General features: G+C 34.7%; 5 protein-coding genes across 7 annotated transcripts; 2 read left to right on the top strand and 3 right to left on the bottom strand.

The window, feature by feature from the left end:
* Positions 1–5,232: 5,232 nt before the first annotated feature.
* Positions 5,233–8,558, bottom strand: LOC106772836 (ABC transporter I family member 19). 2 transcript variants are annotated; one of them, XM_022784863.1, is made up of 6 exons: positions 8,179–8,558; positions 7,921–8,081; positions 6,598–6,649; positions 6,245–6,381; positions 6,081–6,149; positions 5,233–5,796 (listed from the first exon to the last, which is right to left on the bottom strand). In XM_022784863.1, exons 1-6 carry the CDS (start codon positions 8,324–8,326, stop codon positions 5,533–5,535), a joined length of 831 nt encoding a protein of 276 aa, XP_022640584.1. In that variant the 5' UTR covers positions 8,327–8,558; the 3' UTR covers positions 5,233–5,532. The 2 variants fall into 2 exon arrangements, with proteins under 2 accessions (XP_022640584.1, XP_014514929.1); XM_014659443.2 differs by having other exon boundaries at positions 6,081–6,167; positions 8,179–8,555.
* A 15,832-nt stretch (positions 8,559–24,390) lies between these two features.
* Positions 24,391–31,452, top strand: LOC106772450 (protein CHROMATIN REMODELING 8). Of its 2 annotated transcripts, XM_022784512.1 has the most exons (8): positions 24,391–24,927; positions 25,119–25,670; positions 25,865–26,267; positions 26,994–27,861; positions 28,662–29,005; positions 29,216–29,271; positions 29,616–30,083; positions 30,403–31,452. In XM_022784512.1, exons 1-8 carry the CDS (start codon positions 24,838–24,840, stop codon positions 31,084–31,086), a joined length of 3,465 nt encoding a protein of 1,154 aa, XP_022640233.1. In that variant the 5' UTR covers positions 24,391–24,837; the 3' UTR covers positions 31,087–31,452. The 2 variants fall into 2 exon arrangements, with proteins under 2 accessions (XP_022640233.1, XP_014514340.1); XM_014658854.2 differs by having other exon boundaries at positions 28,662–29,271.
* A 7,618-nt stretch (positions 31,453–39,070) lies between these two features.
* Positions 39,071–41,548, bottom strand: LOC106769781 (uncharacterized protein At1g03900). Its single transcript, XM_014655532.2, has 3 exons — positions 40,763–41,548; positions 39,841–40,128; positions 39,071–39,376 (listed from the first exon to the last, which is right to left on the bottom strand). The coding sequence occupies exons 1-3, from the start codon at positions 41,255–41,257 to the stop codon at positions 39,323–39,325; spliced, it is 837 nt and encodes a 278-aa protein (XP_014511018.1). The 5' UTR covers positions 41,258–41,548; the 3' UTR covers positions 39,071–39,322.
* Positions 41,549–42,899: 1,351 nt separating this feature from the next.
* Positions 42,900–61,860, bottom strand: LOC106772372 (protein NLRC3). The gene is made up of 18 exons (XM_014658749.2): positions 61,660–61,860; positions 61,301–61,571; positions 58,429–58,635; positions 57,521–57,579; positions 55,330–55,467; positions 50,855–50,929; positions 50,697–50,780; positions 50,547–50,608; positions 50,315–50,384; positions 45,042–45,117; positions 44,812–44,942; positions 44,367–44,426; positions 44,115–44,189; positions 43,925–44,029; positions 43,755–43,850; positions 43,570–43,650; positions 43,404–43,505; positions 42,900–43,314 (listed from the first exon to the last, which is right to left on the bottom strand). Exons 1-18 carry the CDS (start codon positions 61,699–61,701, stop codon positions 43,246–43,248), a joined length of 1,803 nt encoding a protein of 600 aa, XP_014514235.1. The 5' UTR covers positions 61,702–61,860; the 3' UTR covers positions 42,900–43,245.
* Positions 61,861–69,552: 7,692 nt separating this feature from the next.
* LOC106770343 (uncharacterized mitochondrial protein AtMg00810-like) lies at positions 69,553–71,121 on the top strand. Its single transcript, XM_014656158.1, has 2 exons — positions 69,553–69,747; positions 70,507–71,121. The coding sequence occupies exons 1-2, from the start codon at positions 69,553–69,555 to the stop codon at positions 71,119–71,121; spliced, it is 810 nt and encodes a 269-aa protein (XP_014511644.1).
* The last annotated feature ends 968 nt before the right edge of the window (positions 71,122–72,089 follow it).

The following is a 72,089-nucleotide window of genomic DNA, read 5'->3' as shown; positions in this document are numbered from 1 at the left end:
AGATCAAGCAGAAGGCTGATGTGAAATACACTCAGGACAGGAGAAGGAATAAGTAGAGGAAAGCCTACATTGCCTGGGAAAACAGTGATGAGGACTCTTCCAGTGACGATGATCAAAGTCTAGAAGAAGACGCAAATCTATCTCTCATGGTTGGATCAGTGTGCTCTGAAAGCAGCGACAACAACTTTAAAAACGATCTAATTGAGGTCAGATATGATCAATTGCTGGATGCATTTCAGGAGCTACATGCAGAGGCAATGAAACTGCAATACAAGGTTAATCGATTAAATTCTAAGAGAAAGGATTTTGAGAATAGAATAAATAACCTTGTGGATGAAAATGATAGGCTGAAAAATTAGCTTCATCAAGCTTTACAATCTGCTGAAAATGCTAAAACTGAGATTAAAATTGTCGAAAAAGATTGTAAAGATTGCCATGCTCATGCTGAGAAAATTGAATATCTAACTAGCACACTAGCTAAATTTACACTTTGTAGATCAAATTTAGAAGTTGTTGTTAGAATCGCTGCAACGGAATTATTAGCGTGGGATAACAAACCAAGAGGGGGGGTGAATTGGTTATATGCATTTTTCGTGCCTTTTAATATTTTTCTCAAATTCACTTACAAAGCAGATAATTAAACTGAATTAAATAGAGTAAAGAAGAGAGAAAAATTGCACAAGTGATTTTATCCTAGTTCAGATCACAAAGATCCTACGTCCAGTCGCTTATCTCAAAACCAAGATAAACCTTTTTCCACTAAACACAAAACAATTACAATTAATAATCACGCAGAAAATTAACTTGTAAGAGTTTAGAATACCACCTCTCTTGAAACCATAAGAGATGAACTTACACCTCCTTTGAGTCTTCACAAAGGATGACCACCTCCTTCGAATACTTCACGAAGGATGATTCTCTTCCAAGCACTTCCTCAGACGCACCAAGGATGANCAAGCTATTCCTCTGTCACCGCAGTAGCACTTCTCAGCTTTGCAGACAAGAGTTTCTTTAGCTTCAGTACAAACACTATGTTCTCAAATGATATCAGATGTTTCAAGCACAAGGGAAGAGTTGTTTTCGAAAGAAATAGTGAGCCAATTTATAGACTCAGACCAATACTCTTCCATTTTACGAAAACTGGCCATTTAACGCTTTTAATCAATTAATATTAGTATTAATCGATTAAAATGAGTACAACGGCTAGTTTTTCAAACCTGAAATCACCAACGGCTAGTGTTTATCGATTAATCCAGATTTTAATCGATTAATTAATCGATTAAAGCTAGTGTTAATCGATTATTCCAGAGCCATTTGGGTTTTCAGTGCTAGCCTCGTTTTAATCGATTAAAACTAGGTTTAATCGATTAAAACTACTTGTGTTTGATTCTAAACAGCAATTTATCATATAGAGAGTACAAGAATCAAACCCTATTACATTTTTTAGCACTAATACATCAACTATGATTATTACAAAAGCTTTCATTAATAAGAGATCTTCAATTTCTCTTCTTGGATCATGTGTTGTGCAATTCTGTACATCATCAAAACTCTGTCTTTAATTTTTTGCTAACAGTTGTGTTAAGATCATAAGGTAGAGCAATAAATAGGTAGGGAATTGGTTATAAAGCTAAAAGTGAAAGAGTCAATTCTAAAAAATTCATTGATTTGAGTAAACTTACAATCAATACCTGTTTCTATTGTAATACCATTGGCCATATTGTAAGAAACTGCTATTATAAGAAAGTTGGTGTTCCTAAAGGAAAATTCAAATGGATTCCTAAAGAACCAACTCCTATAACTAACAAGAAAGGCCCCAAGTTCATTTTGGTACCTGCTACAAAACCCTTTGAAAGTTTTGCAGGAAAGTAAGTTGATCAAACAACAGACAGCGCTCAAGGAGAAATTTCAATGGAACATATCAAAATCTCTTAAGTAACATTATGTGGTAACATCTACTGTTGTTTCATGCATTCATGCATCATTGTTTCTATTTGTGAATGTGTATTGATGTGTATGAATGATGTTTGTTTGTCTGCTTTAAAAGATTGGTTGAAATAGTTTTTACAAATTTTAACCGATTATGTTAATAATAAAATCGATTAGACTTTTTTTTTTGTTTCTCTGTTTTGTTTGAAACCGTGTTAAAAACGTAATCGATTTCAAAACTAATTAAATCGATTAGTATTCATATCTCACTCCTGCTAATGTCTAGAAAATTAATTGAATATGTGATATGTGAAATTGATTGAGTCTGTGTGCAAAAACATAAATTGAGGTTCCCTCCAAATTGTGTTCCAGACTTATAAGCCCTAAATTAAGCAATTTGTCACTCATACTTTCTCTACAACTCCGCGCTCTTACTCTCTTGAGTCATTCTTCAAATTCCCTTCTACAAGCATTAAATCATGGCATCTTCATCTTCTCAAAGAAAAAGAGTTAAGACCCTTGGAAAGAAAAATATGTATCGTGGATCTGATCTTGAAGGATGGATCAACGATGATAGTGCACAGACAAACTTCATTAATAATTAAAGAATGAGGAAAATAATTCCTCACAAGTATGTAAAGTTAAACTTCTTCAGAAGGGAAGGATTCGATTTTCCAAGCTAGCTTAGCAGACAGGGATTGAAAAAGTTCGTGAAGATGGCAGACCCCTTGTACCCGGAACTGGTAAGGGTATTGGGTAGAGAGCAATGTCATTTGGGAGTGGAAGGATTCCACAAGTTTACCGTGTATCAAGACTGTTTAAGAAACCCAAATGAAGTAAATGATTACTCTCATTATGGAACTGGTAGAATGAAGAAGGATGACCGCCTGTGTGCTTTTATCATTTCTTGGATTCTATTGCCAAGCGGAAGCAGTCATGCATAATCAACTACTGAGGATTTGTGCCTGTTGTACGCCCTTAAAGAAAACATCCAAACCGATTGGGCTGCTTCTGTGTATGAGAACATGCTCAAGGTCACAAGGCTTGAGTCCGCTGGCTTACGATATTGTGTGTTTATCTCTAAAGTGCTGATTCATTTTGGTGTGGAGTGTGTGAATGAATCCTGTGAATCTTATGGGAAGAGTAATATGATTGATAAATCTGCACTGCATCATATGGGACTTCAGCATGATCAAGATGGATTGCTCTTCAAAGATGAATATGTTGGTGAAGAAGAGGAAGTTGTAGGATCATCATCCGCACCATACAGACCTTGCTTAGAATTTGAGAAGCATATGGTGAGACAGATGCACTCTCTAACCATTATATTGGAAACATAATGACTCAGTTTCAACACCAATACGGGGTGAATTGGTGAGGCTTAAAAATCATAGTCTTTTCAAAATCTCTTTCGCAAAGTAAAAACCTTTACAAAGCTTCTTGAATCGCAAGGAATGAAAATTCTAAGTGCAACGGAAATGTAAAGTTGATTGCGTTAACAGTAAAGTCGATTGAATGTAAAAGTGTAAGGATAGAGAAATCAAACACAAATTTTTATATAGGTTCGACCTCTATGCCTACATCCAGTGTCCTTCCACAATCTGGAAGCAAATGCACTATAATGGTCAAGGATTTTACAACAAGGCTTTTATAGAGACCTCCACGTCAAAAATATAAAACACCTCTCTAACCTTCTAACCATAATATAGGCAGCAACACAAAGATCTACAACAAGATATCCCTATTTCTGCAATCTTTAACCCACTTTGAACAATCCTCAAAGTGTCCAGACTCCACGAGTCAACCTCCTGTAATCACAACAAGAAAAATCAATCTTCAATAGATCAAAAGCGGTCTTGATCAATGTGAATACACCAGCTGTGCAGATTCTGATCAACCAGTAAGCGCAATCCAAATCCTCCTTAAGATACTCTTGCAAGAAAGATCTACAATGTCTTCTTCATGAGTTCTTGGAGCCTTTTCTCAGAGATCACAATCTGTAAATCAAAATGAAAATGTCAGAATATCCAAAGTCGTTTGTGATCAACTAAGTCATGTCTATTTATAGTTTTCTATAAATCAGACGCTCCTGTAGTCGACTATACTACTAATGAAGTCGACTGTCCTTAGACAACTATAACAGTTAAGTCAGTTAGTAGCAGTCATAACAACCAAATTGATTTTGCATTTAATATATTTGACTATCATTAACGTTTTTAACAGACATTTGAAATATAGCCCTGTACACAAAAACATTATATGCTTTATTAAAAGTTGTTCGAGATATGTAGTGTTTAACGGTCTTTTATTAGACAATATGTTCCATAAGACGCATGCTTCAATTAACACTGTTTTGAATAAAATACATTTTACGTTTCAATGTTAACATGAGATAGATACTTCTATTCATAAAATGCTTGTTTGTTTGACATTGTTCGTAAAGCTTTCTTGATCAGATATTATAGTTTAGAAAACATTTTTCGTCTATAAAAGACATTCCAAAATAATTTTGTCTTATACGCTAATTCTTTAACATGACATTTTATCTAGAGTGATATTTTGTTTAATATTTTTTTAAACTTTTTAAAGAGTCTAATTTTTAAACGATCTTATTTTAACAAATTATTTAACGAGTTGTTAAATGATGGTATAAATTTAAAAGAATTATCAAATTATCACCCGAAATTGGAACAAATACAAGAGAGTATTTTCTTATTAGACATGAACAATATAAAATCAATAAGTGTCTTTACTTAAAACTCATAGTTGTTTTCAATAATACACCGTATAGCACTTTAACAAAACATAGGAAAGGAAAAAAAAAATAATTTAAATCAAATTAATCTTAGTAGAACTAACAAGTAGCTTTGTTTTTATGAAAAAAAAAAAAAGACTTATTCATTGAATTTTTAATCATAAATGTTAAATTTTCAACATTTGTTTATTTTCAATTATCTTAAATTTGATTTTCATTATAGTATGTCCAGTATATCTATTATAGTACTTAAGTCTGCAGCTAGGGTTCTAAGTACAGATCCATAATCTTTCATGTACTTTTGTATTAAAACTTATATATATATATATATATATATATATATATATATATATATATATATATATATAAAATGAAAGTAAGAAAGATTTTTAAAAACCCTCTAAAATTATTTGAGTTTCAATCTCAAGTTCATTAAAGGATCTACCAGTTTCATTCTAATTTAACATCAATGAAAATTGTTTGACTTTTTACATTATATTTTTCTCATAACAATTTTATATAATCAAATGATACTTTAACAACATCAGTTTTTTTTTTTTCAACAATGCTGTAGAAATTAAATTAACTCCAATAAATAATACATATATCATGTCACTCAAAGTCAAAGTTTCTCTAAATGTGAGTCTTAGAAAACATTTTCCTTTTTCTTTTTCTTATAGGAGTTGTCTTAAAATCACTGCAATATTTAAGTTCTTCTTTCCCCCCACAGTAGTGTATGAATTAAGCATGTTTTTCATGTATATGTCTAGTGGCCCTAGAGTGCACCACCCAAGGCCGGCCCCCAAATACTCCAGGACAAATGTTGAAAATATAAGCAACCAAAGAGACTATCGATAATACGCCATGTGTCTGGATGAAAAGAATGGAGAACTGGCAAAATTCTTTTGGACAGGTTTCTTCTTTACAACTTTTGTTTCAGCACGGAGCCAGGTCTCAACAACAGATAGCAGATTAGTGGAAGATTTCAACTCATTGACATCTGATATCTTTTCTGCTCTTCTCAGTTCACCATCTTGTATATATGCCAAATGAGTTGCCCATGCCTCTAGTCCATCAAAAATATGAGTTGCATATACTATTGTAGCTTCTCTCTACAAAAAGAGAAAATCATATAAGCATCGTGTTTTAACCCAAGCTTCCAGCTTTTGCAAAATGGCCATTTATCGCCTTTCTTTTAAGAGGTAATAATTTATCCACTATACTTCGTCCCTTGTAGGAATTGAAGATCAAATTCAAATCATTATACTTTAATATGATTATCATTCCAATAAGGACCAGCGATTATCTAATGCCACATTGCGGCTGTCCTTGTTACTTTTTTCATTAGCATATCTAGTGTGTTTCAAGCATGTACATAGACAGAGCATGCAAATACCTGTTCACATTCTTCCCTGAAGAATTCCAACAAATCCATCCGAGTCACAACATCCAGATCAACAGTGACCTCATCAAGCAAGAGAACCTGAAGTGTCATTCAAGGATTCCACTTATACAATTCGGTTTGATTTGACCTGTTGAAGTACATAGACAAAATAATACCTTATATGGATAAAGAAGGCCAAGACAGATTTGCACTCGACGCCGCTGCCCATCAGATACCTTGTGCATTCGCCACTGCAGATCGATATCAAGCAGCTCAATTAACTTGTCTCTCCTATCTGGGTCAGCACCCTCAACTGAGAAAAGTAGAGAACACCACAGTTCTATCATACATCAGGACCAAATAAAATTTATATTTGAATTGCTAATTATTGTATAGAAACTCAAATGCAACATTACAAAAGCCGGATGGAGACATGAGATGATATTTAGCTTTTCTCTTGATATTTACAAATAATAAATGGAGATTTAAATGATTTTGGCAATAAAGACAACTCCATCCAAAAACCCACCTCCAAAGATCATATGTTCGGCAGAGAAGTCTCCTTGAAGTGGAATTTCTCCCTGAATATTTTAGCAACTACATCAATGCTTGAAATCAAATTAATCAAAGCATACAAAAAGCAGGTTACTAAATGGGGTTACGGTAGAGATTTAGGTTCAATTCTTCTGTAAACGCACCACCCAATGTTATGCAAAGAAAAATCAATACCAACAATTGTGTCAAAAGAAAACTATTAGAGAACTGGGGCCATGGAGTGGGTTACTGTGTTGTAATTCATGAAAATCAGGCTCTTGTTCGGACCAAAAGCCCGCATTATGAACCAGGTTGATAACACATGGCTGTTAGGAAGAAATCAAACTGTAGTTATTAGTTCTGGCCAAAGAGAACACAAAAGCTATGCAACTACTCTATACAACAACAGAGGCCTATGACATACTTAAGCTTCCTAATTTTAAGGAACATATTCAAAACAGATAAAAGGTATGGGTGACCTTTGGTCCTATACCCACATTACCATTTACAAGTACCCACATTACCATTTACAAGTACCTATTCTAGTCTATGAATTAAGAAAACCACTATACTTTAGATTATTTACGCCTTATTATTATGCATAAACAAAACGATAGAAGAGAGGACAGTAAAACCTATTCTCACTCTATACTAACTACGTTAGTATACTGGTAAAAATAGTCACCAAGAAGGAAAGGAAACATGACACTAGCTTAAAACAAAATTGAAAGTAGAAGAGTGTTAGAAACAGAGTCTCTAATAGATGTCTTTTACACACACTGCAATTCATTGTGAATTGCTGACACATTTTAGCTAATAATGAAAAAGCGCATTTAAAAGGAGTGTACAGAGAGTGTGTCGCTACCATCTCACTTGAAAGTGTCTTCCGTAGCTAAAAAGGCAAACACTGGTTCACAGCGTGCAAACCTAGTAGGTAGCTCACAAGATAAACAGGAACTCCATCCGCACGGTCACCAAGAAATTACAGTGTTCAGTTAAAAGCTTCAACATAAAATTCGAAGGCCACACAAAGCAGTTGTATAATCAGATGCGATACTATGAAGCTTATACAAACTTCCACTATTACGTTCTATATCCTAAATGTTACTTTCTCCATTTAACAATCAAAACAGACTAGCACAAATATGGTCGGTACGACATTATTCTCTAAGATAATTATTTCAATAAGTGAACAAATAGTGATTAACAAACTGTAAACGCACGAAAAACGGAAAGTTTCCATAACCACATCGAGAAATCATGAAAATATACAATATATTTAATAATAATAAAAAGAAGACAAAAAAACAAAACTCACAGCGGAGCCAACGTTTTTGCTCCAGGATCCGCCCAAATAAGCGAGATCTCCACTACAGACGAGTTGAGTGTCATGAAAAGCGGAACCATTCAACACGCGCACAACATCTCTTCCTCCAACCATATGCTTCCCCGCTAGAATCTTCAGCAAAGTCGTCTTACCTGTACAAACGCAATTAACGAACTGAAATTCTTGCACGCGTAACATCACCACCAACAACAAAAATAATAATAACAGTAACAAGAATCGTTAGGTTACCGGATCCGTTGGCACCGACGAGGAGGCACCGCGATCCAGGCTTGACGTTGAGGTTGAAGTCGAGGAAGAGCGGCGGTTGTTGAGCTTCATAGGAAAATTGCATCCCGCTGACGCGAATTCCAGGGGAATCTTCTTCTGCTGCCGCCATTGTTGTGGCCTATGAGCGAGTACACGGCCATTGAAGAGAGAACTATTCATACTCTCTTGCGTTCCAATTCAGCCCCAATAGAAAACAAACACGTCATCAGTGCCTGCGGTTGTTGAACCAACCAAACGTGTGAAGAGACCACACCCACGTCGCCACTTCCACCCACTGCTTTTCGGTGCATAATGGAACTAACCATCTAGATTTCATCCACCCCAACCGGTGTCTCTGTTGGACTACCTCGGTTTAAATCCTCAGTCTTTTATATATATATATATATATATATATATATATATATATATATATATATATATATATTTTTTTTTTTTTTTTCTTTTTTCACTAAGAAAGAGTAAATTGGTAGTTTATCAAAATTAAAGTTTTTTTTTTCAATCTTGAAATTAAAAGTATAAAACTTTTTAAACTTCTTTGAAATACAAAAACGTAATTAAGTGCTCAAATAATAAAGCCGACCGTAAGTAAAAGTGTAGGAATAGAAAAAATCAAACACTGGTTTTTATACTGGTTCGGCCAACAATGTCTACATTTAGTGTTCTTCCGTTTCAAGAAGCAAATTCATTATAATGGTTGTGGTTTTTACAACAAGAAATTTATAGAAGACCTCCACGTCAAAAATATAATGTTTAATGTCTTAATAGGTCCCTATTTTCGTCCAGAATTTCAAATAGGTTCCTTTCTTTTTCGACGTCTCAATTGAGTCTTTATTTTTGTAAAATTGAATCAAATAGAGTCTTTCCGTCAAATTGAGATGATGACGTTAAGAAGGATATGCTCATAGTGTAGTTTTTTATTATGTGGCATTAAAAGCGTGACTGAAGTGTATTTTTTTAATTTTTGAATTAAAAAATGAAGTATATACTTCATTTTTTAATTCAAAAATTAAAAAAATACAATTCAGTCACATTTTCAATGCCATGTAATAAAAACTACACGGTCAAGATACCCTTCTTAACGGCGTCATCTTAATTTGATGGAAAATAAGGACATATTTGATTCAATTTTAAGAAAATAAGGACTTAATTGAGACACCGAAAAAGAAAGGGACCTATTTCAGATTCTGGACGAAAATAGGGACCTATTGAGACATTAAACCAAAATATAAATCTCCTCTTTAACCCTTAACCAAACTATAGGCAGCAAACACAACAAGACTTGCAACAAGATGTCCCCTCTCCTGCAATCTGCCAAACACCACTTTGAACAATCCTCAAAGTGAACAAGACTCCACGAGTCTATCCCCTGTAATCACAACAGGTCCAATGCAACAATCTTCAAGGATGCTAAACCAGAATCTTGATCAACCAGAAACACCTTTATTGTGCAGAATATGATCAAGCAATATGTGTGCAGTCAGTCTTCCTTTGAATCTCTTTCAAGAAAGATCACCATCGTCTTCTTGGAGAATTCTTGGAGCTCTAAGATCAGAGATATCAATCTGAAACAGAAATGAAATTGTTAGATCATCAAAAGTCTCTGAACATCTTCGTGTTCAGCCAATTTATAGATTTCTGTTTTAACAGACATTCTCTGAGTCGAATAAGCTACTAATACAGTCGACTAAGTTATGACAGTTATAACAGTTCAGTTAAACTGATAACATTCAGTCAACCAAAATAAAAACTCATTTAATACAGTTGACCTATTATTCAATGCTCAACTAACGTTTGAAAATATAGTCGTTAGAGTACAAGAGTATAACAGAATTTCAAATCAAACAAATAATGCAGTCGAATATGTAGCGCACATAGTCGACTTCGACAAGTAAGATCATTTTGAAATTCTTTTCTTCTCAAAATCTCACAAAGCATTAATTCTCAAAATCTGTACAAAGACTTTAGCATAGTCGAATCAATTAATGATGGAGTCGACTTTACTGCAGCTTTGTCACACAGTTATAAGTTCATAAAAGTGCTTATGGTTTTCGTTCATTAAAACATGTGCAATGCATCCAGAAATGATGTAACAATTACAAGCTCAATATGTATGCATTCACATAGCAATACAACACATAAACATGTTCAATAAATATATCAAACATTTAGCATAAGACACCAACAACATATGTGTGTTATTAAGCAATGTGTTGTCATCATAAAAAAACTAGAGTGATATAGATATTGTGTTGTCAACAATCTCAACACTTCATAGCCTATCCAGGTTACCAAGTCAGCTTAGACCAATTCTAGGTTACATCTTCATTTTAGTCTAGCCTTCTTTGCAAGTTACCAATGTTATCTAACTAATTGATTATTTAAGAAGACAAGATAATTGAAAAGACTTCAAAAAAGATCATAGGAAATCTAGAAGAGCATGTGAGAACAAAAGTGTATCACAAGCATCCTACCACATCTCTCATCTCTCAAATTGAGCCATTGAACGTCAATCACGCTCTAGAAGATAATTCTTAGGTTGAAGCAACGAAAGAAGAATTAAATAAATCAAGAAGAATGAGGTATGGGAACTCATTGAGTTACCTTAAGGAAAACATGCAGTCGAAGCTAAATGGATCTATCGTAACAAGCTAGATGAAGATGGAAAATTCATCAGGAATAAAGCAAGACTAGTTGCGAAAGGCTACTCTTAACAAGAAGGAATTGACTACACAAAAACCTTGCTCTAGTAGAAAGGTTAGAAACCATTTGCATTCTTCTATCATTCGCAGCGTTCAATGGAATCAGATAATAAAAAATAGACGTCAAAATTGCATTCTTAAATGGCAACATTATGGAAGAAATGTACGTGTAACAACCCCTGGCTTTGAGTGTCAAATGAATCTCACACACATATTTAAAATTAACAAGGCTTTATATGGATTAAAGCAAGCTCCTAGAGCTTGGTATGAAAGGCTAAGTCTCTTCCTTATCAAGAATGGTTTTATGAAAGGTCGAGTAGACACCATGCTATTTAGGAAAAATGTCAATCAAGACTTCATTATCATTCAAATATATGTTGATGACATTAACTACGGGCCTACTGATAAAAATTGTGCCAAGACTTCTCAATCATGATGCAAGAAGAATTCGAGATGAGTATGATGGGCGAGATAAAGTTCTTTCTTGGATTACAAATCAAGCAAGAACAAGACACGATCTACATCCATCAAACAAAGTACATCAAGGAGGTGCTCAAAAAGTTCAAAATGGATAAGGCGAAAGAGATGAAAACTCCAATGCATCCAACAACTAGACTAGAGCTAAAAGTGGACAATACCCTATATCGTCAAATGATAGGTTCACCTTTGTATCTCACCGCATCTAGACCTAACATAATGTTTAGTGTCTACCTTCGTGCAAGATTTCAGTCAGATCCTAGAGAAATCCATCTTAGTGTTGTTAAATGCATATTTCGATATCTAAAGGGAACAACTTATTAGCCAAGCTTTTGCTATACTGGTCAAACAACTACTCTATTTGTCAAGCTCTTGCTCTATTGGTTGAGCTCCTACTTTGCTAGCCAAGCTTATCAACTGAGTTTTATTCTCTTATGGTTGAGTTCATTAACCAAGCGAATCTTTTTCTCGAGCTTTAAGTCCTTAGTTTAGTCTGGATGGCTCAAAAGATATTGTACATGTTAACCTTATTTGATTATCTTGCTTTAGTAAGATGCCACTTAGAGAGAAAGGCAAATAAAAAACAGGTTATGATCCTTGTTATGTTAGTCATAAAAGAAAGAAAGAATAAAAGGAGAATATTAGTTTTAAAGATGCTTATATGTTATTGAGACTCGACCATGCAGTCGTTGAGTTTATCATGTTGCCACTTGGGTGTATGTTGTTAAGGCCAATAAATTACTTACCCTTTGAATATCTCTCTAGGTCAAGCTTCTCCCAAGCAGACCAAGTTAGTCCTCTGTTGGCTGAGCTTCTCCCCGCTTACTCATCTTTTCTTTTGGTTGTCGAGCTGAGGAGACCAATGTCAGGACCTCTTTGGCTGAGAATAGGCAGTGCATCGACTTCCCTCTTTAGTTGTTGGAACACAGTTTCACACTCTTTGATTCCAACGTAGGTTATTGTCTTTTGTTCTAGGCATAGAAAAAGAGGGAGTGAGATTAATCTATCATTTAAACTCTATGTTAACACTTCGGCAAGTGTACCGAATCGTATCAAGTAATAATAAATGGTAAGTCCGAGTATCGTTTCCCTAGAGACTCATAGGCCTACACTTTCATGTGATTTCTTGACTATTTAAGACTTGAATAACAAAAATCAGGGTTTTATAATGCAAAAATGAAAATTAAATATGCATGCAAAGGTTTTGATCAATTGACCAAAAGATAACGCAAGTGAGTGATGTATGAATGAATTGTGTTGTTGGGGTTTATGATTTCATCCTATCCACTCTCATATATATAAGAATTCGACTTTTTCATCAATGTCAAAGCCACTTTCTAATTTACCCTAATCCCAATATCTTGGTGAAAAAGAGACTACTCCTAATTACTAGTTTACTATGTCTAGTCTCCTTAACAATTGATCATGCATTATATTCGCATAGAAGCTTAAAGACAATCGGTCCTCCTATCCCTATGTCTAGGTAATATTGCTACCGAGAGGATTCCCTCATGTCTAGATCTACCCACACATGTCCATATAGATAGAATCAAAGATTATGCTATTGAATAATGTCTTAAACAAAGCATGCAAATATAATGGACGAAAAACTTTAACAATTGATGAAAGAAAGCATATGAATAAAGCATCAATTCAATATATGAGAGTTTTAAAGGATTACATCAATTCCCCAACAACAATGGAGGTTTAGTTCACCATAATCATGGTGAAACTAGATGAAAATAATGGAAAGAATGAACAGATTAACACTAGATTTGATAGATTGGAGCTCCCGCATCCAAAATCCGCCTCTGAGGGATGAAGAGAGTGTTTTTGCGCCTCAGGCCCAAGAAACTAGCGCTCAACGTTGGGCTACTACCCAACGGTAGGTGCGACACCCAAAATAGCGCCCAACGGTGTCGCCCAGGCGAAAAACAATGAAAACTGGAAAACCACCGCCCAGCGGCACTACTCAGTGTTGGGCCATCGCCCAGCTCACCGCCCAGCGCTGCCTGTGGCACTCTGGTCAACTTTTCAGCATTCTGGTTGATTAGTTGACTTTTCTGGTTGACTAGTTGACTTTTTTGCATTCTGTTTGACTTTTCTGCACTGCAACCTTTGATACTTCAACCTTTCTTTCCAATCATTCAATAAACCTACAAAATCAAGGGAAAACCAAGCATAAAACCAAGAAAGCCAACTTTGACTCTCTTATTCTCTAACTTAAGCAAAATGCATGATTTCAAACTAATTCTAAGTCATAAAGGGTATGTTTAATGTCAAATTTAAGTATGAAAATAACGGTTTTTCAACCGTTAACACAGCCCTCAACTTAGAATTTTGCTTGTCCTCAAGCAAAACAAAATGTAACTCAGTTTTCAAACAATCAATACAATGGGTTAACACTTTCCAAAACTCTTTCTTCCAAGACAAGTAATCACTCTCAGCTCATCATAAAAATATCAGTCAAGATGTATAGATGCATTGCTTCCATTAAACTCAATATGGTGTTCACATAATCACAGTCTTTCCAACAAATGTTCTTATCATGAATGACCAATTAACCAAGCACAGATGCAATCATTAGGGTGGATTCTGTCGAACTAGTAGAGATTGTTGACAACACAATATCTATATCACTCTGGTTTTTTATGATGACAACACATTTTTAATAACACATGTATTGTTGATGTGTTACATGTTCTTTTGCTTATTGATTGATATCTTGTTGAACATGTTTTTGTGTTTATCTTGATATGTGAATGCACATTTACTGAGCTTATATATGTTACATCATATCTGGTTGCATTACACATGATTTGAATGAAGAAAACCACATGCACATTTATGAACTTACATTGTATTGCATTACTACAAGTTTTAAGTCGACTTCATTATGGGGGAAGTCGAATTAAGTTTGTGACTATGCACAGATTTTTAGAAACAGTACTATGTGAGATTTTACATTGAAAAGAATTTCAAAGTGAACTACAGTGTCAAAGTCGACTGTGTGCGCCACGCATTCGACTGTATTAGTTGTTTGATTTGAAATTTTATTATGCTCATGAACAATAACGGCTATATTTTTAAAAGTTAGTTGAGCATTGAATGTTGGTCAACTGTATTGACTGATATTATATCTTAACTGTAATAATGTTATAATAAAGTCGACTTTATTAGTAGCATAGTTGACTACAGGAGTGTCTGATTTATAGAAATCTATAAATAGACGAGACCTGATTGTTTTCAGAAGACTTTTTGATGAACTAACAATTTCATATTTTGTTTCAGATTGATTCTCTAAGATTTAGAGCTCCAAGAACTCATCAAGAAGACGGTTGTGATCTAGCGTTGGAAGAGTTTCTGAAGGAGAATTGTGTTGCGCTTACTGCTTGATCAGAATCTGCACAATTGAGGTGCTTCTAGGTTGATCAAGATTTTTGTTGGCATCCGTGGTGATTACTGTTACCTGTTGTGACTATGGGGGTTGGACTCGTGGAGTCTGATACACTTTGAGGATTGTTCAAAGTGGGTTGTAGATTACAGGAGAAGGGACATCTTGCTGCAAGTCTTGCTGTGTAGTTTGCCTATATTTTGGTTAGAGGGTTAGAGAGGTGTTTTATATTTTTGACGTGGAGGTCTTCTATAAAAGCCTTGTTGTAAAAACCTTGACCATTATAGTGCATTTGCTTCCTGGTACTGGAAGGACACTGGATGTAGGCATTGAGGCTGAACCAGTATAAAAACCTGCGTTTGAATTCTCTATCCCTATACCTTTACATTCAGTCGAATTTATTATTTGCGTAGTCGACTTTATTATTTGCGTAGTCTACTTTGATTTTCTGCTGCACTAAATTTTCTATAACTTGTGGTTCAAGAAATTTTGTAAAGTTTTCTACTTTGAATCCAAGATTGAGAAAAGACTCTGATTTTGAAAACACACCAATTCACCCCCCCCCCCCCTCTTGGTGTTAAAACGAAGCCTACCTGTTTCCCAACAGAGATGAGATGAGAAGAGAATAAAATAATGAAGGGTTAAAGTGAAGTGGCGCGTTCCAATTTTTTTTTTTTAAATGAATGGTTGTATCAAATCATTGTACAAATACAAATGACAAAAAAAAAACATTGTTTAGAAAATGAGTGAATAAAGTACCTTAGGTGTGCAATATAGGATCCTCATACTTTAACAACCAAAATTTAACAGCAATTTGACAATGCCATGTGTCAACATGCCATTGGTGCATTTCAATTTCTTTTAAAACCAAAAAAGCTGACATGGAGGGTGAAATTAAGGCTAAAATTTATTTCGCGGTTTCTCCCAATTCATTATTTCGAAAACCTATGCATCTTCTTCTTCTCTCTCCGTTCTATCATGTTTCCTCCATCATCGATGAAACCTCTCTCCTTTCCTACAGCCCTGTAATTGTGCCCAAGTGCCCCTCTTCCTCTTTGCGAAAACCTATTTGTCTAAACCTTCCGTTGGGTCCTTCGATCTTTAGAAAGCCCTTTACCCTTTTCCATTTTTCTTTTGTTTGTTGTGAAATGGAAAATTTGGTGAACTTGGTCACGGTAGCAAGGTATGTATCCAAAGTTGTTTGTAAGCCTGTTTCCCCTTTCCCCTTTCCCCTTTCCCTTTTCCTTTTTCCATTTTTCCTTTATCTTTTGTATGATACAACTAACAAATTTTGTTATTAAGGTTTATGACTTATAAGGATAATTATTTATGCAGTTTTTTGTACGTCATTTCCTTAACTTGAAAGAGTTAAGTTGTAAGTGTTTTGATTCTCTTCAGAATTACAATCATAGATTGCTTACAAGTTTTTCAGACTATATCTCTCTATGAAAGGATTTGATTACAATACAATACAGTTTAAACACTCGCAAGTGTTTCTCTCTATAATTTTACAACAGTAAAAGATTTGACGCTTAAGCTCGAGAGTATCTCTTTCTTTTTTCTCTTCTCTTCCCTTTTCTTCAACTCAGATGTACTCTTTACTTTGAGCTTTTTTCTCTCTTTTCTCTTTAGGATGGATATGTCATTGTAAGCCTTGTGCACTTTGGCTATCCTTTATTATATCCTTTTGACGTTCTTTTTGAGAGATCTTTTATTTATAGGCTTTATGAATATTTTTCCATTAGACTGCGTTTGTAGTTTGTAACCTTGATGCTTGTGTTTTTTCTTTCTTCTTTTCACAACAGTCGTTGTGTAAGTCAACTTTGTCAGATCAGACATGCTTTTTCAATCCTTTGCTTAAAGTAGGTTGTACAATCTTTTTAGACTTTGCTTCAAGAGAGGAACATTCCATGATTATCTCTTTTGTCTCTAAGTCCATATTTGATATTTGATTTGTAGCATTATAGATGCATGTAGAATACGTTATTTGCAAAATTAAAGTAAATTGTGCATGCACCAGATATGACTTTTCTTATCACTTTTGTTTTTTTGAATGTTAAGCATTTAATGTTATTTAATGCTTGCTCAAAACAACAAAGTGCTCTTTGATTTCCTACCGTTAGGTAGCAATTTACAATTAAGCTCTCTTAATTTGAAGATTCCAAACGTATAGATACTTCATCGGAAGATAACATGTTTGTTTCGCTCATGGTATCTTATGGGTGTTGCGGCCCATACAAATTTGATTGCATATGAGAAATGCAGTATAGACTAGGAAGTGACTCCTAGGTCGTCTCTCAAGGACCAAATGTGGTTCGAAAATGAGTTCAAAAACGAAGTGGGGGGTTGTGAAAAGGTTTGTGAATGCGGATGAATTAAATTAAAATACGGATGCAACAGAAATGTAAAAACGGAATTGCAAACACAGATGTAAAAATGGAATCAAATACAGAATAAAAACGATCGGTCATTAACTTAATTACTATGCTTCCAATCCCAGATTAAAGACAAGTACACACTACTCTAATCCAAATCCGACACGAATCACCCAACTAAGCGAAGGCTAATTCGATCTTCAAAATTACAGACTAAGCGAATGCAATGCACAAACTTAATCAGTCATCCACCATACAGTCTAATCAACTAAGCGAAGAATTGACACCAATTAGGCAACTAAGCGTATACCTAATCGTAGGCAGACAACAGATTAAATATTGAGCAGAATCAGAGCAGGAGTATGGCAATTAAAGTGCAAGAATCTCATGGAAACAAAGTAATTTTATTAACGACCAACCAACTAACCTAAGCTAACATCGCAATCAAATTAATACAATCAAACAAAATAGAAAACATAGTAAACGGTAAATTAAACATTCCTAAAGCAAAATGTATAAATTAATTAAAATGCAGCAAGTAAATAAAAAAATGCTCGTCTAAAAATGAAATGCACATATCGACTAAAAATTAAATGAAATAAATAATTAAAAAAAACTCATGACCCAAATTAAATATAATAAAGAAATCTAAAATGCATCTCCATTAACCAACAAAAAGAAAATGACGGTGCTTCTTTAAAATAGAATATAAATTGAAATGGTTGAATTTCTTCCAAAGTAAATCACCAAACAACATATTGTTCATAAGAATAAGTGCCACTTCCTTGCATGTGATGAAATCAGTTTTTTCTCTCCTGCCGGGCCAAGACCAAGTGTCCCTAAATCGTGATACCACTTGCTCTTTGCAATTTTCAATCAATAATAAAAACTTTGTGGGTGGCAGGAATGAAATCAGTGCATTCTTTTATCCCACCGTGACACCACACTTCTCTCATTAAATGAAACCCAAAATTAAAATCCTTCCAGTGAACCATATGCTCTTTCTAATTAAAAACATATAGCAAAAAATAAAAAATAAATTGCAGATTCTCCATTTCATATTGAATGAAAATAAACGTTCAAAGAAGCTCCCTGAGTGTGGCGACTGGACTTTTTGATGTAACCGGGCTTTATCTAAAGTGGAAAACGTGTTGCACCTTCTCTCCCAAAATAAATAAAGAAAATTACCGTCTCCTTCTTTGCTGGACTTGACGTGGTGCTCACCAAAATTAACATCACAAATCGTAGCAATCCGTAAAGCAGGCATATAAAATTGAAATTGAATCACCGGCAGTAACAGTGTGCACAATTATTATTCAACCAAAATCTAAGAGTGTGAACATGGTTCAGCCAAGAAGAAATAAAAAAAATGTTCCAGCTACCCAAAAATAAATTCCAGCCGAGAGTCTGCTCCCTTTTTTTTGTTTCAACCAAGAATCATATATCTCCAAGTGACGGCTCTTAGGTTCCAATNCCTAGGGCCATGTGTCCTATGTAAGGGTGGGGTCCACCCTAAAATAAAAGGGAACCCTAGGTCTAGTGTCCTACAATTTTGGGCCCATCATAAAATTTCCAAAATTGGCCCAAGATGTAAAGAGTTTGTCTAAAAAGTTTTAACAATTAAATTACAATGTAACTAAAATTTAAAATGTCTAAATTTGAGAGTCTTGAATTTATTTGGTGTCCTCCAAATGTCCCAAATTGTGTTTCCAAAATTTTCCCTGAAAATAATAATGCAAATAATTAGCTCAAAAAATTCAAATTAATTAAAATTAGAATTTCTGGTCAAATTAAGCATAATTAGGAAAAACGGAAAAATACCAGACAATTAAGCACAATTCCCTTATTAATTTTAGCACAATAAACTAAGTGAAATCAATAAAATATCGACTCATGAGTATCATCTTGATTCAAGTAAACATTTCTTTTGCTTTTGTCTCTTTGTAGACATATAGTGTTTAACTTGCTCAGGCTTTCTTATATGTTTTTAACAATTATGTCTTTTAATTTTTTTTATTAAAGACATTGTCTCGACTTGTTTTTTCTTTCGAGAGAAGCCAAATACCTACTTCAGGTATTTTAAGCATTGAGTGTTTAACTCAGTTCTTTCTCAGATGTCTTTAGACAAGACATTGTCTAGTCATGCGTCTGGTTGTTCTAGCCTAAGTGTTTTTCTATTTCCTAGGACCTAAGTGTTTTCTTATGATTTCTATGTTTGGGTTTAGGTTCTAGTTTTTGTTTGTTTAGGGTTTTGGCTCTATGTTTTTAATGTTTATCATCTAAGTTTTCTACTTATGTTTTGTCATAATTTCTTAACCTAATTTCTTTGTTGTTTTAATCTTTGTTCCTGGCGTGTTTTGTTTCTTCTCCTACCTTTGTGAGATTGTGATTTCATTGTCTTTTGACTTTGTGCTCATTTTGTCCTAACCTAGGTCTTCAAGTTTCTTTAGAGTGATTTTCTTCTATTTTAGGGTTTTTTTGTCCTAGTGTCTAACTAGAGAGTTGGTTTTCTCTTATGGGTTGAGGTGTTTATGGTGTTCTATCCTATCTTTCCCAGTTTTGTAGCCTAGTCTTTTCTATCTTAATGTTGGTTCTTTAGTTTTATGGTTTCCTATCAAAGTGTTCTAAAGATTGATTTCTTGTCCTAAGTGTTTTTCTAGTTAGAGTTAGCTTTCCATACATAAAGACTTCTTCGCTTATATTATTTAGTTAAACTTCAAAACCAAGATTGAGATTTCTTCTAGACAAGCTTGTCTTAGAATACCTTGACAATCTTTCTTGGTTTTTCTAACTGGACGAGCTTGTCTTGTAACGAACTAGTCGTACCTTAACAGTTTTTGGACTATCAATTAAGACTTTTCAGCATGCTTTCCAAAAACATATTTTGACACTTTTATCTCCTAAGACATATTGAGAGTTTGTTTGGTTATCATCTAGCAATGTCTAATGTTTGCATTCAGCAACACTCTCATTGACACGTTGATTTGAGAATCGTTTAATGGTGCATCTTGTTCATACCTAAGTGTTTCACTAAGGCTTTACCTAAGGTATTTGGGTTTCTTAGCATTTTATAAATCACTTATGTTTTACCTATGTTGTTATTTTAACACTTGTCATATGCTTATTTCATTGAATGTTGTTTGTTAAACTTCAAAACACATAAGAGTGTTTAGATAGTTCAGTCTTATAGATGATCTTGTCTTAACAAAGAATGGGTTATTGACGAACTAAAAGTATCCATTTGTGCTTTAGAGAAATTGGTTGAAGAAAGGAGTAAAGATGAAGGTGGTCAAAATGTTGAAAAAGGTGTTGGTGGAACTAATCATCCTGGTGAATTTGGTTTAGTAGACATCAAATTTGGTGGTCACAATATACCTCTTGAACATGACCACAACAGGACGTAGTTTAAAATTGAGGTTGACATGGAGCAAAACAATATGTATAAGTGAATGAAGGAAGGACGACACATACATTTCAAGAGTCGTGCCATAAGAACTTCATATGTCGGATATGAGAGCAAAAGGAACTGATATATGTAGTCAAAGTTGTCATTTGTGTAAATTTAAATACAAAAACATCATTTTATTTGAAAAAATTGTTATAAAGTTTAATAAAAGAACATTCATTGTAATATTTTATGTCAATGCACATATTTATTTTGGTTTCCATTGTGCATATCATGACCAGATTTATGTTGTTTTCCATTGAGCATAGTGTGTTGATGTTTATGTTTTGTTGTCCCCACTTTTTTTGATTTTGGTGTTGTTAGATCAATTTTGTTGTTGTGTGGTTTGAATTGACCATGTTTAGTGCATCAAAGTTTGGTTGTTTTCATTAGGCAAACCCTTAACATCCAATTCATTCATATTTGATTATAAAAGTTTAAGAACATGGTTGTGAAATTATTCATCCAAAACTTTGAATGTAGTTTCCCAAATACATGCACAAAACTCCCTAAGGTTACAAATTTAAAACACTATGATTTTGGGTGATTTTTTCAATTGTTGATTGGGGTGGGTGATAATTCTCACCATTGTTGGACGTTAAGGGATGAAAAACATTTAGTTCATTAATATTTGATTAGAAAAGTCCTAAAGCATGGTTGTGAAATTGTTTGTCCAAAACTTTGAACGTGGCTCCCGAGATATATGAATAGGGTTCCCCAAGGTTTTCAACATTGTGGTTTTCAGTGATTTGTCCAATTGTTGACTAAGGTGGGTGATGATTCTCACCATTGATGGACATTAAAGGATAAAGAACATTCATTTCATTCATATTTGATTAGAAAAGCCAAAGAACAATGTTGTGAAATTGTTTGTCCAAAACTTTGAACGTGGCTCCTTAGATATATAAACAGAGCTCCCAAGGTTTTCACCATTGTGTTTTTGTGTGATTTATCCTATTGTTGACTGAGGTGAGTGATGATTCTCACCATTGATGGACGTTAGGGGATAAAGAACACCCATTTCATTCATATTTGATTAGAAAAGTCGAAGAACAATATTGTGAAATTGTTTGTTCAAAGCTTTGAACATGACTCCCCAAATATATAAACAACGCTCCTCAAGGTTTTCACGATTGGGTTTTTGGGTGATTTGTCCTATTGTTGACTAGGGTGGGTGATTATTCTCACCATTGTTGGACATTAGGGGATAAAGAACATTCGATTCATTTATTTCTAATTAGAAAAGTCTAAGAACATGGTTGTGAAATTGTTTGTCCAAAACTTTGAACGTGGCTCTCCAAATATATGAACTGAGCCCTCCAATGTAGGAGTTAATTTGTAATTGATTATAGTGTTAATGTAATCGATTACCAGTGCATGTAATACGTATTTGACATACTGGTAATTGATTACATTAACACTAGAATCGATTATCAGTTCATTCCTACATTGGGGAGCTTTGCTCATATATCTAGGGAGTCACATTCAAAGTTTTTTCACAAACTATTTCACAACCATGTTCTTGGACTTTTCTAATCAAATATGAAAGTATTGGATGTTATTCATCCCCTAATGTTCGTAATGGTTAGAATCATCACCCACTCCATTCAATAATTAGACAAAAAATCACCCAAAACCATAATGGTCAAAACCTTGGAGACTTTAATTCACATATTTAGGGAGCTACATTCAAAGTTTTGGACAAACAATTTCGCAATTTTGTACAACTTTTCTAATAAAATATAAATGATTTGGATAACATGTGTTGCAACAACATTACAAAAAAAAAAATCCGAATATGGACTAAAATTACAAATTTTTAAGATCATATCCAATGAGTACATTTTATCCAACATTTGTAATAATAAAATTTTGTACATCAAACCTAATGAATACCTTATGCACAACATAAATGTCAATCCCAAAATTCATGTACAAGTCTAATACATTATGTATAACAACAAAACCATATAACATATAAATGTATAACTTCAATAATTCTAACTCTTACAACACTTTTTATCTTTGCAAGTTGTCATTGTCAAGAATCCAATCACAAACATATGTTTCTCTAAACTATTACAACTCTTCTTGAAATCAACACAACGTACTTTACTATAACAATACATTACCAAAATTATCAAGTCTTTTAACAAATGTTCACATTAACAAAACCTCCTCTTACTTACATTGGTGTAATCGGGATGCTCTTCTCATTGTATTTTGGAACACCATCCCACAATTCAATCATTTTCAAAACAATAACACCACAATCATGTTTGCAAAAATGACAACCGCAAATATATTAATTTTGATGACCCATATTAATGAAAGATACATATATTTAAACCTAATACATTGTTGGTAAAAACTTATGTGTTTGGTTGAATTGAAGTATCCACATGCTCAATTGTGAATGATGGCTTTCTATCTTCATTCATGTTCAACAACATACTAAAAAAGATTTAAAGATGTTGGACCTACACAAAAAAATAAAAGATTTTTAAAACGCCAACCACTAACTCAAATTACAAAATCAGATTACAACAATAAATAATAAGACATACAATATTATTGTCAATTCTTCTACAGTTGTTTCTACCATGCTCAAGTGAGTCAAGCTCAAAGAAATCCAAAGTGGAAATCTCTATAGCATAGCACCACCAATGCAAACAATTCTAAAAACAAAATAAAATTAAAAACAATGATTCAACACAAATGAATAAAAGGAAAACACCTAAATATTGACTTACCATACTATGATATGGTTTCGTTCCTGTAAATAAATAATAAAAAAAGCACAAAAGAACAAATCAAAAGGGGAAATGTGTCTGAGGCCAACAATATAACCTACAAACACACATAGACACACAAAGTTAAAAACATGAAATAGGGCAACCAAGAAAATAAGCTACAAACAAACAAGCACACCCAATGAACAAGCCAACATAAACCCTCAAAATTAGGGCTTTAGGAACAAGCTTTCCAAAAAGAAAAAACTAGAGCACAAAAAAAGGAACACAATATATGAAAACAAGATACACAAAAAATGATTGAACATGTTTTCAAGAACCCTAATCACCAACAAAAAACACATACAACGAAACAAACACAAAGCTTGCCCACGAACACAACGACGACAATAGAGGAGGAACACACATTACGTTTTTGTAAAACGGGGTATCAAAACAAAGAATGAAATGCAAAGTGGACAAATGCAAAGTTAAATGCACCTGTACGCGATGACAGGTGGTGGAGGAATGAAAACAACTTTCTATGATGATGGAGGAGAGGAAAGAATTTTCGTCGGTAATGGAGATTATGAGAGAGAACACTTTCAAAAACAAGATGTATATGTTTTCAAAGGAATGAAAAACTATTCGCGATGGTGTTGTAGAGGAAAGGAGAGAGCTTTAACCGTAGTAAAGAAAACAATATAAAACATTTCAAGAAAAATGTGTAAAAATTAAAAAGAAAAAAGAATTAAAATATACTATGAAATTTATTATAATCCTAATTTCCTCCTCACTTCAACTTTTTTAATTTTTAAAAAAAACTCAAATGCATAATGACATTTCACATTCTGAAATTATTGTAAAATATTGATAATTAAAGTATTTTTTTTTTAAATTATATGTGATATTGTTTTCTTCTATAGATATTAATAAGATGAAAGTAGACCAATATAATATAATACTATATATATATATATATATTAATTATAGTATTTGCCCAGAAAAAGAGAGAAAGGGAAATAAAAAATTATTTGTGTAGACAAAGTGTTAGGGATTGATTGTCAGGGTCTCTGATAGAAGAGAGGGTTTAGAGTTTTCAAAGAATTGTTAAATACAGTGTTAGGGATTGATAATCACATAAAGTTTCTGAGGGTTTAGACTTTCAAAGAATTTTTAAATGAATTCTCATTAAGCAACACAAGTTTAATCTTGCGCAAGAGGCAAAACGACGATTCATTCCTTATGTTAAGGGGTGGGATCACCACGGGGGGCGAAATATAGGAGGTGAAACGGATACAAAATACAACGACGGTGTCACCCACTCTTCTCTCCGAAACGGGAATCGAAGAAGACGAAGAAGCTTTTTACATCTGAATCAGAATCGTCGAACAGAAACTGAACGTTCTTGAGTTATGGTTAATATATAAGCGTTTTCTGTTTTGGAATCAAGGTCACGATGGTTACCACGAGAATTTGCTAACGTTTAAACAATTTGATGGAGGAAGAGGAGGATCGAATTTTGCTCTCTAGTTTGGGCGTAAAATCTGCCAATCCCGAAGACATTGAACGCGACGTTTTGGAAAAGGTATATATCATTAGTTTCTGCCTCTTCACGTTTTTATTTGTTATCTGCATTTTAGTTCGAGTTTTACTGCTTCTATTTCCTTTGAAATCGATTAGCAAGTTTAATTAGAACTCTGTTGAAATTAATAGCATAGTGATGTAAACTTGAAACAAAACCTTAAGATTTGACGGTAGAAGATGTTTAACTTGTAGGCTACTAAGAATGATTCAGTGACCGTTACTGAGGCTGAAGGTAGTGCCGAGGAAGAATGTTCTGATTTACCTGAAAATGTCGATCCATCAGCTAATGCTAAAGCTGAACTTCATCAGAAGTTGAGAGCTGTTCAATTTGAAATTGATGCCGTTGCCTCCACCGTTGAGCGGTTGAGAAATGTGGAAAATAATGAAGAATGTAGTGATGCTGGTGAAGACGACTTGGTGTCGGCTTTTGCTGAGGTTGATTCCTCCAACAATTCAAATCTTCAGTGTGCTCTTGCTGCAGATAGGTTGAGGAGTCTGAAGAAGACGAAAGCTCAACTAGAGAAAGAGCTTTTGAATTTGTCCAAGGATGATGCTTCCAAAAGTGTTGAGGATGAACAATTGATCTTTAGTTTAGTGAGGGAAGAACGGAAGCCCAAGAGGAAGGTTAAAGAAGATAAAAAGTCAGACAAAAGCAAGGGAAAACGACTTAAGAAAGTTTCGTTTGACGATGATGTTGATTTTGATACTGTTCTAGATGCAGCCTCTGCCGGCTTTGTTGAAACAGTGAGTTTTACTTTTTATGATCACATTTTTTTTGCCGTATTTTGTCATATTTTTTTTTGGTCTAAAAGAATTGGAGATTAGAAGGGGAGAACTCGATTTATATGAAGTACTATGAGTGTACCAAATTTTAAGTATATAATACTTGGTGGAGGTAGTAACGGAGAACTTATTTTCTACTACTTCATATGACTTAGGAAAGGGATGAACTGGTGAGAAAAGGAATTTTAACCCCTTTTCATAAGTTAAAGGGCTTTGAGCGCCGTTTTCAACAACTAGAAACATCAACTAGTCATAATGCAGCTGAGGAGGAAAATGCTAGTGATCTTGCTGCTGCAAGTGTTGAAAGAGCTGCCAAATCTATGTATGAGGCAGCAAGATCTCGCCCAACCACCAAGCTGCTTGAGCCTCAAGATGCACCGAAGCTTGATGCACCCACTTTTCCATTTCGAAGGCTCAGGAAACCACTACAATCTTCCAAAGCTCTGGATAGAGAAATGGAGCCAAATAAAGATTCAAAAAGGAAGAAGAGGCGGCCTCTGCCTGGAAGAAAGTGGACCAAGCGTGTGTCTTGCGATGATACACATATGGAAGAAAGTGGTATGTTTAAAATGTAATGTTTTTATTGAAAATTGGATCAAATTCTTATTTACGTGGACATCAAGAGAATGAAAAATATGAAAAAGTAAATTAGTCTTATAACTCCATAAATTTTCCTATCTGGTAATAAAGTTGCAGGCCCCATGATGCACTCAAATAATCAAGAGGAGCTAAACTATAGTGAATTAACATGTAACTTCATATTAAGCTTTGACAATGCCTTTATTAGAGATGCCAATATAGAGGAATAATTCAAACTAGTTGCATTTGGTTATATTTTAAAAAATTTAGCATGGATATATCTTTTGCCATAATTATTATTTGCTATCAGCATTTTATTTTATGCAAATGGTGATGCGTCTTTTTTTAGTGCTTTGTTTCTAGTGCTATACGAATTTGTTGCTTGCAGTTTTAAAACGCCTGTTTTGCAATCTAAATTTTTGTCCGTTAAGAGTGTATCTGTATAGATAAATCATGTGTTGATAGTGGATTATACATTCAACTTATTTCCTAGACCAATATTCCCGTTTCGAAAGATTCTGAAAGGAAATTCTAATAAAATAAAGCAAGTGCATTGGCCATGTGTTGATGTGAGGAAATATTATGTGATGTATCATAAACTTGTTCCACTTTTATTTCACTTTAGAATTTTGGTTTGCATTAGTATTATATACCAGTCTGTTTTTGTTCATAACATAATTCAATTTTATTGATTTGTTTTTTCAGAAAATGCAGATGGTTGCTTAGATAGTTCCAGTTTTGAAAATTTAGAAGAACAAGGCATTGATCTTGATGATCATGAATCTTATGTAACGTTAGAAGGTGGGCTGAAAATCCCCGATAAGATATTTGAAGCTCTGTTTGACTATCAAAAGGTTGGTGTTCAGTGGCTGTGGGAATTGCATTGCCAAAGAGCTGGTGGAATTATTGGTGATGAGATGGGACTTGGTAAAACTGTCCAGATCTTATCTTTCCTTGGTGCACTGCACTATAGTGGCATGTACAAACCTAGCATTATTGTCTGCCCTGTTACACTCTTGCGACAGTGGAAAAGGGAAGCTAACAAGTGGTACCCAAAATTCCTTGTAGAGCTTTTACACGAATCGGCTCAAGATTCTGCTCCTAGGAAGAAGCGAGCTAAATCTGAAGAAACAGACTCTGAAACCAATAGTTCAAGTGATAATGATTATGAAAAAAGTGAACCATCTAGAAACACAAAAAAATGGGAATCCCTGATAAATCATGTAATGAGATCAGAATCTGGATTACTTATCACCACTTATGAGCAGCTCAGAATATTGGGGGATCAGTTGCTTGATATTCAATGGGGGTATGCAGTTCTTGATGAAGGGCATAAAATAAGGAATCCAAATGCTGAAGTTACCCTCGTTTGCAAGCAGCTACAAACTGTACATCGAATCATAATGACTGGTGCACCTATTCAGAATAAACTGACTGAACTATGGTCATTGTTTGATTTTGTTTTTCCTGGAAAATTGGGTGTTTTGCCTGTATTCGAAGTTGAATTTGCAGTTCCTATAGCAGTTGGTGGGTATGCAAATGCTTCACCTTTGCAAGTATCCACTGCATACAGGTGGGTCGATATTTTTCTTTTGTTGTTGCAAAGGTATACTTTTAGAAGGGTTATGTTAAAAATTTGGTCTTTATGGTCCCTACCATTAACCAAAGTTATAAAAGTGTTAATTTTTTTTTAAGTTTACCCTTACTGTCATTTCAGACAAATGTTTGACACTGTTGTAATTTGGTTGACAACAGTGGAGACCATTTTATAAATAATTTTTTTATGTAACAACTAAAATGTAGAGGTTTAATTTTATTTTATTTTTGTGTAGGGACCAAAATAAAAAGTGGTGTCAAATATAGAGACCAAATATTTAATTTAACCATTAAAACAAACCTTTTACTGGTGTAAATTTCCTCCTCCACTATTAAATTTCATAACCAATTTTCATAAAAGTGCCAGAAGGGAAAAATTAATCACTGGTAGATTTATGGATGCACCAGATAAATAAGGTTAAGGTGGCCAGTTTTCATATCCTTTTTGTTATCACTAGAAAGTTTATCAATGTCTACTGAAGTCTGAGACTAACAATTCCAAAAATATGGGCGTCTTTTGTTCATAAACTGGAAATGTTTTTCCAGGAATTTCTATATTGTACTTCAAACAAAATTTAAGGCATTGTATTGTTTTAATAATAAGTTACAACAGGTAACCAATCATGATCCTTTGATGTGTGGGAAAATGAAGCAAAAGAAGTTTTTCAATATTTTTAATTAGATTGTTTGCATATTTCATCTAGGGATATTGAACTAGTTAACTTTGAAGGTAAGCCTCTAATACCAAATAATATTAATATACTTGTCATTTTTTAGGTGTGCTGTGGTGCTGCGTGATTTAATCATGCCTTATCTTCTCCGACGGATGAAGGCTGATGTGAATGCCCAACTTCCAAAGAAGACGGAGCATGTTCTATTTTGCAGCCTTACACCAGAACAGGTATCTGCTTACAGAGCATTTTTAGCTAGCACTGATGTGGAGCAAATATTGGATGGACACAGGAATTCTCTTTATGGAATTGATGTGATGCGCAAGATCTGTAACCACCCTGATCTACTTGAAAGGGATCATGCCTTCAGTGATCCAGATTATGGAAATCCAGAACGTAGTGGGAAAATGAAAGTTGTTGGTCAAGTGCTTAATGTTTGGAAGGAACAAGGTCACCGTGTTCTCCTTTTTACTCAAACCCAACAAATGCTTGACATTTTTGAGAATTTTTTGACATCTTCTGGTCATGTTTATCGGAGAATGGATGGTCTCACTCCTGTTAAACAGAGAATGGCCTTAATAGATGAATTTAATGCCTCAAGTGAAATATTTATTTTCATTTTAACGACCAAAGTTGGGGGTTTGGGGACCAATCTTACAGGTGCAGATAGGGTGATCATCTTTGACCCTGACTGGAATCCCTCAAATGATATGCAGGTAGGTTTGTACTGGATACATCCTTTTGTGGAAATTTTTGAAATTTGAATGAACTTCCCTTCCACCATGTTCACTTAGCCGGTTGGTTATAAATCATAGGAAGAGGATAGAGAAATTAGGAATCAATGGGCATAGAAGGGTGAAGCATACAGCATTCTTTTATCACCTTATTTCATTCCATCCTTAACCATGTATCTAACTAAAACAAGTTTTTGGAGTAAAATTGTCTGACGTTTATATTTGTGAAATTGTTTCCATTTTCTTATTATCATGGAAGATGTTGTTGTGGTTTCAAATTTAAATCCTAAAATGTTTAGTAATAGGATACTCATTTCTTTTAACAGGCGAGAGAGCGGGCTTGGCGTATTGGTCAGAAGCGGGATGTAACCGTGTATAGGTTGATAACACGGGGAACTATTGAGGAGAAAGTGTATCACCGTCAGATTTACAAACATTTTCTTACAAATAAGATATTGAAGAATCCACAACAGAAAAGGTTCTTTAAGGCCCGGGATATGAAAGATCTTTTCGTACTTAACGTGGATGAAGGAACTGGGTCAACCGAAACTTCAAATATTTTTAGTCAAATATCTGAAGAAGTGACTGTCATTGGGACACAGAAAGAAAATAAGGATACGAATGAACATAGCCAAACTGCCAAACTGGATTCTGAAGATGTTGCAGTTAATAATGATGACAAGTCGGAGAGAGGATCTTCGGAGGGAAAGGGGAAAGAGAAGGTTGAACTTTATAATGGGGTTGATGATGGAACAGATATATTGAAAAGCCTTTTTGATGCCAATGGGATACATGTGAGTTTCTTCTCTGCATACGAGTGTTTCAGCGTACATCCAGTTTTATCATGCATCGTTATGTTTATTTGACTAATTCTAGTAAAACTACACCCTGTTGATCAACTTCAAGAACTAAGATAATTATGAACAATGCTAGCATACTATATGATTTGATTTTGTACTGTAGTTACATTTACCATGCTCTGTGCCTCAGGCTAGTTTAGAATGTGATACTTCCATATTAGCATGTTTCTTGTTATAGATAGAGTAATGCTTTTTATTTTCTAGTACTTCTTTTCTGTGTTTCCTTTGTAATAAACCTGTTCTATGATGGTAGAGTGCCGTGAACCATGATTTGATCATGAATGCCCATGATGAGGAGAAGATGAGACTTGAGGAGCAAGCATCCCAAGTTGCACGAAGAGCTGCAGAAGCTTTACGTAAGTCACGAATGCTCAGAAGCCATGATAGTGTATCTGTTCCCACGTGGACAGGAAGGTCAGGAACTGCTGGTGCACCATCATCTGTTCGTCGGAAGTTTGGTTCAACAGTGAATCCCCTGTTGGTAAATAAAGGCAAGGTATATGACGAGTTACCCAGCAAGGGAACGGCGAAATTAAATGGATTCGCTGCTGGGGCATCCGCAGGTAAAGCTTTATCTTCTGTGGAACTTTTAGCTCAAATTCGAGGTAACCAAGAGAAAGCCATTGGTGCCGGGCTCGAACATCAGTCTAGCATGTTGTCAAGTTCCACGAATGAAGCAAGATCTGTAGATGTTAGATCTTTCAGGGCTACTGCAAGTTCATCTGGATTACAACCTGAAGTATTGATTCGGCAAATCTGCACTTTTATACAACAGCGAGGGGGTAGTTCTGATTCAGCTAGCATAGTTCAGTATTTCAAGGAACGTATTCCCTCACAAGATCTTGCCCTGTTCAAGAATCTTTTAAAGGAAATTGCGACTCTGCATAAAGGATCAAATGGATCTCATTGGGTTCTGAAACCAGACTATCAATTCTGATGTCAGACACTACCAATAGGAGTGAGTTATTTGCCAAGACTCTGAAGCATGCTTCTTCGTGCTGTCGTGGTTTGTTTTTTTACTGATGTTAGTTTTTGTATGAGACAGTCGCGAAGAAAGCCTCTAGAGCCCATTTGAGTTATTAACTCAATTTTGTACACGGAAAAGACAGGCACCACCTCTATGGTGTGCGGTAAATAGTAGTTTTGTAAAGCCGCGTCGTTATTTCTATTTTTATTCATTTGGTTTTCTAAGTAAAGAAAGCCATGTAGAGACAATTCCTTTAACATCCTTTTAATCTTAACTAGGTATTCTCATGAATAGACTTGTTAAATTAGTTTATTTAATAAGATTTAATCTTAGTCCACATGGAAAAAAAAAATTATTATAAAAGTATACAATATCAGGTCAGTTGATAGATTTTTTTTAACAGGTTCACTATTTTATTTTTGATAATATATTTTTAATAACCTGGTGCGACTCGTCTTCTTTAGAGATGGCGTTTGACAATACTATTTCCTTATGCTAGCGTTGAAATTTGGTTCATTGACCAAGGACATTATGACTATCTTGAGTGAGATGAAAGTCATGTGCCTACTAAAAAAGCTGATTAGTGGAAACAAGTAGATTTTCAGTTGTGTGTCCTGTTATGATAATCAGTGGAACCCAAACTTCTTATATCTCTAAGAGTTTTCAAAACTTGTCACTCCCTTCGAAAGAAAGCTCAAAGCATTTATGAAAACGATATTCAACGTCTCTATGACAATGCAAACAAGCTTGCATCTCTTAAAATGACAAACCATGATATGAGTCATTCATGGCTAAAGCACAATCTACTGTCAAAGAACTCATGATGTTTTTGGAAGAGGATCCATTAGAGGATATAAAAAAGAAACTAGACAAATTTTACATGGTGTTGATCCTTCGTGCCCTACATCCCGATTTTGATAATCTCAGAGATTAACTTTTGACCAATCATGAGATCCTCTCCATGGAAACATTGACCACTAGTCTTTTGCATGCCCCAGTACCTCAAACTCATGAAGCACATGAACTCGTGGAACCATCTGTCATGGTTGCCACACGAGGAAGAGGAGGACATGGCACTAGAGGAGGAGGAGGAGGAGGAGGTCGGGGACGTCCTCAATGAACATACTGTAAATGGATGGGTCACACTCAAGAATATTGCTACTTCTTACACGGTTTCCCTTCTAAAACCGCCAATATTTCGAAGACTGAAACCTTCACTTCTAAGTTCATCGAAAATGAATATCAAGAGTATTTAAGGTTAAAGTCTAATAGCTTGGCATAGCCATCTCAATCTCCCGGTACATCAACAACCTGCATTTCTCAATCCAGGGAAGGTCAAAATTCATGGGGTAATTGACTCAGGTCCTTCTGATCACATTTCTGGTAATACCTCTTTATTCTCATCTATTTCCTTTCGAGAATTCATTGTCTCCCTCCCTCAATCTCAACTTTGTCCTTTTTTATCCTATTTGTTGTCCTTTTAATTTATTTTGCTAAGCCAGTTGACCAAAATGTTAAATTGTTCAATAACCTTTGATCATAAATCTTTTGTTATACAAGAGCGTGGTTTATGGAGACATATTGGAGAAGGATATGAAGTGGTGGATTATACCATTTTGGATCTCATCCAAGGGTGTCCTGTGTTGCTGCTCCTAATCCTAAAGTGCTACATGATCACTTGGCCATCCTCATTTGTCCAAATTAAAAAAGATGTGTCCTAAACTTAATGGTCTCCAAACCTTAGAATGTGAATCATGTCAATTAGGAAAACATGTTAGATCTTCCTTTCCTAAAAGGTCTCAATCAATACGTAATTCTAGTTTTTCCATCATCCATCTGATATGTGGGGACCTAGTCGTATCTCCTCCTTTGGTTTTAGATATTTTGTTATCTTCGATGATGAATATTCAAGATGTACTTGGGTTTATCTTATGAAAAATCGCTCTTAATTGTTAGCTATCTTTACATCCTTTTTGAATGAAATCAGAAATCAATTTGGTCAAGTAATCAAAATATTAAGAAGTGAAATTGCAAAAGAGTATTTTTCATCCTCCTTTTCTACCATCTTGAGTTCCCATGGTATCTTACATCAGTCTACTTGTCCTCATACACCCTAGCAAAATGGTATAGTAGAATGAAAAAATAGACACTTGGTTGAAACTGCCCGTACCCTTTTGCTTGGTGCCCATATTCTTGTCTATCATTAGGGGGATGTCATCTTAACTGCATGTTATCTTATTAATAGGATGCCCTCCTCACTAGTGCATCTTCATCTGCAGCTTTAGGACTAGTCTTCCTCACTTGAACCATATGCTCATCTTTGAAGACATTGATGACAACCTTAGCCATCTTCATGAATGGCCTTCGAAGAATGATAGGAATCTTCAAATCATCCCCCATCTCCATCACCACAAAATCCACCGGGAATTTGAGTTTATCAATTTGAACCACAACATCTTCCACCACACCGTAGGGTTTCTTAGTATAACTATCCACCATTTGCAGAGTCATCTATGTAGGTTTGATTTCAAGACTACCAACCTTTTTCAGCACAAATAAGGGCATCAAATTAATGCTAGACCTTAAATCAATTAGGGCCTTCCCTACATCATAATTCCCAATAGTTCAAGGAATAGTAAAACTTCTCAGATCTTTAACTTTGGGAGGAAGCGTCTTCTACAAAATCACACTGCAATTACCCCATACCTCAATTGTTTACTCATCTAAACAATTTTTCTTTTTGAGTAATTTCTTCAGATATTTTGCATAGGCAGGGATTTGTTGCAATGTCTCAGTCAATGGAATTGTAATCTCCAATTTCTTGAAGATTTCCTTGAAACACCTTAACAACTCCTCTTTATCCTTTCTAGAACAATTCTAAGGATACAGAAGAATCTTCTCAACTTTTCTCTCTATTCTTCTCTCACCCTCTTCTTCTTATTTTCTCTCTCTCTTCATTCTTTTCTTTCTCTCTCTCTCTCATTCTCTTCTTCTTTCTCAATCAACTCAACTCTTTCTTTTCTCTCAATTTTTCCCTCTTCTGACCTCTCGTCACTTATGCTCATAATAGCATTACACTCCTCTTTAGGGTTAACTTCAGTATTAGCCCCAAACTGCTTTTCACTTTTATCCTCCAACTTTTTAGCCAATTAGCTAACCTCTATATCTCCAAATTCCTTATGGCAGCTTCAGTGCTTTTATGATTGGAGATAGTTTCCTGCATAAATTGTTGGAGGGACTCCTCAAGCTTTTTAGTTCTTTCAGATAAAGAGGGTTGTTGTTGCCATTGTTTCTATGGTGGTCTATTATATTGCCCAGCTTGTCCAGCTTGCCCTTGACCCATACTTGGGTGAGGTTTCCATCCTTAGTTGTGATTACCTGGATGGAACTAATTACCCATATAGTTGGCTTCTTCCTAGGCCTCAACTGGCATAACACATTGGCCATTAATATGATCTCCACCATATAATTCACAAAGTTTCTATTGAACCTATGAAACATTATGCAATTCTTGTGGCAATTGAGAGAGATTCTTCATAAGATTATCCAATCGTTGATTCATGATCTTGTTTTGCGCTAACAGAGCATCTTGAGGTTGTAATATTAGAACTCCATTCTGTTGAGGTGCAACTCCTCTTTCCTTATGCATTTCATTATCATTAGAAGCCATGTTTTCAATCAATTCATACGCTTCCTCTAGAGTCTTGCATTTGATATTACCTCAAACTGAGGCATCTAGCATCAATTTTGTTTGCGAGCCAAGTCCTCCAAGGAAAAGAATGACTACTATAGCTTCATCAAAGCCATGTGTAGGTGTCTTTCTCAACAAGTCTTTATATATGTCCCACTCCTGACCTAACGTCTCCTTCATGCCTTGCCTGAAAGAAAAAATTTCTTGTTTACCTTTGATTGTGGGAAGTATTTGTTCAAAAACTTTGCTACCACAGTTTCCCACTCAGTAAAGTTGTTTTCCGGAAAAGAGTTCAACCACAACTTAGAATTGACTCCTAAAGAGAAAGGGAACAAGCTAAGCCTTATACCTTCATCTGGCACGCCATTTATCTTCACTGTATTACAAATCTCGTTGAACGTGGTCAGATGCTAATATGGATTTTCATGTGACAATCCATTAAATTGGTTGCTCTTCACCAATTGAATGAGAGCAGGCTTCATATCAATATTCATAGCATTAACCATCGGCCTTGCAATGTTATTTAAATGATGAGGGCCAACAACTGTTGAATAGTCTGCCAAAGTACGTCTACCATTATTCTCTTCAGTCATATCTTCTTTCTCCTGGTCAGATCTTTGAGGTGAAGTCTGTAAAAGTGTCTCAGGAGGAGGGAAAAGTTCTCTAGACGTCCTGATTCTCCTTCTTCTTCTTCTTCTTCTTCTTCTTCTACTTTCGTCCAATCCTTTAAGAAGAGGTTCAAAACTCATCTTCTTCATTTAATTGTTAATGTCACTATCTAATTTACTTAAAACTTGATCCCTTGGCAAAGAAAGTCTATCCTTAATTACTAGATCATAATCCCTTGCAACCCTAATAATTAATTCTACATTACGATTAGTAGCTTAAGACAACCAAACCTCCTATCCCCATCCCTGGACAATATTGCTTTTGGGAGAAATTATCCAGATCTTGGTTTCTCAGTATTTCCCAATATGATAGAAAACCATAAATCATGTCATTAATGAGTTAAACATAATAAGCATAGAGCAAAGGAGAAAAACCCTAACAATTAATGAAAGAAGCATATATAAATCAGAATCAATTCAAATACATGAGAGTTCACAAGGTTACATCATCCCCCAACAACAAATAAAAATTAGTTCTCCATTGTCATGGAGAAACTAGATGTACAATGGCAATATAATGAAAGATAAACCCTAAAAACCGAAGAGGAGTGCTCCTGCATCCAATCTTGCCTCCAAAGAGTCGAAAAGTGTGAATTTTCATCTATTCCGTTAAAAGATACAATCCCTAGAGTGCCTAAGTCCTTAAATAAATCAAATAAAAAGTCCAAGCCCATGTCGCCGCGCTCAACACCCCAACTTAGGGCAGCCGAGCGTGAATGCGAGAATAGCTACGCTCAGTGCCCCTGGAAGGGCGCCCAGGCGCTCAGTGCCTCAAAAAGGGGTAGTCACGCGTCAATGCGAGCCTCTGGCGTTGAGGGCCCCAGAAAAGGGCGTTGAGGCATCCTACGATCTTCCTTTTTGATGCTTTTTCAGTCCTTTCTGAGTTCCAACTCCTTGGTACTTCAACTCTTCTTCCAAATCATCCAAATTTCCTACAACATCAAGTGAATTAGTGATAAAATCATAAAGTATAACCTCAACTCTCTTTATTCACAAAATAACCTAAAAGCAAAGGGTTAAGCAAGTTTTTAAATCAAAAAGGGTTCATTAAGTATCAAAATTGAGTCACAGATAACGGTGAAATCAAACGTTATCATTGCCCTCCTATTTTTCTCTTTTATCCTCAATGTCTTCTGTTGTTATACCTAAGAGTGTGAAAGAAGCACTTGATGATCCTAGATGGCCACAAGCTATGATTGTAGAAATGCAAGCTCTTTACAATAGTGATACTTGGGAGCTAGTGCCCCTTCCCCGGGCAAAAAGGCAGTTGGTTGCCGATGGGTGTATGTAGTTAAAGTCGGCCCTGATGGTGAAATTGATTTGCTCAAAGCCTGACTTGTTGCAAAAAGGTTACACTCTGGTTTATGGTCTTGATTATTGTAACACTTTCTCTTCTGTAACCAAGATTACTACCATTCGCCTCTTCTTTTCCATGGCAGTCATTCGTCACTGGCTACTTCATCAATTGGATATCAAGAATAATTTCCTATATGGTGATCTTGAGGAAGACGTTTATATGGAGCAACCTCCTGGGTTTGTTGCTTAGGGGGAGTATGGTATGGTATGCAAACTACATCGATCTTTATATGGCCTCAAGCAATCACCACGTCCTTGGTTTGGAAAGTTTAGCTCCATTGTGCAAAAATTTAGGCTAAAATAAAGTGAAGCAGACCATACGATTTTTTACTATCATTCTTCTCTTGAAAAATGTGTTTACTTAATAGTATATGTTGATGATATTACAGGAAATGATGTTGTTAGAATATCTCAACTGAAAGAGTACTTGTGTAGACATTTTCAAACCAATGATCTTGGAAGTCTCAAATACTTCTTAGGCATTGAAGTAGTGCAAACAAAAGATGGAGTTGTAATCTCCCAAAGGAAGTATGCTCTTGAAATATTACAAGAAACAGACATGATTGATTGCAAACTGATAAACAATCCCATGGACTCAAACCAGAAATTAAGGACAAAAGAAGGTGAATTATTCTCCGATCTAGAGAGGTATAGGAGGATGGTTGGAAAACTGATTTATCTCACGATTACAAGTGAGATCTATCCTTTGCAGTTGGAGTGGTTAGCCAGTTCATGCAGGCTCCATGTGTTGACCATTGGAATGCTTTCATTTGCATTCTATGGTATGTCAAAAAGGCTCCCAGGCAATGACTGTGTTATATGAAGATAAAGGAAGCACTCAGGTCTCTACGTATTGTGGTGTAGATTGGGTAGGTTTGCCTATTGATAGACGCTCTACTACAAGATATTGTGTTTTTCTGGGAAGAAACATTATTTCATGGAAAAGTAATAAACATAATGTAGTAGCTCGGTCAACAGTTGAAGCTGAGTGTAGGACAATGGTGACACTAACATGAAAACTTATATGGGTGAAACAATTTCTTCAAGAGCTTAAATTCTGTGACATTCATACTACGAAGATGTATTGAGACAATCAAGCTACACTCCATATTGCATCAAATTCAGTGTTTCGCGAGATGACTAAACATATACAAATTGATTGTCATTTTGTTTGTGAAAAGTTGTGGACTAAAGAAATGTGTACTAAGTTTATTGGGTCAAACGATCAATTCGCAGATGTATTGGCCAAGTCATTAAGGGGTCATCAGATTGAATTTATTTGTTCCAAATTTGGTACATATAATTTGTATGTTCTAACTTGAGGGGGAGTATTAAGATATTTATCCTATTTATCATCATTATATTGTGTCAATGGTTATCCTATTTATCATGATTATATCAATTTATTTTTATAAATAGAAAATTATGAGAGGAATCAATCAAGTCATGTAAAATTATTTTACAGTTTAGTTCTCAAGTTATATATCTAATGTGAATTTTTTTAAATTGTAATTTGTAATTAAAAAATCATAATAAAACGTAAGAAGTTATTAGATTATTTTTTAAAATTGCCGGTATAATCATGTACACTGTTTTTTTTTAAAAAAAATAGACAACTAAATTAAACGATTTAAAAGTACTGACCAAAAAATACTAATTTAACCATAATTTTTGTTACAACAAGCTTAATTTAGATCGAAAGTGTAACATGATATTTTCAGAAAATTAATGAATTACTCTTAACCATTTAAAAATCAAATTCAACTTCGTAAAAACAGATATAGAAAAAAAAAAAAAAACTAATTTAACCTTGACTTTATTATAAACTATGTGCTCGTGTTAATAATTCTTTTTACAAATATATATAATAAAATATCTTGTATTAACTATTTTGTTAGCTTCAATAGGAACTTGCCTTTAATTTACATAAAAACAATTTGTTTATAAGGTCAATTATAATATTCTAAATTATAATTTATAGCCTCAGTGAAATTGTAATGTTGTAGGGAGTTTTGAAATTTAGTGCAATAGTCCGTGTAGAGAACTACACAGTTACATAGCTGTTGGCTCTGTTGCTCAAGTGACAAGTGCAATATATAGCAGCTGGTAAAACTGGTTATTGTCAAGCAACACAACAACGGCTTCATATATACTTATTTCAATTATTTGGTATTCGGTTGAAGATGGTACATGCATGGCATTCGTAACACTACCTTTAACATAAAATCACAAGCACAACTTAATCAAGAAATATTCTTTTGGGATACTGATTGGGGGTAATTCTTTTTATAGAGATGAGAAAACTGTTATTACAAACAAAGAAATACATAAATATTTCCATAATATTCTCAAGAGATCGGTAGTTGGCGCTAAATTCACTTATGACACCTCCTTGTGCACAGATTCTTCAACTGTAGCTTTTCTCAATTTAAAGAACCAAAAAAATCAGAGAATGATAAAAGCCTCATTGTTAAAATGCTCATATATGTAATCAGAAGGCTGCCCATCCTGAAGCTCCTGAGGTGTTTGTTGAGGGAAGATTTTTCTGTAAATGAAAACCAAGAAATGCAATTGTTACTCATAACAGAGAAAACCTCTTGGTTAAACTGGAATGCTCCAGAATATAACCAAGAAAATTGCTCGCTTTTTCAAATCATTGTGATCAAGTGGGTAGGACTCTAAAACTAAAAAAAAATAAACGAATATAAAGTTAGTATTCTAAATCTCTCGACCTTTATGCGGTTATGGCTTGAAATCAAGGGTACGTTGCTTCAGATTTGGGGATACAACATTGAGAATGCGATGATGAAAAAGTTAGGTTAATCAAGCTTATTAAAATTAGATAGATAAAGCATATACAGTCCCCAATTAGATCTTGTCTGAACGATGTATAGGAAATGATGTTGGTAAGTCGTGCAATGCAATAACTATTAAGCAAAAAATGTCAACGACATGAATCAATAACATTCGAAAAGGAAAATACCAAATGCACGAGCTGGACCCACATACCTGTAGTTGAGAAAGATCTGATAAAGAGTCAGTAGAATGTTTCACACTTTCATATGTCCCTTTAGGATCAGTAGCGCGACCTGTGGAAGCAATCCGAGCAGCAACAGGATCATTTGGTGGGGGTGGAAGGGGAGACCTGATTTTCCCAATCCCACTTGGTGGGGGAGCTAGGCTCAAGGTTTTTGGTTTTGGTGTTGCAGCATGCCCACCGGTTAGGCCAGCAGCTGAAAGCATGCCAGTTCCACCAGATACCTTGTGCTTCACATTAATTCTAATGGTTTCCCCGTCCTAAATGCCAAATAACAAATACATCCTTGAGAACAATGGAATAGTGGCGATCCACAGGATAAGAGAAACACACTGATAAGATATGAGAAAGTAAATTCATCAAAATTTTGAAGAACTGTGAAACAGAAAAACACCAGAAACTGCTAAAAATTTTATATTTGACCAAAGCAAAGTAAGGTCGTGTTTAGATAAACTTATCTATAAACATGTACAGCAGAAGAAAATAAGAACATAAAATGTATTACTTCTTCGTAAGCTCAAATCAATTTGTACAAGTTAAATGAATAGAGCTTCTATGAAAATTAAGTGCATACATTAACTTTAGCTTATGTCAAAAGCTCAAATCTTTAGTTTCTATAAATTAATCCAAACTGACCCTAATTCTTGGTCACAGCAAAAAAGCATACAGTAACATAACAAAGAATACAAGCACAGCACAAAAACATCATCTCACTGATCCACTTAACCAAAGCATTGAATCATGCTTCATCATTCACTCAACAGGTAGACCAATGAAAAATTACATCTCATCTATCCATCTCGAAATAAACTAATTCATAATGATCACAGTAGCGAATTGCAGTTCAACTACAGAATCAAAACAAGCCGACTGTAGAAATTGTGATCGATATACCTTAAGCCTGTGATTGACAGCGGGGTGAATATCGATCTGAGACTCTTCAGCGGCGGCGGAGTCACCAGATTCCTTCTCGTGCTCGCGGCGGACGTACTTCTCGTGATCGGAGAGCGCCACGTTGAAGTCGAAGGCCTCATTCCTCTCATTGAACCCTAGCCCAATGAAGGCGTGCTTACCGCGACCGTCCTCGATCTTGAGGACGAAATAGCGCGACGAGTCGAGGACTGGCTCCACCGCGCTCTCACGCTGGCCAGGGTACACGAAGCAGGCAGCAAAGAGGTCACCGGAGTTCGGATCTTCAAGGCGGATCTCGCAGCGGTCCCGACGAGATACGACGCGGATCCGCCCCGACCAGATCTTGTCGGACTGGAGCCACTCACCGCACTTGTATCCACCGGAGGAGGTGCGCGGCGGGATCTTGTAGACAGAGACCTCACGCACCACCAGAAGCGTGTGCTCGAAGGCCTCCTCCTCCTCCACCTCCAACGACATCGTTTCCGTGGAGGGAATAGGGAATTTGATTGGAGTTTGAGTTAGCGTTTGAGAGAAATTTAACGTGAATTTGTGTTAGCCAAAAAGAGTGCGGTGTTGCGTCTGTGTCTTGCAAGGTCAACTGTTTGGGGAGATGCACTGTCGTAATCTCTTCTTCTTCTTCCTATTACCAATGTAATCTATCTTCTTTTTTTCTTTTTGTTACTCTTCAATTCATGTTTTCTTTTCTTTTAATGTTTGCTTTTTCTTTTATCGTAATAATACAACAATATGGTGTGGTAAAATTTAATTTTGAGAAATGAGATATCCCTGTAAATTGGATTTTGTGTGATGCTTAATGGATTCTTATATCATTCATTCATAAAGGTGCCTCCTACCGAGTAGGAAAAGGACCGCACAGAATAGGAAAATATTTGTTTTATCTGACGTGGGATCACGTTTTATTTCATCTTTTCCTCATTCTTATAGCCAACTTTAATTTTTTTTTAAGTTTAATTATTTGATTGGTCTCCATTTTCAAGAGTCTCTACTTGGTTTATGTGTTTTAAAAAAACATCAACTTTCTCCTCAATGTCCTCAAATGTGCAAATGTGCATAAATCAAGTCTAATTTTGTTCACGGCATTTAAATAATTAAAGTTGACTTATTGAACATGCTCGGTTAGAAATTTTATAGTATTGTGATATTTATTTTCTTACATGTAACTTATAAATGCTTTTTGTTTTACGTTGTTAAAAAAATTTCAAAATAAATAATTTTAAATTTTATTTAAGTTTTAAGCATTCGTAAATTTGGTATTTTATTGATTTATCATTAAATTTTCTGTCTTATTGTCAAAAATATTTCTTACTTTTACTTAAGTACGTGTTTTTTGTTGTACTCTTAATGAAATGAATTTGACATTAATTTTTATCTTTCCGTCTCTAGTTTCCAATTTGTCAATCAATTTGCTGGTGAAGGAAAAAATAAATTTACCATCTGAGTTAAAAAATTAAAAAAAAAAATGAACTAAAAATAAAAATTATAAATAACAACTACATTATGTTATTGGCAGCAAAAACTAAACATAAATAGATAGACTATAAAAAATATTTCAAGTACTAAAATCGTGCAAATTTGTATCATAAAAACATAATTCAATACAAACAAATTCATCAGATCATTAAACTTCAACAAAATCTAATTATACCACATTTTAAGGTCAACAATGTTGAAATTGCTCGAGTATGAAACTATGATTAATAATTTTATATAGTTTTTTTAGTAAGTTAAACAAGTTAAAAAAATATCATGAAAAGTTAAAGTATTATTAGATTATGAATGAATCAAAATATCAATCATTACCCTTCAGCTGTGTCCAATTCTCTAACCAGACTGCAATTTTCTTCGGAGATGGAAGACGCAATTCTTTCTTTTTCTTTTTCTTTGTGCGTCTTCAACTGATCGCACCAATTTTATAATGCAAGTAAAGCATGGACCCAATACCAAGTAGCCTATATATATATATATATATATATATATATATATATATATATCAAAGTACACAAGGTTCATAAAAGATGGAAACAAAAGACTCAAGTGAGCTTCGCGCATCTATCGTATGCAACATAATTAGCATCATAATAAATTAATAATTCAAATATCATCTTAAAACTTCCATTTGATAACTCTAAGTAATTTGGCAACTATGATTCGGAGGAAAAATCCACTACTGGCAAAGGTAAATTCCAACTGCATACCTATGCCCACAAGCTATCACTATTGTTGTCAACTAAATCTTCCAACCGCTGTAACGGTTTCGAGATCAACAATATAAGGCTACAGTGCAAACAAACTTCTATACTTTCCCTCAATAAATTGGTTAGAATTCAAAATTTTCATATGATGAGTTCTCACCAGTATTTGCCGGCAGCATATATGCAAAATTAAAATAAATAAAAAATAGCTCTAGTTTATAAAAAAATATTTATTGCAGAATATAATGTCATTTAGAGGAAGATGTTGATTTCCTTTTCTGTCATCTCCAAGACATGGTCTCTTGCATCAGCCAATGCACCCTGCAGTTGAAGTATATTCAAACATAAAATAAAATAAAATGGACGCTTAAACTGAGCAAAAACAATAGAAATAGCACAATATACATCACCTGCCCAAATTTTGTGAGGAAGTTACTTGCAATGTTAAGGGATGTAACAGCTACATCATCATTAGACTTGAGTGCTTGAGCAATAGCAAATGCTCCGTCATCCTGTGAATCAGACAACATTAGAGACAACATAATTTCCTCAGGAACCAAAAATATACATTCATACCCTTATTTCATTGAATCCTAAATCTAGAGAGGTTAAAGCTTCATTAACCACTTTCAAGCTGCGAGCCAGGCACTGCGCACCCTGCAGTAGTTGATTCATAAAACAATAGCATACTCAGACTGACTGACGAAGGATTGGAAAAAAGAGTTTAGAAGGAAAAATGACTCAAGGTACTGAAAACAAACTTCATCTCGTAGTCCGTTTGCTCGCAAGTCCAAAATTGATATTGTGGTATTGTATTTTAAAGCATCTGCAATGAACTCTGCTCCTTTTGCTCCTATCTGTAATGTTATTCTATGTCACAAATAAAAGTTGTAACAAACAATTTACAAGTAGTCCATGATGAAAAGGTTACCTGGCACCAACCAAGCTTAAGCGTTTTTAAGTTCCCATGAAACTTGAGAACTTCAGCCAAGGCCTTGGCTCCATCTGGTCCGATGGGATTATAACTAAGTTCCAACTAAGAATGAGACAAAATCTGTATTAGAGTATAGAAAGACGAACAGAACAAAGACGAGAAACTAAATAACTGTTGAGGCGCTTACAGTGGTAATAACTAAATTATCTTTTAAAACTTGAGCAACGGCATTAACACCATCAGCGTGAATGTTATTTCCACCCTGCAATATTAAACTCAGACAAGTCATGTCCTAAGCAATAGTATTACATTACAGCCTCGATATTCTTGGTTTTTCTTCTTTTTTTTTTTTTGTTTTTTAATGACCAGAGCAGGGGGAGTAACAAGACATGTACAAAGAGCAAACATAAAAGGAAACAAAAATAGGATCTCTTCTTACCAGATCCAATGTTGTTATTGACCGATTTTCCTTTAAAGCAGCTGCAATTTTTCCGGCTCCCTAACAATTATACACTAGTTAATCAATATAATCAGAGCCCCTTGTCCTCTTAAAAATCTGCCTTTGCAGGACTATTTATTTCGTTGTAGTAGTTGTTACTGAATAATAATGAGAAAACCTAAACATAAGTTTTCTCAGGTATGGCAATTTGGACATCCAGGGTGACGCATGGTTATTTCTGAGTTATACACATCAATTTACTATTCATATTATATACTTGATAGTTTATGCATCATATTCGTGATATTTTGACAGAATAAAATGCAATTTCTACTGATAGGTTACGGGGAAAAATAATCCTTAAACATCTTAAGGATCGTAATTATCATATGACCTCACACACAATATCAACAAGATTTATAATGTGAAATAGGGGACAGAATACCTCATCACCAATGTCATTCATGTAAAGGTTTAACCATAACAGACTTCTGCTCTTCTTAACATACTCAGCCACATGGAATGCACCTTTAGCTGTTAATGAGTTGTTGCCAATGTCCAGAAGTGTAAGTTTCCCTTCAGAATTACTACTTGTCAGTTAATTGTTTAATACTGAAGTGGAACTGTGGAAGCATAAATAACTGTCATCAATATCAGAAATCAGTACAAGTTAACCTTTATGTGAAGATAATCCCGCCATCAAAGAACGGATTCCTTCATCTCCAATAGAATTTCCATGCAAATGAAGTTCCTGTCCATATATTAAAGTTCGAGGGTAAATTGTTCTTGTTTAATGCCGTAGCCAAGTATTTTTCTAGTGGATGCAGCAACAATTTGTAATTGTGCAGAAAATATACAGAATAATGCATTTATAATGAGAACTCATTATGGAAAATATGGGCTAAGCCTAAATAAACATGATATTGTAACTGACACAGGATATAATAACTAACCGTTGAATATAGTGAAAAATTATGTATGGAATTAATCTTCCTTATGTTCAATATACACATAGGATATTCTATATATAATGGAAGAAATATGGACTAAACCTAAAATACAAATAAGAAATAATAACAAACTAACTAAAGATAAAAGATAAAGATAATATATCTTACACTTTCTCTCAAGCTAGTGCATACAAATTGTATGTACCAAGCTTGTTACAAATATAATCAAGCCCCCATAACGACTTGGTGAAAATATTTGCTAATTAATTGAATTAACGAACTTAGTCTTGATATCTTCAGATACAATCTTCTCTTAAATGAAATGACACTCAATCTCAATGTGTTTGCTCCTCCCATGAAAGACAAGATTAGAAATAATATCAAGAGCAACCTGATTGTTACATATAAGTGTCATTTGAGTGACATCTCCAAATTGTAACTCTCTAAGCAATTGCTTAAGCCAAACAAGCTCACAAGTGGTTAAGGCCATAGCTCTATATTCTGCCACAACACTCCATTTCTTGCTTTTCCAACAGATCAAGTTACCACCAATAAAGACACAATATCCAGATGTAGACCTTCTATCAGAAGAAGTCCTACCCAATCAACATCTGAATAACAAACCACTCTTGTAGGGTTATTTGAACCATATAACAACCACTTTTCAGGAGATCCTTTAATATACTTTAATATAACTTTAATATACAGATAATTGCATTCCAATGATCTTCACATGGAGAATTAAGGAATTGGCTTACCACACTAACTACAAAGGAAATGTCAAGACGAGTAACTGTAAGATAATTCAATTTTCCGTCTAGTCTTCTATATTTCTCGGGATCTAACATAGGCTCCCCTGTTTTGGTAGAATTTTAGTATTAGAGTCCATGGGTGTGTTAAAAGATTTAGAATTCATCAACCCAATTTCCTCCAAACTATTCAATGCATACTTCTTTTAAGATATAACAATACCATCATTGGATTGTGCCACCTCAATACCCAAGAAATATCTAAGTTTGCCAAGATCTTTGGTCTGAAAATGGTTACAAAGATGTTGTTTCATCATAGAGATGTCATGACTATCACTGCCTGTAAGAATGACGCCATCAACATATACTATCAAGTAGACACATCAAACACTCGAGTAACGGTAAAAGACTAAATGATCTACCTCACACCGAGTCATACCAAATTGTTGAATGATGTTACTAAATTTTCCAAACCAGACCCTAGGAGACTATTTTAGGCCATATAAGGATTTGCGAAGACGACATACCAACCCAAAAGATTCCTCTTGAGCAACAAATCCTGGAAGTTTCTCCATATAAATCTCGTTTTGCAAATCTCCGTTGAGGAATTCATTTTTGACATCCATTTGGTAAAGAGGCCATAGTTAAAGAGCTGCCATGGCTATAAATAAACGAATAGACACCATCTTTGCCATTTGAGAAAAAGTATCACCATAATTCAAACCAAAAATTTATTTGTAACCTTTAGCCACAAGACAAGATTTAAGGCGATCAATAGTTCCATCAGTTCAACTTTGATGGCAAAAACCCACCTGCAACTAGCAACAGATTTTCTAGACCAGCACTTAGTTCATCTAGCATGGCCTGACGCCAACCAAGATGGACTAAGGCATCAATAACAGACTTCGAGATGGTCATAGAAGAAATAGACGAAAGGAAGGTATAAAAAATTGAACAAAATCTATGATAACTTAAAGCAATATAATATGGAGAGGGATTACAAGTAGAATATATACCTTTTCAAAGTGTAATTGGAAATGTAGACTCAATTGTCGGAGCTGGAGGAGACAAGGTAGTTGGCACTTGAATTCAGCCACTTGGTGGTTGTTGAGAAACACCTGATGATGGTTGAAAAACACCTGGTGGTGGTTGAAAAACACCTGGTGGTGGTTGAAAAACACCTGGTGGTGGTTGAAAAACACCTGGTGGTTGTTGAAAAACACCTAGTAGACTAGGCACAATTGAAGGAGCACAAATATCAGGAATATTGATAGTAATAGAAGGAGACATATCAAAAGAAGATTGATCATTAAAATAAAAGGAAGACTCATTGAAGGTGACATCTGCAGAGACAAAATAGCGATTAAGAGAAGGAGAAAAACACTTGTATCCTTTCTTTGATCTTTTAAAGCCTAAAAAACCACATTTATGTGATAGAGGAGCTAACTTATCAAGACCAAGACTGAAATTATAAACAAAACATGTAGACCCAAAAACTTTTAGAGATAAGGTGTTAGGAATCCATAATTGAAAAGAGAAATAAGAGTAATATTCTTTATTGTATAAACTAAAAATAACTCAATCTATACAAAATTATTCCAATGTCATTGATGTTCCAATAATTATCACATCTATGTTTAACCATGAATTCTTATTCACATTAAGTAAATCTGATTTTGAGAAAAATTGTTGCTTGGTTGCATCTCCAACTTCAACTCTCTTTATTGTTGCATCCCCTTCCTCCTCCATCATACTATATTTATTTTGTTACAAATCTCCCTTCAGTTTTGGTTTTTTCTTCCCTACTGAGGGTGTGATTCTTCATTGTTGGCTTTTCTCCCACAATTAGGACACTTTGCAAATCTCTCATCAAGTCCTTTAGATCCTGTTGCGACAACCAATTGTGAATGTTAGACTGTAGCCCTGCAAAGAAAATTCCCTGCAATTGATCTTCTGGTTTTTTATTTGTTTGTGACACCAATATCTGGAATTCTTGGATGAATTTTTCCCCACTCCCAGTCCATGTTACTATTGCAACTCTCAAGTAAAACGCTTCGTGCATTTCCCCCAACCATTGACACCAAGAAATCAAACCCACCCTCCTCAAGAATACCAATATCTTTGTGGATATAAAGAATATCCATGTCCCATAAACCATCATGTTGCATATTATTACTAGGCAACACATCAATAGCATAACAAAATTCACCCCTATTGTTGTTTCTGACTTACATACCCCTGACTCTTAAGCCAAAGTTTAACGTTTGATGCCCAAGTCGCATAATTAGTGTCATCTAACTTATCAATAGATAAATGCACATTGACATAGTTAGTATATATGGACGGGTCAAACGTACTAATGACAGGATTAGATGTACTAATGACAGAAGAAAGGTCAGAAGCCATGAACAAACAAGAGAATAAAAACCTAAAACTAGAGCTGTCAAAACGGGTAACCCGGCTCGACCCGGCCCGGCCCACCACGGGTTGGTCACTTAGTGAGTCAACCCAACCCGACTCATTTATTAACGAGCCAGAAAAACTTCAACCCGACTCAACCCACCACGGGTTGGTGGGTAAACGGGTTGGCTCACTAACCCATTTAATTACATTTTTCTTAAAATAAAAAAAAAATACAAACTTTCTGTAATTTAAATTTAAACAATTTTAAGAAACATACAAATAAGTTTCTTATATATTCATCATTTTTTGTTCTTGTTGTAACCCTTGACCCATGTTCTTGTTGTCTCCAAATTCACTAATAAAGATTTTTCTAATATCAGAACAATTCCGACAATCAATAAAAAAATATTAGTAAAAAAAAAAGAGAATCAGTACTCAACAACATCAACAAAAAATTAATAGTTTAATCGGTAACATAATTTTCCAAATTCAAAGATATCAAAAAGAACTTGTTCAAATAATATATACTCAAATTATTTAAATAAAATGAACAAAATCTGATACGTCACAATATGAAAAAATCATTCCATGTCTTCAAATCCTCCAGAACAAAAAACAAATTCGCAAACCCCTTTTTTTTGTCATTATAGGGTTTTTGAAAAAAAAAAAGAAAGAGAAGTGAAAAAACAAAAATGTGGAGAAAAGAGAAAAAGAAAGAAAGGGTGTTTTGTGATTTGTGAGATCAGAGGTTACTATTTTGGTATACACAGTGAGTGAAGAAAGTATTTTATTTTTTAGGGTTTCATAAATAAATTAATAAATTAAGAAAATAAAATTAGGTAGGTGGGTTGGTGGGCCAACCCGGCTCACCACGGGTTCAACCCGCATGAGCCGGGTCTAAATGAGCTGGGTTGAAATCTGACCCGCATGTAAGTGGGTTGTATTTTTCAAACCCAACCCGGCCCGAACCCGTGACGGGCTGGGTTGGCTCGCGGGTTGTGACCCATTTTGACGGCTCTACCTAAAACCCGAAAAAAGCCCAATTAACATAACCAGGTCAGATCCAGAAAGAGTAGGTCATGACAAGTCCAAAAAAAGTGGTCGGCCCCAGAGTCAACAACACACGTGCAGCCACAAGTGAGTAGAAAGTATGGCGGAAGTGAACTATGATCGTGAGAGCATGTCTGGACTTCGATGATAGTGATCTAGACGGCATTGTGGTCACTTGACCAAGACGAGCAAAATCATGGTCATCGGTTGAAATTGATGCTTCGGCGATGATGACAATAGTAGCAGCAGTGGCTCTAACGGTAGCGACGATAGTTGTAGTGGACAAGGGCAACGAATATTTTTCCAAAGAATCTTAGCTATAGATACCATGTTGAATATAATGAAAAACTATGTATGGGATTAATCTCCCTTGTATTGAATATACACATAAGGATAGGGTCTTCTATTTATAATAGAAGAAATATGTAAGTCCAAAATACAAATAAGGAATAATAACAAACTAATTAAAGATAAAAGATAAAAATAATATATATCTATAACTAACAATATCTAATGATCTTAACAATCCAACACATCAAAAAGAACCTTAGGCTATAGATACCATGTTGAATATAATGAAAAACTATGTATGAGATCAATCTCCCTTGTACTGAATATACACATAAGGATAGGATACTCTATTTATAATAAAAGACATATGGACTAAGTCCAAAATACAAATAAGGAATAATAACAAACTAATTAAAGATAAAAGATAAAGATAATATATATTTATAACTAACAATATCTAATGATCTTAACAACCCAGCACATCGAAAAGAAAACAAGATAGTACCCTTAATGACTTGTTGCTCTCAAGTGCTTTAGCCAATGCATTAGCCCCCAAAGCACCACCATAATTGCCACTTGAATAGTGATAATGTCAGAAGGATTCACAAAAGAGGAAAAGAACAAAGTAATGAGATTAAAGATTTAGTCAAAGCAATCAAAAAGCATGAAGATCATAAATTAAACTGCTACTTCCTCAAAATTTTGGGGAGAATACTTGATGTGACAATCTTACTCACTTGAGATGTATATTTAGTATACTGTTATTCTCAAGAAGTGCTCCAGCCAGACTTGAAAATCCCTGCCTCCATTTCCGAGAAACATATTAAAATATAATATTTGGACACTCACATCTACGCTCTTAGAATAAGCTTGGGTAAATTCCATACAGAATATTCAATCATATTATTGTTCAGTTCAAGAACCCGCAAACTTGAATTTTTCTTCAACATTTCAGCAATAGCTTTTGCACCCTGCATAACAAAGTTAGCATTTCTTAATTTCATTTGGTAGCCATTCTCTGACAAAAATGAATCACCAAGCTAACCTCATCACCCAAGTCAGCACTGTTTAGCTGGAGTTTCTCAATGCTAGAGTTATTCACCAATATGTCACATAAGCACTGTGAAGAGTGAACAAGGATATTGACAATTAATAGTTAAATACAATAATTATACATAAGTGTATGACAATGAGTCAATGATCAGCACTAACTGTCAACAAAGTTATAATCTTTTATCTGTTTGAGAGAGGATAGAGATGGGCTATAAACATATCTCAAAATCAGTTCTAATAACCATCATGGTTAGCTAAGCCATAAGCTTCTTAATCTTTAGTCCCTGGTTCTTTATGGCAAAAGAGAAATGAATATATTCCAGCAAATACAGTATCAGAGAGGATCTTTGTGCCATAGCAACTTAGTGAACAAATACGGCTATGTATGTATGTCAATTTTATAAATTATAATAATCCATTGTATTCCTCATGTGCACTTGAATGGATATGTCACTAGCCACAAGAACGACACTCAACAGATTCAATTTATTCAAAGGAGCTATATAGTAGCCTAAATCAGTGAATCAAGCTCCAATAAAACATTTGACTTGTTCTTTTTCATATAATATTCAATATTATAATTGATTGAAAACAGCCTCATCAATATAAGAAAAATAGAAAATACAAAGATGCTATTTATAAGTGTTAGAGATATTATATTTAGTTTATATCTGTCTTTTATCTTTTAGTTAGTTTGTTATTATTTCTTATTTGTATTTTGGGTTTAACCCATATTTCTTCTATTATAAATAGAGAACCCTATGTGTGTATTGAATACAAGGGAGTTTTCACTCTATTCAATTCGGTATCAAAGCAGGTTTTCTGATCCTTTTCTACTTTGTCTTTGTTCCCGCCGGTGGCGGCCACCGGCGGCCCCCTAAAAGTTTTTGTTTCAACATGTGCCTTTATACTTCAATGGGCAATCTTTGGTTTCTGTCTCGCATATGTCCGGTGTTGCTGTCCGCCATTGCCCGTTGCCGCTCACCACCAGTCGCCACCTGTCGGCCGTCCACCATCTCCGGCCACCGTCGCCGGTCGTCCGCCACCGGCCGGCCGCCACCGCCAGCCACCGTCTCCGGCCGTCGTCTCCGCCACTTGTGCCACCGATGCACCAACACCTAGTCCTACCTCTACTGCTTCCGCTATCTTCTTCTCTAAGGTCTTCAAGGACAGTTGGTGGTTAACACAAAGAAATTTCAACACTAAAATTATGGGTTGAAACAATTTCACCAACCCTTTGCCAAATCTGTCAGATTTGTTTTTGGGTGCTTTGATGAATAAGAGCTCATTATGATTTTTCACTTTCACGGTCTGTCATCGGCGCGCCGTCATTTCCGCTGTTCGTCGTGAGGGGAAGTATGTTTCCAGCCAAGTTTCAGACTTTCAGACTCCACTAGTCAATGATGGCAATCCTTGTAGTTTTGTCGCTTCTAGCTACTACAGGCCCCATCAGTCAGTGATGGCAGTCCCTGTATACAGGCCCCATCAGTCAGTGATGGCAGTCCCTGTAGTTTTGATGCAAGCCCCATCCTTACTTAATGGCAATCCGGTCCCTAAGTTTATGTATTCCAAGCTTGGTCCATACAATCTGTATGCTCCAGCTTGAGGGAGAGTGTTAGAGATATTATATTTAGTTTATATCTATCTTTTATCTTTTAGTTAGTTTGTTATTATTTCTCAATTGTATTTTGGGCTTAACTCATATTTCTTCTATTATAAATAGAGAACCCTATGTGTGTATTGAACACAAGGGAGTTTTCACTCTATTCAACTATAAGCATCAAAACTCAATTTATTATTATGCTCCAGCTTGAGGGAGAGTGTTAGAGATATTATATTTAGTTTATATCTATCTTTTATCTTTTAGTTAGTTTGTTATTATTTCTTATTTGTATTTTGGGCTTAGCCCATATTTGTTCTATTATAAATAAAGGACCCTATGTGTGTATTGAACACAAGGGAGTTTTCACTCTATTCAACTATAAGCATCAAAACTCAATTTATTATTATGCTCCAGCTTGAGGGAGAGTGTTAGAGATATTATATTTAGTTTATATCTATCTTTTATCTTTTAGTTAGTTTGTTATTATTTCTCAATTGTATTTTGGGCTTAACTCATATTTCTTCTATTATAAATAGAGAACCCTATGTGTGTATTGAACACAAGGGAGTTTTCACTCTATTCAACTATAAGCATCAAAACTCAATTTATTATCCAACAGTAATGATTATGGTTAGAAGTAGATTTTAAGCCTAACTCAACCCCACAAAACCGGCTTGTAAGGTGAGGTTTGCATCCACTTATATGCTATATAAATTGGCCTTTTCTCTAGTCGATATGGGACTTCCAACACACCCCCCTCACGTCGAGGTATATACATCTCTAACATGGGACTAGACATTAATGGGTGGTCTGATAGCAGCCAGATAGCGGGTGGAACAATCTGCCCAACAAACAAATATCGCTAAGATAGGCTTTAACGATGGTTCTGATACCATGTTAGAAATGGACTTTAAGCCTAACTCAACCCCACTAAACCAGCTTGTAAGATGAGGTTTACATCCACTTATATACTATGAATTTGCCTTATTTCTAGTCGATGTGGGACTTCTAACAATTATGAAATGATTGGAGGCAATAACAAGAATAATCACAGAACATGTAATATAAACAACCATTGACCAGTCAATAACAAAAGCCTCCAGGAAATCATGTCAACAATTTTAATGACTTGTATAAAGAAAAAGTAGTTAGAATCATAAAAGCAAAAGGCATCGTCTAGCAGTTAGCCTGCTACCCCTACATGTCTGCCTCCGTTCAAATTATTTGGACATAGAAATAAGACCGTAAATTAGAGCTGTCAAAATGGGTCATAACCCACGGACCAACCCGGCCCGTCACGGGTTCAGGCCGGGTTGGGTTTGAAAAATACAACCCACCTATATGTGGGTCAGATTTCAACCCGGCTCATTTAGACCCGGCTCATGCGAGTTGAACCCGTGGTGAGCCAGGTTGGCCCATCAACCCACCTATCTAATTTTATTTTTTTAATTTATTATTTTATTTATGAAACCCTAAAAAATAAAATACTCTCTTCACTCACTATGTATACCAAAAAAGTAACCTCTGCTCTCACAAATCACTCTCACGGTACTTGCTCTCATCTGACGGTGCTCTTGAAATTCTTCAAGGAAGAGGTAAAACACCCTTCCTTTTTTTTCTCTTTTCTCCACATTTTTGTTTTCTCACTTCTCCTTTCTTTTTTTTTTCAAAAACCCTATAATGACAAAAATAGGGATTTGTGAATTTGTTTTTTTGTTCTGGGGGATTTGAAGACATGCTTGTATCAGATTTTGTTCATTTTATTTAAATAATTTGAGTATATATTATTTGAACAAACTCTTTTTGATATCTTTGAATTCGAGAAATTATGTTACAGATTAAACTATTAATTTTTTGTTGATGTTGAATAAGGAACAAAAAATGATGAATATAAAAAACTTATTTGTATGTTTTTTGTGTTTGTTTTTGGATGACATTTGGATTATATTGTACTTTTTATTATTATTTTGAATTGTCTTTGACATAATTTTTTGGGAGTGAAATTTGTTTAAATTTAAATTACAGAAAGTTTGTATTTTTTTATTTAAAAAAAATGTAATTAAATGGGCTAGTGAGCCACCTGTTTACCCACCAACCTGTGGTGGGTTGGGCCGGGTTCAAGTTTTTCTGGCTCGCTAATAAATGAGCCGGATTGGGTTGGCTCACTAAGTAACCAACCTGTGATGGGTCGGGCTGAGTTGGGTCGGGTTATCCGTTTTGATAGCTCTACTGTAAATTGAATAATTCATTACAAATTTTTCATTACAAGTAAGAACACACTTGATCAAAACAAAGAGCAGGATTTTCATAATTGCTCAATCTTACATAAGCATGTAAGATGTAGCGAGAATTTGAGAATTTTTTATTATTAATAATAAGAAAGAAACAACATTAACAATAACAATATGAAGATTATGAATTAAAGGAAAATAAGGGCCCCGGATAAAAAAAAAATACATGAGTCTTTATCTAAATTATTATAATCAGTCATGACCACGGTATCAAAGCCTCTTATAATCTATCATGACCATGATCAAAGCCTCAGTGAGCAAGTGGTCAATACATGTCACCCCAATTTCTAAATAAAGATCGAACTTCAACATAAGGCGTGTTTTCTTGTACACTGTCACATTTAAAAGCCCAAATGGCTCTTGTCTGAGGAAATTTTAGAAACAAAAACATTCACAACATTTCACGTAACAGTTTAAAATTGTCTTACTGACATAAGTGTATGAACGCACACAACTTTTATAAAAAACACCCTAACATATGTTTTAAGGACCTTTCAAATAATTATATAAAATAAAAGAACTGTAACAGTAATGAACCCAAATCCTGAATTCAGAGAAACACTTGGGACTGACCTTGGCACCTTCATCTCCAACTAGGTTTCCTGAAAGATCAAGAGTCTTCAATGTGATGTTTGATTGAAGAACGCCATCAAAAGCCTTCAACCCAGCTGCAGTTATTCCATTTGCAGCAAAACTCACTTCTTCTGCAGTCTTCATAACAAACTATATTTAGCATGTGCTCAAAGAGAGAGCACCAAAGAGCATCTTTCATTAAACTATTTTTTTATGAACTACAAAAACGATTCGACTGGAAGATTACAGATTGAGATTATGAACCAAAACCCAAGTTCCACATAGCTAATTTGTCCATAAACAAGATTTGGCTGATATAGATTATATTGGATATAGAAATCTCTGCAATCTTGTATTGTATTAAACTACTAATTTATATGCTTCTGAGTTAATCAACAATAAGTGTAATTAATTAGTTAATTATAACGTATATGATCCTAATGAAATATAATTCTATTTAAAAATCTGATCTATCCAATCTGTTCACGAATTCTCTATAAGAAATAGGAATATTTTAGGAGATATGTGAGATCCTATAAGGTTTATTTTTTCTGAGTAACATTGATACTATATATCCAGCATTATTGAAAAAGGGCCACGCCAGTGCTACAATAGTTAGTAGTGTGATAGGTACCCAGAATTTACTAGAGAACTCCAAGATAGATTCTTGGATGTTTATTAAGAAACCGAACAGCATTGTTCTACCAATGTGGTAAGAACAGGAACAACCATGCACAATTTTAAAGTCTTCCGAGAGGACTTGCCTCTCCTAATTTTCCCTTTACAGAAAACTCCAAAAAACTCGTATTATCTATTTTTGGGTTATACATATTGTGTTAGGAACCTAGGAACAGTGATGAAAGAATAAGACAGATAAGAAGCAAAGATAAAGTTTTGCACTGTATTATTCACTTTACAATGTAAAAGCCAAAGCTTTCAAAGGAAAACTGTTTTCCTTTGAAACAGGTTTCTCCCTGTCACAAACATCAACAAAAAAAAAAAAAAAAAAAAAAAAAAAAAAACTCCCCTAACTCTTCCTAACAAGACAACATATAGACTTATACAAAAGTCTTCTTCTCAGATCAGATAACTAATTGGTAACCAGTTAACTGCTTTTGTTTTTATTTTTCTTACTATAGTATACTCTCAAAACCCCCTGCTTTTTCCCTTACCTATCATATCAGGTCAGTCCAACAGTTTTTATTTTTAAAGGTTGGCCATACAATCCAATCCAATCCAAACCCAAACAACAGAAAATAACCAAACGGATCCCATCTCAATCTCCTCTAGTTCACACACACCACACCACTGCAGCCTTCTAACAGACCCACTGTTCCACTAGAGCATCGCTGCTGTCTTGCCACTACCATCCCACATTGTTGTCATCTTGTTGTCTCCTTGTCATTGTCCTGCTGTCCCATGCATCTCCAGTTCCACTGCAAGTCCTCTTTCTTTTTTCTTTCTATTTCCTCTTTGATCAGTACCATGGAAGTTGAATTGTCAATTGTTTCACGTGTCGAAGAGCATAAATTTTGAATTGTGAATCGTAAGATTCATAAACATTATTCATAAACATTAAAAGATGCAACATATACTTAAATATATAAGATACATAAAACATATAAGTAATAGTGAAATTGTGTGGTAAATACAACATGTATTAGCCCCACTGACCTTTACAGATACACTCAGATGAGCTTCATATAACATGCAGACCAACTAGCTAAAGCTCACAGATGGATTTATTTAAAGTAAATATTGAAATATTCCAACCTTAATTACATTGAATAAGCCATGATGACATTTTGACTTAAGCCATATACTTGGGGAAGAAATATACTTAATAATTCAACGTGTTAAAAGGATCACAATAAAATGAATTATGGGGTTTTCCTTCTTGCCATTACATAAATGTGCCTTTTTGAAGCAAGGCATTACATGTGACATATGATAGTTATATTGACACTTATGTTTGGCTTTCAAAGACGTTAAAATTGATTAAGCTGTTCAATGGATTTCTTTATTTACGTAAATGAAGCAATGAATACTCAAATAATTCTGCAATATGACTCAACGGTAGGTAACATCACACTAAATCTTTTAATAACATTATTAAAACAGGCAGCTTATCTATACGCAATAAATATAGAAGAAAATAAGAAAGCAATGATAAATGAAGGATAGTTGTTACCTGGTTAAATGCCAAGCTCTCAGCAAGGAAGAATAATCCTTCATCACCAAAGTTGCGCCCTGCCAAATTTTAAGTACGATAAATCAATTCCTTTTGCTTATATTTATCCATTCATTTCTATGGTACCCACATTTTAAAATAGTCCACCAATCGAGTCAACTGCAATGAAGCAAGAAATATCTAGTGTGCTATGAGTGACTAAAATATTGATTTGCGGAGTTTTGAAATGAAATAATTGGACTTAGAAATCAAATCATATATTTTTTATCCTAATATTAAATTATGGTTTAAATATTTTTACAAGAAACACATTAGCAATAAAAGAAATTAATTTAGTTAGGTAATTTAATTTATAACAGGTTACCCAGAAAAAGTTTAGTAATTTACTTTTTAACAAGGTAATACAGAAAAAGATAATTAATATATAAAGATTGTGGTAAAGTGGGCAAACTAAAATCAGAAAAATTGTCAATAAAATAATTAAAACTAAAATGAAATAAAATCTAGTCCCAAAATGAGTATATTTCCAGATTGATACAAATCAAAAGGATTGAAAGTTAAATCATTTTGTATTTCCTGAATTACCAAAAAAAATTATTTTACAAATTAATTCCTAAAAGTGTGAAAAGAAATTAAGTTGAAAAGAAAAAAAAAAAAACAAGGAGGCACAAACCTTCAATTGGAAGATGTGACAGTCTTATAGGTCGAGGAAAGTCCAATATCAATTAGATTAGCCAATAAAAACTTTGGTATTCATGAAAACAAATGAATCAGATCCAGTCTACAAATGACAAAATAATGAAGTTATTTTGAAAAATTATCAAGAATCTTCATTATTGAATCAAAAGTGTTCCAGATAACCATAAATATCTTTCTCATTTATAAAATTTTCAATCCAACCAGCATACCTGACATATCAATACTAGGAAATGACCTCAGTTCTCGAGCAAACTCATTGAGCTTTTGTTTAGATTGTCTCTCAATCTTTGCCCCAAGCTGGGATAACAAATTTGTCCCAGCAGCAAAAGACCATTTCGGTCCTTGTGTTTCAACAGTTGGAGATTTCAATTGTTTCGGAGCTGGAACAAGAAGCTTCTCCACTAATTTCCATATAACTGTAAGCTGAAAACAAATTAGTACAACCACTATTATGAAATCTAACAACTAAGATAAGGGCAACAACAACAAAGAAAAAGAACAGAACCATACAAATAGCACAAAAACACTGATTAACTGAGAAGCAAGGATATTTCAAAAATTTCAAAATGTATACCCATCTACAGTCAAATATTTACTTGAATTAGATGCTAGGTAGGTGAGGTACACATGAAATTTTTTCTTTACTTGATTCAAGGGAAGGGGAAATTGGTTATAGGAAAAGTAATAAACAAAAATATATTGTATGAAGTATTGATAGGGCTTCAAAACATTAAAAGGGACATGCAATTTTCAGGGAGACAGTGCCACATGAGGATCATATCAAATACCTCTCAAACAGTGATGCTCACTATACAACTTTGCAATACAAGTGAATAAATATATTATTAGAACTTGAGTCTTCTATAATTCCATCTATAATTCCAGTTTAGCCCATGAGTTGACACAAACAAATTCAATGATTGGATGGAGAAGAATGAGTCAAATAGCTTGCAATCTCAAACTGGATTTAAGTCAATATATTGCTGTCTTTTTCGGGTTCCTTGGTTATTTTATTTCTTCCCTTCTGAGTTTTCCCAATCAGCTTCATGACATATATGTTATGTGCCTCTTTTACAACAAGTTTGTTAGCATAAAGCTGAAAAGAAAAAGTTTTGATAATGTCTCAAAGTCAAGTCTCAAGTGCTCTTATTGCAAAAAGATCTTCATGAAGACTTATCTTGTGTTAAAGCTCTTTTGTAATTTAGTAGATTTATGTATAGGATGTGGTTTATCTTTGATTCTATGTATTGTTTGCCTTATGTTGCATTAAAATGTGTTTTGAATAAGAAAACCTCATTTTATATTCAAAATAATCGATTATCAACTTATAATAATCGATTATGACTTGCCATAATTGATTATCAGAAGCAATTATGAGAATTTTTAAGCAAGTTTTTTATCGTTGTGCATTTGTTAAATGCATAATCAATTTTGATTATCACACGTTAATTAGTTGACAACGGATTTTTAGAGATATCCTTGGGTGAGATCTCTATAAATTAGATTGGGACTATCATCCTAAAATACAACATACGAAATAAGTGTATTTCGTAATTCTTATCTGCAGTGTGCGGTGATAAGTGTTCTAGGGTTTGTGTAACCCTTGTGTTGTGGCTTCGAGAACTTGGTGTGTTGGCATAGAGCGAGAACTTTCATGGGGAGTGTGATTGAGTATTGTTGTTGTTGTTGTTGAGTTGAAAGTTTGTCATTCTTTGTGAAGATTCAAAGGAGGTGTTCATCCTTTGTGAAGATTCAAAGAAGATGGTCATTCTTCTTGAAGCATTCAGAGGAGGTATCCCTTGTGAGTTAATGGGGAAGTGAGTTTCATCTCTTGGGGTAACAAGAAAGGTGTTCTAACCTTCAACTTGTTTATTTTCTTTGTGATGGTAACAGTTTGTTGGTTTGTGCTAGTGAAGCGTTAACTGGATGTAGGATTTGTATGATCCGAACTAGTATAAAAATTACATGTGCAATTTTCTATCTTCCTTACGTTTTAAATTTGTTTAAATTGTTTTAAGGAATTTTTATATTTATGAGAAAATTATTAAATGAACGATTTGTGATAAGAAACCAATTCATCCCCTCTTGGTTTGTTGAACGCATTAACCATTCCGCTACACCGTTCTGACAAAGCCCCTCCTTTTATCTTCTATGTTTTCTTCCTCCTCCGTAGGCGCCCACTTAAATTCCTCTGGCAGGCCTCCAGGCTGAGGAAAACCTATGATGATCATGACCAAACAATAAACCTAAGATGCAAGCACCATCACCTGCAGAAGCAGATTTTTTGCCAGGATGTAGCTACTTGTAATGTCTGAATCAAAAACTGCAATGAGTGAACAAATGTAGTCTCTCCTCAAACAGCCCTCTAGGAGAACATGATTACATTCCCATCCGTTATTTTTCTTCTAAATATCACTTGTGAATTGTGATAATTGACTATTATGGCATAGAAACGTTGGATATTTAATATTTGATGGCACTATATTTTGTTTAGATACTATGATTATGTTTTTGTAATATTCTTATCAAGCAAACGCTTACAAATATTCAGAGGCTTCAAAAACTTTCGACAGTATCCACTTTGATAACTATGCACTTATATCTAATTTTAAAATAAATTTCCTTACCTAGAAAAAAATGTCTAAATTATGCTACCCTTGCCTCTAAGTTCTAAAAAAAAAAATTACTTAGCTTAACAGATGAATATCAGATAAAGATGTGTTCATTTGATGCATTCTAATGTTGAATGAGTTCTTGAAAGATAATCCTTTCTCTTAATTATGATTAGTGGCATCAACACTTGGTTTTGAACTTCAAATATCAAAGTTCCAAAGAGTACTGATCCTGTTTTGATAATTTTTTCCATAAGTACTAATGAAAGAAGAAACATGGTGTAGCCCGTTAAAAGAGAGTGTACCACGAGTTGGTCTAGCAACAGAGTGCAACTTAATCGGAACACGCCAACTCGAAATCGATATTGACACGCAGCATCATAGATTAGAATGCAGGCAACTACGTGAACAAATAAAGAGTACACAATAAAATAGCAAAAAAAAAAGAAGGAAAACTAAACACTGATACCAAAAGTGACAGCGACCAACACGGCGAAGGGGCCAACAACGTTGGCAATCTGTTTCAACGGAGCACTGGACAGCGGCGCACTGGCCTGAGACTGCCTATAGACTCTGCGAGAACCGGTGGCGCGCGGGTGAGTTCCTTCCATAACCACGCTTCCGAATCGCACTCTAGGAGAATGCGTTCTGCGGCAGTTTAGAGTAGGAAATGACAAAAATTGAGCGAAGCCGGCGGAGGTTAAGGCTAGCGATTGCAGGCGCTGGTTGCGGAGGCGAACCTGCAAAAACGTTAGGGTTTCAACTACGAAGAAAAAAAAAAGAGAGAAAAGAGCTGTTATAGTTAGCCGTGCGTGAGGGAAATGTTACCTGCGACTGAGAGTAGAGGGAGAGAGTGGACGTGCAAGCCATAGCCCTGACTGAAGGAGATGAAAGAAGGTTTTCAATGTATAAATAAAGAAATTACTTTATATGCAGACTCTGGATGGAGAATGTGAGAAAATTGAACGAAAATGGAGCCAGTAAGGTCACAAGCTGTGAAGCATGTCTTGGTGATTCTGTTGTGTTTTATTCTACCACTTAACCAGTTAGTAAAAGAAGGTAAGACTATTTCTTTTCCTTATTTTTTGTCAAGGTAACGACTTACATAAACACTATAGTTAACTATTTAAATATTATTATAAAAATAATCAAATTGAAAAAAAAAATACAAAAATTAAGATATTTTGACCCTCAAAAAAATCAAAGGCAACAAAATTAATGAAAATAGAAAACAAAATAGATATTAAATATCATTGAAAACACCAAAATTTTTAAAACAAAATTTTCAAAGCCTATAAAATACGTCTTAAAGTAGGATTTTTAAAATAGGATTATGAAATACATATAATATTTTACAAAACAAAGTTTTCCAGAACATTCCACATCAAATATATTCTGTAAATAATTTTTTAAAATAAAATTTCAAGAACATATTTTTCAAAACACATAATTTGTATTTTCATTCGTACAACGTACATGTATATTTTAAAAAATGTGATTGAATATTTATAAGAATATATTTTATCATATAAAATTTAATAAAAATTAATAAAAATTTATTTGACATCTATTTAGAACAATAATTAAAATAATAAATAATAAAAATTAATTGATAAGTGTTTCGGAGTCCTTGACCAAGCTTGTAGTTATCACAAAGTGGACAAGTTGTGTTTTAGATTACACATATTTTAGGTCATCAGGAAGTGACTGTTGGGTCACAATCAATACATGTTATTTTAAAGTCATACCTAAAACATTTATATGTAGTAGTTATGATAGGTCTAATCATAGCACAATTATACCTTAATCTACATTAAAAGATTAATTTTCCATTATCATTGTTTGTGACCATTCAGTCATGTTATTTAATCTGGTCATGTTGTAGTTGCTCGACCATGTTCGTCGGTCCAAAGTGGTCAGCCAAAGAAGCTCTTCACAAGAGTGATCAGTCTTGGAACCCAACCTAGGGGAGCTCAGCCTAGAGTAGCTCGTCCTAACGAGCTCAGCTTGGAAAAGCTCAGTGTTCAAGCTCGATTGTACAATCATAGGTAGAACTTGGCCTGGAAGAGCTCGGTCTTGAAGCTCAACTATACAAGCATATAGTACACACACTTCCCAAGCCCAAGCATTAAATGACATGCGAAGGGGTTTGGATCTGGTCGTTTGGTTCCCGATGCTAACATGCTGAAAGGTGTAACCCGATTGGAAGGGGTTCCCTAGTTGGAACTTTGTGTGCTTTGATGTACGTTGATTAGTTTTGTAACACCCTTAATGGAATGTCATGTGTTAAAATAATCCGTACAAAAATTTCGTCAAAATTATTTTTTTCTCGTATATAATTTCGCAGAAGCAAAAGTAATCGCAATAATTTCAAGCGTCTTACATCACCATAATTTAAACCTTACATGTCTTAAAAAATTATTCCAAAAGTAAAATAACTTTAAATATAAAGAAATTCCAACAATAATTATTTCATGTTTCTCTCGTCACGCTACTTCAGTCCTACCTTATCTACAACGCCATCTACTCCAATACAAGTACGATAATTGTAGGTGAAACTACAACCACAACAGGCAAGGGTGAGTAACCAGAAAATATAACATGGCATGCAATTCAATATAATATTATTAAACACAAACTACATTAATCATTACATTCCAACATATCTCATAATTCAACTCATAACTCAAATCATACATACAAACCTATGTTGTTTCCTTGAACTTTGTCGTACCAAACTTGTTTCGCAAAACAGGGCGACTCGTGTTGTCTTCCATCGCAACATCAGACCTATCTCCCCAACTTCTCAAGGATTAACGAGTAAAAACACTGACACTACACGCATCGGTGAACTATACTCAGCACGAGTCGAAGCCATTGGGTGAGACGTTTAACCATCTCAATCCTCGCACAGGAGGAAGGGTGACACTCGAACCTTTGTCCCTACAAGGGACCTAAACTCTCTATTGTATCATAATACGATAGCTCATACATATCGATAAAATTACGAGGATATAACATGATCTATGCACACAATATCATCTCATACATAGCTTCAGCTCATGCTGAGTATAGTGCACCGTTGCGCACAATATTGTTGTTTTTACTCATTATTCCTTGAGAAGTCGAGGAAATAGGTCTAAAGTTATGATGAAAGAAGACTCGAATCGCCTATTAGTGAGAACATGTTGTGACGACAAATGCAAGAAAACGACATTGGTTTATGAATGATTCAATTGTGATATTTCTATGTTGGGATATAATGTCATGGTCTAATATAGTCTGTGTTTAATATGGTTATATTGTGTTATATGATATGATATTTCTGGATGCTTACCCTTGCATGTTTATGGTTGTGGTTTCTACCTACGATGATCGTACTTGTACGGGAGTAGATAATGTTGTAGATGAAGCCGGTTTGCAGTAGTTTGACGAGAGATGGGGAATTAGTTCTTTTGGGGATCATTATATTTATATTAATTTAGATTTTCAGACTTGTTTACTTCTGTAAAAGTATGTTTTTTTAAGTTTTCACATTCTATAAATCGTTTAGGTTTTGTCATATTTTTCTTCCACGATACATTTAAATAAAGGCTTCGATTTTACAAAAAGAATGATTTTTTTATAATTGGCATTGAGAAAAATTTTATACACGTGGCATTCCATTAGGGGATTTACAAGTTCGACCAGTCGGCCATGTTGGAAAACAGGTAGGCTTCTTTTTACACCAAGAGGAGGGGTGAACTGGTGGTTTATAATAAACAAAGTCTTTTCGCAATCTTGAAAACAAAGTATTAAACTTTTCAAACTTTCTTGAAACGCAAGTAATGAAAATTTGTATGCAGCGGAAAAACGTAGTTGACTGCGCTGGAAGTAAAGTCGATTGTAAAGTAAAAATGCAGGGATAGAGAAATCAAACACTGGTTTTTATACTGGTTCGGCCAACAATGCCTACATCCAGTGTCCTTCCAACCTAGGAAGCAAATGCACTATAATGGTTGCGGTTTTTACAACAAGGAATTTATAGAAGACCTTCACGTCAAAAATATAAATCTCCTCTCTAACCCTTAACCAAAATATAAGCAACAAAAACAGCAAGACTTGCAGCAAGATGTCTGTTAAACTCGCTTTTAGTCGCATCAAAGCCAACAAACTTGATTTCCCCACTAATGAAGTATAGTTGTCAACCAAGGATCAATCCAAGGACTCAACTATGATTAAGTTTCAAAAATGTTTGATTAAAGTATTGTGTTATTTATTTACTAATTATTTACTAATGCAATGTGGGGAAGAGAAATGAAAACAAAGAAATTAAAAAGATAAGAAAGCTAAACTATAATCTGTATAAAAGAAATGAATGAAGAAGATAAAGAAATAAAACCTGAACCTAAACTAAAATATAAATCTATGTAAAACAGGACAGAATCTAAACTAAAATGAGAATTGAATGCAACCTAAACTAACATGCTAAAAATTAACAAAGCAAGGAAACTAAAATTAAAACTAAAACTGAATATAGAAACTATTGATGCATGAAAGCAATGACAATAATTGAGTGACAAAACAATAAGGGACTAACATTTAACACTCATGAACAGTACAGTCAGATCAAATACTTTGATTCATTTAGTGTTTTGAATTGCACCCTGACTCAAGGAGACACCTTGGAAAGAAAAGCTCACTGTGGAGACAATACAGTTTCTCTAATTAGAGAAAATAAAGTGCAGTTTCACAATTCAAAACCTAAATCAAACCAAAGTTTTTGATTCTGAAAAGACAACAATAACAGAAAAGAATTTACAATATTTTTCCTTCATTAGACTCATCTTCACTCGAGAAGACATCTTGGTGAGTCATGCTCACTGTGGAGTCATGTAATTCCAAAAAGGAATTTCAACTGTGGAGTAATAGAGTCTAAATCAGATTTTTCAAGAATTCAAACAATTTACAGAAGCTAAAATCAATATTTTTTTCTCGTTGAACTCAACTCTGACTCGAGAAGACATCTCGATTATGCACGCTCACTGTGGAGTCGTTTAATTCCAAAAAAGGAATTATAATGTGCAGATCTACGAGTTCAACTCGTTTTCAAATCAAAACACATAAGAAGGACTCACACATCATCGATCAAGAACACAGAATCAATGGAAAAATCAAAATCACAAAATCACCAAACGTACAAAACGAAGAAATTTTATTCAAAAGAAAACAAAGATTACACGAAAATATACCGAACAAGATGCAAGGAAGAACATGAGAACTCGAATCGTATGAAATCGCGTAAACCCTAGGCTCTCGCGCCCTCTCTATCTACTCTAATTCTAAAAATGTAAAATGAAAAGTGTCTCTGTGTTGTCTCCGTGTAAGTCTGAAGAAGAAAAATATTTACATGGAAGAACCCCTTTATATAGGGTTTGAAAAACGAAAGAAAGTAAAGAAAAATGAAGAAGAAACTTGTTTGGCGACGCTTTGAGCTCCTCATCGGACAATCCTTCTTCTTCTGCGTTTTAAGCCCTCCGATCAGCTCCTATCTTTACAGGTTCAAGCTCCGATCATCATCTTCATTATTACCGGTTCAACCTCTGCACGTGCACTTTGGTTCTCTTCTCTAGGCAAGTGGCGAGAGCCCTTGAGTGCTTTCCTCTCTTTCTATCAAATGAATCTTCGAGCATCTTTCTCCCAAATGGGTTACAAAATTGAAACCCCCAAAAGCTGCAGCATTGCACCAGACGGCGTCGTTCCACTAATTGGATTTCAGCCCAAGTCCAGCTAGCAACAACTATGGCAAACACTGTGTTTCACTGTTTGAAGCCCAAGTAAGGCAGCATTGCAGCGGTCCAAATGTGTGTGCAACTAGCGGTCCAATTCTATGATCAGCAACAAGGCACGTCAAGCACAATTCCATTCAACACCCAATACCCAATTAAAGGCAACAACAGCCCAAATTATCAGGGCTCAATCCATTGTATCTTCTTCATATTAGCACCCTGCTGCCCAAAAGTTTCATTGCACCAGCATCCCAACTCCATCACAAAAACCAGACCCATTTATCAATGCATTTCAGCGGCCCAATAGTGTGCAATCAGATGTCCAATTCAATAGCGGCCCAGATCAAGTGTGGTGCATCAGACTAATGTCGGCCCAATTAAATGCACAACAGTGGCAGCGGTCCAACATTTCTTTTGTTGACCAAATCAGCCTAGTTGACCGAGGCCCAAGCCCAATCTGCAGAAAATTAATCAACAATTAAAGAAAACAAAAAAAAACTTTCAGAAATAAAAGCCTATCTAAACAAAAATAAAAGAAAGAATTTCTAAAAAAATACTAATTTCCTATTTATGACAAATACTAAAAAAAAACCTTTAAAATCCTAATTTTAACTACAATTTTACAGAACTAAAGAAAAGAAAGAAAAACCTAAAATTAACCTAATTCTAAACAATTAAAAACTAAAATATACTAACTTGGACTCCTAAGGATTGAAAAATATGCAAAATTGGAGAGTTATCAATGTCCCCTCTCCTACAATCTGCCAATCACCACTTTGAACAGTCCTCAAAGTGAACCAGACTCCATAAGTCTTCCCCTGTAATCACAACAGGTCTAATACAGCAGTCCTCAAGGATGCCAAGGCAGAATAATGCAGTAGTCTTCAAGGATGCCAAGCCTCAATCTGATTAAACCAGAAACACCTTCATTGTGCAAAATATGATCAAGCAATGTGTGCGCAGTTAGTCTCCCTTTGAATCTCTTTCAAGAAAGATCACCACCGTCTTCTTGTAGAATTCTTGGAGCTTTAAAAACTAGAGATATCAATCTGAAACAAAAATGAAATTGTCAGATCATCAAAAGTCTCTGAACAAATTCATGTTCAGTCTATTTATAGTTTTCTGTTTAACAGATAGTCTCTTAGTCGAATATGCTAATAATTCAGTTGACTGGGTTATAACAGTTATAACAGTTCAGTCAAACTGGTAGCATATAGTCAACCAAAATAAAAACTCATTTAATACAGTTGACCAATTAATCAATGCTCAACTAACTTTTGAAAATATAGTTGTTATAGTGCAAGAGCATAACAGTCGATTATGTGGCGCACATAGTCGATTTCAACATATAAGAACATTTTGAAATTCTTTCCTTCTCAAAATCTCACAAAGCACTGATTCCCAAAATATGTACAAAGATTTTAGCATAGTCGAATCTATTAATAATGGAGTCGATTGCACTACTGCTTTGTCACACAGTTATAAGTTCATGAAAGTGCTTGTGGCTCTTGGTGTAAAATGAAGCCTATCTGTTTCTCAATTATTGGCCCCAGAGCTGGTTTTCATAAGATATTTGAAAATTTAGTTGACTCTGTTTTTATCTTATTCGACTATAAAACCTGGGGATGACTTCTGTTTTGCAATCAAAAAGATCTTATGATTTTAGAATTGATGTTGCATCTACACCCTGTAATTTGAAGTTAAATTTTGTAACTGATGGTTTCTTTGAAACAGGAAACCTGGAATGCAAGGCAACCCGAGATGAAGAACCATGTTCACAAATGCAGAAATCAATCTTATTGGACAAAAAATTTACAAAATTATTGAAAAAGATGAACAATCAAGATCATCATGCTGATGTCAAGAAAGTCAAGAATAAAGAAGAACTGAATATGATGGCAAAATCCAGAACCATCAAACCTGATCTGAAACAGCAGTTCAAAAGTTCCACATGGTATCTTGATAGTGGGTGTTCGAGACATATGACTGGAGATCCTACAAAGTTCTAAGATATTTCGTATAAAGCCGCTAGTCATGTCACGTATGGTGACAACAGAGGAAGAATCATCGATATAGATAACTCATTCGAATTTGTTGTGTGTCTGATGATCAAAGAAGAGGATGTCTGGCTATGGCACAAGAGATTGGCTCATATCAGTATGAGTCAACTTAACAAGCTCGTCTCTAAGAAACTAGTAAGTGGCCTGCCCAAGATTCGATTTAAAACTGACAGGTTATGTGATGCTTGCCAAAAAGGGAAGTTAACCAAACAACCGTTCAAGAGCAAGAGTGAAATGTCAAGCAAGAAGCCTATGCAATTGCTTCATATGGATTTATTTGGACCATCCAGAATAAAGAGTCTCAAAGGGAATTCATACGGGTTAGTCATTGTGGCTGACTATTCAAGATATACATGGACTTATTTCATTGTAGCCAAAAATGATGCACTTAAAGTTTTCAAACGATTTGCTGCTATTGTTCAAAATGAAATGGATCTCAAGATCAAGGCTATCAGAAGTGATCATGGAGGAGAATTTCAGAATAAGGAATTCGATGATTATCTAGCTGAAATGGGAATCATGCATAACTTCTCAGCACCCAGAACTCCACAACAGAATGGAGTTGTGGAAAGGAAAAATAGAGCTCTTGAAGAATTGGCAAGGTCTATGCTGAATGACAAGGACATGCCAAAATATTTCTGGGCAGATGCAATGAGCACTGCATGCTATGTACTAAACAGAACAATCATTAGGTCACTATTGAAGTTGACACCATATGAACTGCTGAGAGGAAGAAAGCCAAATATTTCACACTTGAGAATCTTTGGAAGCAAATGCTTTGTATTGAATAACGACAAAGAAAATCTTGGGAAATTCGACTCGAAAGCTGATGAAGCAATTTTCATAGGATATTCCTTGAACAACAAGGCATCCGTGTGTACAATAAGAGAACTATGAATGTGGAGGAATCTATTCATGTGGCCTTTGATGAGTTCATTATGGCTCCGAATCATTCTGAACAAGTTAGAAACTCTGTTGAAGAAGATGAAAACTCCGTTTATGAAGAAATTCCTGAAGAAGTTGTTGAGAAAGAAGATGAAATTAAGCAAGTCGAATCTCCTAGAGTTGAGTCGATTAAAGCATGGAAGGTACCAAGAAGTGTTTCTACTGACAATGTTATTGGTGACATGTCAAGAGGGGTTTCTACACGAAGACAACTAAACCAATTCTGCATGAACGTTGCCTATGTCCAAAATTGAACCCAAGAAAGTTGAAGAGGCATTAAATGATGAAAATTGGATGTTGGCAATGCAAGAGGATTGAATCAATTCACAAGAAATAATGTATGAGAGCTTGTACCCAGAAAACCTGATCTATAAGTTATTGGTACAAAGTGCATTTTCTGTAACAAAATAGATTATTCAGGCGAAATCGTAAAGAACAAGGCAAGGCTAGTCGCTAAAGGCTACTGTCAAGAAGAAGGAATCGACTATGATGAGACATATGCTCCTGTAGCCAGATTAGAAGCAATCAGAATACTTCTAGCTATTGCATCCACAATGAAATTCAAGTTATATCAAATGGATGTGAATAGTGTCTTTCTAAATGGATACATCAAGGAAGAAGTCTATGTTGAACAACCACCTGGATTTGAAGATTTTGAATACCCTGATCATGTTTACAAACTAAGGAAAGCTTTATATGGATTAAAGCAAGTACCAATATCGTTGTATGAAAGGTTAAGTGAATTTCTCATAAAGAAAGGATACTCAAGAGGAAAAGTTGATTCCACCTTATTCATAAAAAGTTCAAATAGGGACAAACTGTACGTGCAAATTTATGTTGATGACATTATTTTCGGTTCTACTAACCCTATGTTGTGCAAAGAATTTTCAAAAATCATGCAGGAAGAATTTGAAATGTCCAAGATGGGAGAATTGACATACTTCCTTGGTCTACAAGTCAAGCAAACTAAGGATGGTATATTCATTCATCAATCCAAATACTACAATCATCTGCTGAAAAAATTCAAGATGCTGGACTGCAAAGATGCTGCAACTCCCATGGCAACTAATTGTTACTTGGATCTAGACGAGACTGGAAAAAGTGTTAATCAAAAATTGTATCGATGTATGATTGGATCACTACTCTATCTTACTGTTAGTAGGCCTGACATAATGCATAGTGTTTGTCTTTGTGCTAGGTTTCAATCTACACCTAAAGAATCACATCTTACAACTGTAGAAATAATTTTAAAGTACCTCAAAGGTACCAAAGGCCTTGGACTATGGTATCCAAATGGCACAAATCTTTTTCTAAATGGTTACAGTGATTCTGATTTTGGAAGTTGCAAACTAGACAGAAAAAGAACCAGTGGCACATGTCACTTACTTGGATCATCATTGATCTCTTGGCATTCAAAGAAACAAGCATGTGTGGCTTTATCTACCACTGAAGTTGAGTACATAGTAGTTGGAAGCTGTTATTGCACAGTCTCTTTGGATAAAGAGTCAGTTAGATGATTATGGCATTAAGCTAGAAAACATTCCTTTGAAATGCGATAGTACTAGTGCTATAAACTTAACAAAGAATCCTATTTTACACTCGAAAACCAAGCATATTGAAATAAGACATCATTTCATTTGAGATCATAAATAAGGGTGAAATCAAAATTGAGTATGTTGACACTTTACATCAATGGGCTGATATCTTTACAAAACCTCTGAATAAAGAAAGATTTTTACAATCCGAAATGAACTAGGAATTCTAAGTGATAGTAGTGTAAAATGATTGATTCGATTCTGTCCCATTTGAAGTCAATTATGCTTATTATGTCATACATCTTTACACATTGACTTTTGTTGTTACTTGATTATAATTCTTGCTTAACCATTATGCTTGATCTAGAAAAAGGTTGTTGAAAGGTTTTGCAGGAAGGACATTGCTTTGGAAGCTACAATTGGAATTCAATTTTTGCAAAAGCAATGCATTCGACTGATAATTTAAAGCATTCGACTGCATACAAAATGGGTTAACAATTCCATATCTAGAATCTGGTTTTATCTTTACTGTTTGCTTAAATCATACATAACCCGCTATTATCTTTGCTTTTATCTGTTGCAAGCATCTGAATTGAGATGATATTGTGAGATTGTTGAAGTTTGTATCATTGCATATCTATGTGGTTTGATATTCTGACTTTGATACAACTCTGTGCTTAAACTATTGTTAAATCTGTGATATACTGCATTGTGCACTTGAATTGATTTTGTTACTCATGCATAATGACAGGGGGAGTATCACTTTTTACACATTTTACATCACAGACTTATACTTCAGAGGGAGTTAATATTGTTTTGTGATGAAATTGTGATTATGAGAACATCATTGTATTTTACAAATTGCATATCTTTTTTATGCATATCTGTTTTCAAATCCGCATAAATATCTGAAGCATTCCTTTTTTGTTAATGCACAAAGGGAGATATAT

The sequence above is a fragment of the Vigna radiata genome, chromosome 8 (genome assembly GCF_000741045.1).
Source record: "Vigna radiata var. radiata cultivar VC1973A chromosome 8, Vradiata_ver6, whole genome shotgun sequence".
NCBI classification, from domain to species: Eukaryota; Viridiplantae; Streptophyta; class Magnoliopsida; order Fabales; family Fabaceae; genus Vigna; species Vigna radiata.
The sequence above is the reverse complement of the archived record's forward strand: the minus strand, read 5'-3'. Positions and strand labels throughout refer to the sequence as shown.

Bases quoted from the DNA above. Each gene is read 5' to 3' on its own strand.
- LOC106772836 (XM_014659443.2), bottom strand. From the start codon at position 8,326: ATGGCGGCAGCAGAAGAAGATTCCCCTGGAATTCGCGTCAGCGGGATG. The intron at 6,382-6,597 runs GTGGGTTTTTGG...TACTTTTCTCAG, and splicing joins CGAACATATGATCTTTGGAG to TTGAGGGTGCTGACCCAGAT. The intron at 6,168-6,244 runs GTATTATTTTGT...ATGACACTTCAG, and splicing joins GCCTTCTTTATCCATATAAG to GTTCTCTTGCTTGATGAGGT.
- LOC106772450 (XM_014658854.2), top strand. From the start codon at position 24,838: ATGGAGGAAGAGGAGGATCGAATTTTGCTCTCTAGTTTGGGCGTAAAA. The intron at 25,671-25,864 runs GTGAGTTTTACT...CATATGACTTAG, and splicing joins CTGCCGGCTTTGTTGAAACA to GAAAGGGATGAACTGGTGAG. The intron at 27,862-28,661 runs GTGGGTCGATAT...GTCATTTTTTAG, and splicing joins CAAGTATCCACTGCATACAG to GTGTGCTGTGGTGCTGCGTG.
- LOC106769781 (XM_014655532.2), bottom strand. From the start codon at position 41,257: ATGTCGTTGGAGGTGGAGGAGGAGGAGGCCTTCGAGCACACGCTTCTG. The intron at 40,129-40,762 runs GTATATCGATCA...TTTGGCATTTAG, and splicing joins CTGTCAATCACAGGCTTAAG to GACGGGGAAACCATTAGAAT. The intron at 39,377-39,840 runs GTATGTGGGTCC...TTTCATTTACAG, and splicing joins CAGATCTTTCTCAACTACAG to AAAAATCTTCCCTCAACAAA.
- LOC106772372 (XM_014658749.2), bottom strand. From the start codon at position 61,701: ATGGCTTGCACGTCCACTCTCTCCCTCTACTCTCAGTCGCAG. The intron at 44,030-44,114 runs GTAAGCGCCTCA...TCTCATTCTTAG, and splicing joins ATAATTTAGTTATTACCACT to TTGGAACTTAGTTATAATCC. The intron at 43,506-43,569 runs GTATGAATGTAT...TCTGATTCACAG, and splicing joins TAGGATTCAATGAAATAAGG to GATGACGGAGCATTTGCTAT.
- LOC106770343 (XM_014656158.1), top strand. From the start codon at position 69,553: ATGAATGTGGAGGAATCTATTCATGTGGCCTTTGATGAGTTCATTATG. The intron at 69,748-70,506 runs GTACCAAGAAGT...AAAATCATGCAG, and splicing joins AGTCGATTAAAGCATGGAAG to GAAGAATTTGAAATGTCCAA.